The sequence below is a fragment of the Lytechinus variegatus genome, chromosome 12 (genome assembly GCF_018143015.1).
Source record: "Lytechinus variegatus isolate NC3 chromosome 12, Lvar_3.0, whole genome shotgun sequence".
NCBI lineage: Eukaryota > Metazoa > Echinodermata > Echinoidea > Temnopleuroida > Toxopneustidae > Lytechinus > Lytechinus variegatus.
The window spans coordinates 29653679-29725767 of record NC_054751.1 but is presented as its reverse complement, the minus strand read 5'-3'; the positions used below and the strand labels follow the sequence as shown (position 1 = coordinate 29725767).

Sequence of the window (72089 nt, the reverse complement as noted above, 5' to 3'; positions counted from 1 at the left end):
GACGAATCTTTCTATAAATCGTTACTTTTATTTTTCAAGTGCTTCGATAATCATCATATTCTATCCTTGATATCTGCATTTGTATGACCGAGAGAAATTCGGAGGAGCATTTTCACTGGTTTCAGATTGAATATCATCAAAGTGGCCTTCATTATTTCCCCAGATGTGACTTTCATGTAAATAGATGTAGTGAATAAATCTAAACTCAGATTTAGTAAAGAACAAGGGGAGCCAGTCCAAACCTATTGAAGTTTACGTACGAAATGGGGTTGTCACTTTTTCCAAGCAATCTGCTTATAATGACAATCTTTCTCCTGCAAACTGTAAATTTTCTTTTTTGGTAGTAGATCATATTTGTTTGCAATGACTTTTTTATTTTGTATTTTTTTTTCTTTATGATTCATACCAAAAATCAATTACTGATATATTTTGTTTGTTACGTAATGAAAATTGTATTTATACGAATGTACAATCAAATCAAAATCAAAATGATAAATTTGTGGATATAATCACGAATGGATATAAGCACGTATAGGAACATCAAAATAAAGAGACTTGTATTTACTTAAAAGAAGGCGCATGTTGACCATTATTCATATTTTTTTAAAGGAAATGTAGTTTCGATGTAAATGACATACGGCGTGCAATAATCTTGTGTGCAACTTCTACATAAATACATGCACTTAATCTTGCTTTTTAAAAAGGAAATGTCGTTGTAAATGATATTTTATTCATATTTTTCTAAAGAATATGTTACTCCGTGGTAAATGATATATGGTGTGCCATAATCTTTGATGGAAATAGATACAACTTAGAATTGCTTTAAGAAAAGAAGAAAATTTCGTTGTAAATGATATTTGGCGTTCAATAATCTTGTCAGCAAGCAAATGCATGCACTCCTCAAAGTTGATACCCCAAATTTGTTCTTAACTTGATTGTCATTTCCTTTCAGAGCCTTTTAAAATTGCACGCAGAATGAATATAAACTGTCAATAAGTTCATATCAGAGGAAGATAACAAATATTTCAACAAAACATCCCAAAATAGCTGAAATTCCCCCTTTACTTCTGTCAGACAGCTACTAAAAGATTGATTTGCAGATTATGGCGCCTGCTCATGAAGGAGAATTAGAACTGCGGGGGCCGCTATGAAGAACACGTGATCTCAATGACCGGCATCCGCATTTTCGTATGCGGGTTCACGATTCGTCAGCGCGCATGATCACGTGACTTGATTGCTGAAAGTGGCGCCCCGGGTGCATGTCAGAACCGTGCATAAGATATATCTTATTCAATTAGAGAATGCATTTACTTTTTAAAAGGGAGATATGCTTCTTACAGCGTTCTCACAACTTTAGCATGTAGATTTTTTCGCTTCACAGGTATGGCGAGTAACTTCCTTCAGCTTAGTAAAAAATTGAGACACATTAATCACATTTTTAAAATGTTCTATGTAAGGTTATAAGTGATTGAGATTAAGACATATTAGTTGCAACTTATCCGTATATTAGTATATCTTTGCACTTCCGGAGAGAGATATTAAGGCATTCAAAACAAGTTGAGATTAAGGCATTCAAAACAAGTTGAGATTAATGGAAAACTTGATGAAAGTTGGATAAGTGGGTTTTACTCAAAATATATCCGTCATGACATCGAGATCGTCGCCACAAGATTGCTCATTCGAAATCTTTAATCTTTCTTCGTCTCAGTAATGCTGTGTTTTTTATTTTTGGCAAGCCATCGTCTTCGTTCATGCGATAGTCATTATTTGACCAGGTGTTCACAAAATCGTCCCATCAATCCGTCACCTAGGGCGACCATTAAACCCGATAAGAGACATTAATTGGGGGTAATCAAATCTGCGCTCTCTGTAGCTCTTCCGATGGATCCAACGGCGGTGAGGGAAAATGGGGTGAAAGTGGTGATATACCGGATTGATTGAACTCTAAAGTTAGTGGTAGAGGTAACGTAGCGGATTACCATAGGACACATTGTTTGATTTGGTGTGTCTGTGTGTGAGGGTGAGGGTGTGATGGAAAAAATAGGGATGAGAGATGCCGAGCGACTCTTCGGTGATCTTGACAGTGTCTGCCATAGAGAGAATAGAAAACAATGAAGACCAATCTAAAGATTGTATTCTATTGAATAACTAATGCTAACTCAAATCTAGAGCGATCAGGGACCCGTTGCAGAAAGAGTTGAGTTTAAACGCAAGTCAAAAAATCAATCGCAAGTCCGAAATGCGCGCTGTTGATTGGTTGAAAGAAAGAAAGAAACACCAAAAGGAAGCTGAATCGGAATCGGTATCAAAGAGGAAAGGATTTTTTGAGCTGAAATGGATGAAACTATAGTAAAGAGACAACAGGCTAGAGTCCGTTAATGCATAATTTCTTCGGCTCGAAGCTCTTACTTCGTGAAAGGCTGTTCTCATGTTTACATGGATAAATATATACGAACCTAAGGCGTTAGTTGGGTTGTACATTGTCCAGACTTGGGCTTTAAAATATATGATATGAGGGGGGAAAGAGGTCCATAGTAGCTTTCTATTTCCAGAAAAACGATAAGCCATGTTGGGGTGAGACAGAGGACACGTGATAAAGTCCTTGGAACGTTTCACAAACTGACAAATCGTTAGTTATCCACGGCTTTTTTGCCCACGACTGGAACGTGTTTAGGGATACACTTGAACCACGTGTATGTAAAAATGTGGATATCTTTTTTAGCACAAGAGCATGCCATACAGTCGAGCATGAAATCGTGCGCAAACATATTTATGAAGCATGTCCTGAAATTGAGTGTAATAGGTTCATGGGATATGCTTAGTTTGCGGGATATGTCTGTTGGGAAGATATCAGAGCATTAGGACGCTTCTACAGCAGTGAGGGAAATACTGTAAGGGCTTCAAAAGACTCGCAAATTTTTTAATACTTAAAACCAAAATCCACAACTAATGCAGTTAATGCAGATCATATATGATTATTGGTTATGTTTAAACAAAAAAGCCAATAGTCCAAAGTAAAATTTCACCACATGATTTTACATTATGTAACATCTGGATAAGAAACAGATCGGGGCAAATGCGAATGTTTTCGGCGTGTGACCACCAGAGGTACGGCAAACAGTTTCGAACTTTCACCTACTTTGAGATAACTTCACAAACACTTTAAAACGCTCAGCCCCCGAGTAAATATTATTTGTGGTTTTATTTGTTGCGTTGTCAATGGTTTGTAAGTGGCCACTCTCGGTAGCAAGATGCGCATTATAGTAGCCATGTTTAACGAACATAGAGAGCTCATGAATGGAAGACAAACATGCCATATCGACGGAGTTTTGAAGAGGGTTCTATTCTCCGATTCGAGGAAAAAGACGAGAGACGAGAGAAGAACTTGATAGGGCGCGAGTGAGAGCGATGCTTTTAAGATTTTTGGCAACACTGCATTACATCCTCTGTCAAAATGAGATGCTTTGTTCCCCCCCCCCCCCTCTCTCTCCCCCTCCCCCTCTCATGTATTCCATCTCCTCCATTTATCCCAACACTCGTCTCATCATTGATTTTATGCCATTTTGACCGCATCCCGAAGTTCAACAGATTTCCAGGTGGCACCTCTCTATCCTAAAATGCAAGGTCGAAGCAAAATGCTACCCGTGTTGAAAATTTCTCTCTGTAAGCTCCGGGCCATTTTCACATGACTCTCCTCGTGAAGGGCGTTTTGAGTGTCTACAAATAAAAGAGAAGGGGCTCTCCTCCGTCGAGGAACCCCCTCTCTGAAACCTAATCTACGTCACACTTTTCCAAACAATGTCCTTCACGCATTACACCTATCTTATACTTCATAGCGCCAAACAAAAGAGGGAAAGAAAAATCAATGATGCTGTTATGGAGTGAACAGAATATCTCGGGAGTTATACTCTTTTCTTTTCCTTGCTTTCAAAGTCCTGTGTAATCGTATATCGTATATCTGGTTACACAGTACTGATATTTGATTCCCCTAGGCCTCACCATTTTTCATATTGGAGCCATCTTTATTTTTTCGAGAAAAGGACATGAATGGATTCTATCATAAATTATTAATTGCATTAGAATAGCTTAATTGTTGTTACAATAAGAATTTTTGTCTTTATTGTGGTTGACATCATGTATTTTATATTGTTGTGTTATCAACATTATGGTCGTCGTTATCTTGATTCATTTTAATTATCATACCATCGTAGTGTATTAAGCATAACTTCTATAAGTGGAGGTGCCGTAAGGCGCCTGGCTATACATGGAAAAGTCCGGAGTACGATCCCCGGCGGCGGCACCTATGCCCGTGAACAAGGCATTTAATCTACAATGCTCTTTTATCCTGCTTTCAAATAAATGGAAATGCTATATGCATTATTGGTAACTAGGTGTGCACTTGTTTAAAAAATAAAATAAAATAACCATCGATCGGCATCATCTTCGTAATACCCCTCTGCCTCTCACATTTCTCTCTTTATTTCTCTCCCACTCTCACACACACCACCACACACCCGCACACGAACGAACTCTCTATCACACCCCTTGTCTATGACACACACACACCCTCACCCCCTCACATACACATACCGCACCACTCATTCTCTCTCTCTCTCTCCATCTCTCCCCTTTCTTTCTATATTTCTTTGTCATTTATTTTTTTTAGTTCACTCTTTCTCTCTCTCTTTCTTTCTATCTCGATCTCGATCTCCCTCCCTCTCTCAATTTCTACTTCTCACATGTTCTCGACCTTTTCCCGCCATTTTCGCCAAGGCTCGCATTGCATTTTCTTCGAAAATGTGAATTCTTCCAGTCCACTGCCAGCGGCTTACATATTCTCCTATTCGATTAGAGAAAGTGAGAATCAAGCATCCCAAGTGATATGAAAAGAAAAATGCAGCAAAAGAATTCGAATTCATGTTTTAATTGTGAATTCCCTTTGTTATTCAGCTAATATTTACGACGCTCCAGGCCAACATGCACGGGAGCGTAGCATTTGAATCGGGGGCATAAGTACCTTTCAATGTGCATCTACAAAACTATAGTTCTCCCTTGATTTGGAGAAAAAGAAATAATTATCTAGCTTTTTAGTATTGAACTTGTTCAATCCTTTCTCTTAATATCCAGCAATATATAATTTTGTTTATGCCATTCCGATTTTTTCTTTGTGTTCTGTAAAACCATGAAAACTTACCCCCATAAATATATCAATAATTAATAAAATGGATATTGGAACAAAATGACAATATTTACTAAACATATGCGCTTTACAGATTTTAAGAAAATGTTGAGGTGTTTACAGAAAATGGTTTAATAAAGAAAGTCTCTTTGTTTCCTTAGAAAATGAAGAAATTAGTAAGTCAAGACCTATATACTGAACAAAAATTGTAAGAGAATATTCACTTGTTTTTGTACTCTTTATAAACTGTGTTTGTTCAGATCGCTGCTATATATTTCATCAAGACAGTGGCCAGAGAACGCTAATAATTACTTTGAAGCCCTTCATCTCTGGAGATCATCTCAGCTACTCTTGTGAAAGCTTGCTTTCTTAGTATCTCGATGGTAGGCTTCATGGTACGCCAAAGGCTATCTGACTTTCTCTCATGTGTAAAGGTATCTTCTTTTCACAAGTCGTGTTTATAAAGAAGAAAGTAAAAGGAATTGGTAAACTTTTAAGAACTGTTTCCACATGCATTGACTAAACACGTTCATTCTTAAAGTGATTGGTTAACATTGGTTTGACTTTTAAATAATCTGAGCTAGAAGGTCACACTTGACACCTGTGTCTGTGATATGTTACAAAAATGAAGCCCAGAAGAAATTGCGTTCGAAAATAATGATTTAGTGCTTCAAAAATTGAAATATAAAGTGACCGGAAACACCATCTTAATTTCATCCCATACACTTATGTGTACTATTTAGGTGTCTATAAGACGCCTATTTACAAAATCGGGGTTTGCCTTGTAATTTTAGCTTTTCATTTTCAATAATGGTTTTTTTCAGGGTTTATTAGTTCTAATACATGCACTTGTACACATGTTTCATCTTGGTTTGAGAATTTTTTAAATCAGCTGCTCACAAAGTTAAACAATACCTTTAAGTATTAAATTTCTCAAACAGTGCTGATAGAATCTCTTGAAGAATGCACATTGGCAGTTTTGCAAAATATATGTTCTCATGAAATTTTTCGGTCTTGAATGAAAGTGTATTGCTTTGGTATTTTGTTTCTTTCGTTGAAAATTTTATCAAGACACGTTCTAAAGCATCTAGCTTTCGTAGAAACACGGTTTATACTCCCAGATATGAATAAAAACAATTATAACGTACAACATCCAAATAGCGCTTAATACAATGTTTCTAAGCGCTGCATGCTACTTCATTGGGCACGGCTGTTATGGTCAGGTGTTCCAACATTAATTTTTAAAGAATGTTTTCCTACCGGCATGGCCGGGCACCCATTTACCACTCCTGGGTCGAGGCTGGCAAATGTAGATGAACGCCTTAAGCAAAGGACGCTAGTGTTGCGGTGGGGTCTGAACCCGGACAGACCCCACCCACCCCCCCCCCAAAAAAAAAAAATATAAATAAAATTAAATTAAATTTAAAAATAGAATAAAATAAATGAATTAAAAAAAGAATAAAAATAAAAAATAAACATAAAAAAAAAACAGAAAGACAAGATTTTGTGATGCTAGATTGAGTGCATGTTTGTGAAGGCAACGGCACACCAACATCATTACACGCCCTTCGTCCCATCCCACTGCACCAGCAATCGATCCTTAAAACCTCCAGGGAAGGAAGAAGGGTAAGGCAATAATAGAAAACGACTCCAGTTGTTCATCTTTACTGACACCATGGGCGTGAAGTGAACAATGTGATATTGATGATCGCATTATAGGTGGCGGCTAAAAAGTTCGGTAATTTGTCTTCGGGGATAATACAAGGCTCGATGTGAAGAACCCAATTACAAAACTCCTTTGTATGTTGACAGGTCGAAGCCATAACAAAAACTTCAAGAGGACGGCTAAAAGTACAAACGCCATTCATAGACAGTCTCCCTTTATTGCGTGGATATAGTAATTCCACTTTTGAAATAGTAATTACAACTTCCAATCGCATTCGTTGGATTACTGATGTTTTGTCAAATGTACTGTTCCCCTGTCAACAATTAATATTAATATATATGCTTATTCATACATCGGGGATTGCATATCAACCTAACTATGGTGAAACAATGATATGAAACCGTTTTTAGGTATTCTAGAATATCGTCGCTTTTCATGATGTTGTGTAATAGGATGTTTTGATGCATCATTGGCCGAAGCAAAAAGCCACAACATCAGACTCATGAATACCGAACGTAATATGTTGTAACTCTAAAAACACCCGGAGGCGACAAATTCGCTTTTTGTTGCACCAGTAATACTTGCTGTCACTTCTTATATATATATCTCTTGTAATACATCGGTTGGAACCTTGAAAGGCATTGATTTTGTTAGGATATGTTGTGCTGTTTTGAGTAATGTCTGAGTGTTTTGATAAAGGCGTCAAAATCCCTCTGAGGCTTATTTTTATGATGGGATAATTTGGATGTCTAGCAGGGTTAACACATTCTTTTTATATGTCATGCTGCTCCACCGATTATACATTTCAAAGTTTCTCTTTTATTCATTTGTTGTTCCTCTTCTGACTCTTGTAATCCGGCCGTAGTCTTTGTTGAATGCTTTAAAGTAACCAACTTTATCATAACCCTCATTCTTATTATCCTCGCCATCGTTAACTTAATCACCACCATCATCATGATCATCATCGTCATCATCATCATCATAATCATCAGCAGCAGCATCATCATTAAAGCATCATTATCGTCATCATCAACATCATCATCATCGACATCATCATCATCATCATCATTGACATCATCATCATTGACATCATCATCATTGACATCATCATCATCACCATCGTCATCAAAATGGCTACTACACCACAAGGTGGAGCGTTGTGGCCCAGTGGATTAGTCTTCGGACTTTGAAACAGAGGGTTGTGGGTTCGAATCCCAGCCATGGTGTAATTTCCTTCAGCAAGAAACTGATCCACAGTATGCTGCACTCAACCCAGGTGAGGTGAATGGGTACCGTTAGGAAGTAATTCCTTAAAAAGCTGTGTGCGCTATGAACGCCTAGCTTAGCCGGGTAATATAAGAGCTCCTTGAGCACCTAACAAGGTGGATATGTGCGCAATATAAATATCCTATATTATTATTATCCCATAATTAGTAGAACTACCCATATAATCTTTGTACTTTCTTAAAAAACCCTCAAAATGACATGACTTAAATGAGTGCAGCTTTTATATTTGTTCATCTGTTAAATCTTATTGTAGAATTTTAGAATATATGCTTGGCTGATTATCAATTCGTATCTTTCACTTATAGGGAGACCTTAAGTTCCAATTAACTCGCGTTTAAGGGAATTCACTAATTATACTTTGTCCCATATGATTTGGTTTTGTGCACCCTCAAAATAATCTTTACATTATTGGTTAAAAGAAATGAGTGAATAAATAAATATGATGAACAAAGCATATATAACTGTAAGGACTTATGCAATGAAAACAAACAACCAGAAATACTCTCTTTTTTTAATTAAACGATAAACCTTTTTCTTCTTAAGAAATGACACCATTATCACCTCTCTCGACTCTCGTCTTCATTCTTTCAAGATTGAGTAGAAAATGTAATAAACATACTACTGATTATCAGTAGGAAGGTGTTTCACAAAGTTTTAAGTCCGTCTTAAAGTCATGCTTAAGGGCCAACCGACTTGATAATAATAATAATCATAATATAGCATTTGAGGCGCCGATCTATCTAGTTGCCTATTCAGTGGCGCACTATATGTTACCCCGGCTGTAGCTTCAGCTGCTAAAGGCGCTTGGTGCATTCAAGGAATCCTGCCGGGTATCCATTCACCTCACGTGGGTCGAGTGCAGCACAGTGTGGATAAATTTCTTGCTGAAGGAAAACACACCATGGCTAGGATTCGAACCCACGACCCTCTGTTTGAAAGGCGAGAGTCAGAACCACTAGACCACGACACGACTAATATCCTACCATCATTCATTTATACACGTTAGTCTTCAATAACACACGCAACTGGGAAATTAAGACTGATATTTTCTAACACTTGAAACTTTGTGAAACCGACCCTTGGTCAACATGTTTTCCACCCACATCCGTCTCCCTATCATCATGATCATGCATCTGCACACGTACACGTAAAATAGAAGGGATTGTGACAGCTGTATAAATGCCAATAATCCCTCTTTTCATCTTCTATTGGATGCTTTGTGTTTCACGCCGTCGGTCACAGAACGGCTTCTAACCCCTTTTAACTTCGAAACCTCACGAACGGCCTGCGATAACTTTTTAGAATGACGCACGACTCTCTGTGAACAATCGCATAGAGGAGATAGCGAGCATGGCAAATTGTCGTTTTACAATGATATCGATCCGTGTTTCTTGATGATTCTCTTTCTCTTCAATTCCACATGCTCAAATTCGATGAGATGGATTGAAAAGTATGAGTGCTTCAAGCCAATCTTCAAGGCTTTCAGAATTTGGTGTCATGTTTTTTTAACGATTCTTTGTCATTATACTTTTGCCATTATCAAAGTCAAGATCTTAAATTATTAAATTTCTTTTCAATTTCATTCATTCTCATGAGATTTAATCTTGCGGGAAATTGATGTATGACGATCATTCTTGACTTGAAGGTAAAATTAGACAATAATGTATCGAAAGTATTTTTGTTTTTATTATTCGGACGCCATTGCAGATGTATTGCTTTTTTTCTTGATTTCACCAAATATTAATTACTTTTCAACACGGGGGACATTTTCATCTGCGTTATTTGATTTTAAACAATCTCGGATTATTAGTAACTATATTCCAGTGGAGTTGAGTTTGGATGGTGCCAAACTGTTGACCTTTATTCGTTTTCGTAAAGTGGTGTATATTGTGATGTTGATCTTTAGTTTACAACCCTTGCTTTTAGAAGGTAGTTCAATTTCCACTTACCTTGCTTATCTCGGTTTAACCAGCAGATTCACTGCTAAAAACAAGTGCATGTTTTTCATTTGCTGAAGTAAGTTGAGTTTGATGTGAAACATGGAAATTGAAAAAAAAGATTATTGGCATAGTTGGTCGTGAGCATGTGCTGTTGCAAAGATTCGAAGAAGAGAAAGAAAGGGGATGGGTATTCGAGAGTGATGTTGAAAGAGAGACCGGGGGGTATGGAGAGAGAGGGGGTAGAGAGTGGGGAGAGATGCAGAGACGGAGATGTATAGACACAGAGATGGTGAAGGAGAGAGAGAAACGGAGAAAGAATGAATATAAGACCAGTAAAGAGACAAAATAATGACGATCATTGGAAGTAGTCAGTAACCCTTGGGAAATGATGCCGGGATGAACCAAGACACTGCTCGAGGGAAGGTAATGCACGGTACGAGCATCAACTAGGCATCCATGGAAATATAAGGGTAGACAGCTTTACCCTTGACCGAGCATTTAGACTAATAATGAGGAGGAAATATCTTTAAAGATAAAATGAAAGAAGTTGCAATATCATAAAAGCAGATTTCGTGAGAAAGGCTTTGAAACCAAGGTTGATTGTCAATGAATCATGTGTGGATCTAGATCGGGGGCCGCTTCATAAAGCTGTTCGTAAGTTAAGAGCGACTTTAAGAATAACTGGTGAACCTTTCTTGGCGCTTAACGACCGCTAATGATTATCATTTACAACAAGAGAGGATCGCCAGTCGTTCTTAAAGTCACTCTTAAATTACGAACAGCTTTATGAAACATTCACCTGGTATGCAGTTACAATAACTGAACTTTATGAAATCATGAAATCTAAGCTGATAAACGATCATTCTGAAGATCAATGACACACATAGGCTATACTGGGACAGTTTATTATTATTATCATTACTTGGAGAAAATCCCGATATCGGGCTCATATATGTGCTTGTTTTGCTGATTTTTCAGCAATGTCATAATTTCTCCCAGAATTGTTTTGCACATGTTTTTGTTATCTGTTACTTGGTAGGTCATTTCATTCGATTCTGTACGAGCTCACTTTGAAACCGTTACCACAAATAGCATATGTCTTTAAGCAGCAGTCCTACTTAAAAACATAGAGGAATATCTGACGAAAATATGGGGGAAAAAATCACATTTCCTTAGAAATAATTTTACTTTGCCTTTTTTTTGTTTGTTATCATTATTTCATTATTTTTCGGCGAAATTTTACGATATAACATGTTTCAACCACGCATTGCTAGTGGCGTTACCGTGGTTTAGAAGCGAGGATGCGATTGAGATGAATATCTTGTTTCTGACAAATATTTGCATGAAAATCAAGGTGGGTTCACAAGATGGCGAACATGTGGGTTCACAATAAACCCTATGTTGACCGGAATCTCTTGTAGCAAAAACAAAATGGAGGAGAGGGAATTTAGTGAAACCTGTAATGAGAATTAAACAAAGTGATTTTGGATTTGTTCTTAAACCAGAAATAAACTTACTTTAATAGTTTCCTATCTCTGATATCATTTTATTCGTGACGCATAAAGAAAATATCTGACGATGAATTTCGATAAGGAAAAAAAAATGAGTGGCCCAATATACATGATAGACAGACACCAGCGACTAGATCACGACCAACGACAACTATGGGTCACGAGACCAAAGTCACGAATGATAAAGACTCGTTATAATAACGAAAGCACAATTTCTATAACAAATTTACTTTCAGCCAATCAGATTGGATGTTTTCAGTAACTTTTAACTGTTATTGCAAATTTGATCTTGTTGCAAGTTTTATGAAACGGGTCCCAAGAGAGAGCCCACTTGTCCCCCACACACTAATAACTCACAATAAGGGCATTTTCTGACAAATTTTCGGTATGGTGGGCTGTGATACTTAAGTGGGGCTATTAACCATGTGTCGGTCTTATGGACAGTCGATCTAGTGGGTCGTCTTTCTCATGTGTATTGGCTTCGTTGGATGTACAAAAGCAAATGAGGACATTGGGCATTTATGGCGCAGCTACTTTTCCCCTACAGCGGCCGTACGACGAGTCGAAAAAAGCCGATTTATTTATTTTATTCAAAACACCATGTAGCTGGTACAAAAAAAAATGTTAAAACGGCTGTTTTCGACACGCCTTACGGCCGCCATAGGGGAAATGTGACGGCGCCATAACAATTCATTCAGTGCTCACCGCCATCTCGCAATTTTGGAGAAATTTGAGAGACAGAGTACAATAAATGACAAATCAAATGTACAAACCAAAGAAGAGGGAGTGTGTGTGTGTGTGTGGGTGGATGGGTGCGGGTGTATGAGTGTGGTAGTTAGACGTTTTGGATTAAATTCAATTTCTTTCAGTGTATGAGACCAAAATCACAGGTCCTTACTTTCGCGATTGCAGTGATAAGTGAGTGAGTCTCTGATTGTCAAATTACAAGACTATGAGGGTGTTTGAGCATGATGGTAGGTGGGAGTGTGTGTTCGTGTGTGTGGACTGTGGGGGAGTGTTGGTAGTGACTTGATGCTCCAATTTGTCTTCAGATTCTGACTTTTGTAAACATTGATATGATAAGATAAGATATTGATAATCAGATCCATTTATTTGTTAGTAGGCATGTGTGTGCGTTTGTCGATGTGCGTGTGTATATATGTTTCTTGTGTGGGTGGGTGTGGGAGTGCTATCTCGTAGTGTTTGGGAACGAGTGAAATATTTCTGTATACACTGCATAAGGGGAATCTACGTACAGTTGCATTCGGAATTAAGAACACTATTCCCAGAATGTTTATACTTTGCTTCTATCAACTCCCACCATCAACTCATCCGAATGAAGTGGTGTTCGATCAACTGCTGATCAAAGACTGTTTTATTTCGCCGTCAATGATGGTCTTCCCTTCCGACCTACCCATCCATCTGACCGCAAAGCGCAAGCCACATCGGCGAAATTCACCCGAGACCGACAGATATATTACGTCACTTCCGATTACATACCACCGATCGGTTTGGAGTCAAATTCGTTGGTCCGACTGTACTCTCAAAAGAACTCCTAAAGAATATTGATGAAGAGGGGCAACTGAAAATTTCCGGTTGCTGCTAAATTCGGCGACAAAGGGCTGTCATCTATGTATATGGGAAGGGGGGTCGACCGTGCACCCCTCCTATGATCTATATTGCTTCTTTTACCCTTGGAGAGTGCTTTTAAAAGCAGCTTCGTGAATTTCAATGAATCTGGGCTTGCATTCCAGCAAAAGTTTAATTGACGCAAACGATGCAGCATGCCGTAAATCGATACCACTTAGATTCTGCATTGATAAAACGTCCATTTTTCATGAAAATTATCGGAAAAGTGGAAAGAAAAAATGGAAACATAAGAAAGTCCGTATTTTCTCTATTGCATGTATAATAATGGCAGTTTTTACTTGAGAATATCTTATTCATTCCCTCCTCTCTTAACAAAATCTTCCTTTCTCTTTTTTTTTCTCATACACCCATGCACCACATACACGTTTCCCCACTTTCTCTTTCAAACTCTTCGCAATTTCTGCATAACACACCTCTTTTTTTTGGAGGGGGGGGGGTTATTTCCTCAAATACAGTATCCTTTGATTTTTCTCTCAGTGCTTCCACTTGAAAGGAAATTTCCTTGTTTTATACTGAATTTTAAGGATTTTTAAAAGGAATTTTAACAATTCAAGGAAGAATAATTACGGAAATCCAAGGAAATCTGAAAATTCAAGGAAATTGATTGAAAATTCGATGAAAATAAAGAAAAAATGATGAATCTTGTAAATGTTTAATTTTTCCCACAATAAACGAAAGGATGTCGGACTTCTAAATCCACATTTATTTAAATATTCTTATACATGTATGCAACATGCTACATGATCAGTGAAACAACTAGGCTTGTAACGCAAGAATATAGACAGGTTTTCTCCAAACTCTAATTCAAGGAATTTTGTCCAAATTTAAGGAAATTTTGGAGCTCAAATATGAAATTCCAGTTTCAAGTTGTGGAAGCAATGTTTTCTCAATAGTCATTTAGCAGCTTCTTACATCTTGAAAGTTCTATCCTCTGTTGTATACAACTCCGGAGGGTGTATATCACAGTTCTCCTTCAACAACCCCCAAGTTCTCGGCGGCCACTAATGCATACCCTCGAGATCTCCCATTAATACAACATTTCTTCATCATTTTAATACAAGCCCCCATATTCCTTCTAGAACATGCAGTTACTTTAGATCAGTCAGGTGCACATTATTTCGATCTACGCCGCGTCATTTAATCTTTAAAATTCATTACCCGACGTTTTTAAATTCGTTCGTATTTCACGTTTGATCGATTTAGGCTGTTACATTCTGATGTACACATTGTCGCTCAGTGTGTTATTCTGCCATTATGGCTACATATCTAGCCTGCGTTTATTTCTATGTTAGTGAGAGTGGGTGTGAGAGATTGTGCTATGCTGTGTGTGTGTGTTTTCTGTGTTATTATTTTCTTTTTTTTCTGCTGATCCTCCTCTAGTGTGTATTTCGACATTTTACCTTTCACCGATTAACGTTTGATTTATAAAAGACGAAATTTTATCATACATTGACAGAAATCATTAAACGTATAAATAGTGATGATTTATTTTATTCATTATATAGCGCTTATCACAAACATGTTGTGAGAAAAAAATCTTCCACCAATACTACGCAACCTATTTGGCATCATCCACCCCTTCTCTCTCTCTCTCTTTATATATATTGTACATCACATTTGCAAAAAACGCTAAATATATGAGAACATAAAACAAATGTTTGAAAAATTAATGAAATTGTTTAATAGATACATTAAAGATACCACAAGAACAAACAATCTCTAAGGAAAAATAATAAATAAATGGCACAAATGCAAAGTTGAAAAATTTGATAGTGTACTAGCTTTCTATGTATCTCAAATAAAATAATGAAAACAAAATAAAAATTGTTCTTGGTTTTTTTTTCATTTGCTTTCAACCTTATACACCCCGCATCGGTTCTACTTTAGAACGTATGAACTTCTCATACCTCCTTAAAAGATTTATCAACATAATAGTGGTTATGAATCATTTTTTTTTATATATACTGTAATTAAAACTTGTTATTTCTGGCTTGAGTCGTTCCATCCCGGCTACTGAGCTTTCGGCGTCGCCTTATTTTTTGTTTCAGTCAACCTTGTCCAGATGACGATTGGTTGACACTCATTTTGTTATGCACATTACTTAAAGCACTCGATCTACTTTTCAGCCATTCTAATTGGCCGTTCAGCTGTTCACGAATCACGTGATATGTAAATAAGCAGATATAAGAATAGAGCGAGCTTCTGATAGGTCAATTGTACTAGGTTATACATCCTATCATTCGTATATTGTGCATGTATGTGAGGATGTGTGTTTGTGTCTGATTATGTATTTGCATTCTTTAATCTGACATGTTTATCCTTTATCTTCTCAATCGTGTCTTACCGATTAGGTGATGTACCTGGCTCCAAGGTACCAGGACAACGGATATTCGACAAGACAACACAAGCTGTGACATCCAAGAGGGACATGCAGATTGGATGTTGGAGAATTCAAGAATCAGTCCCCAGCTCAATCAATTCTCCGCTTCGACAAAGGTATTGCTTCAACATCTCCAAGCTCCCCCGTGACTGACTCACGCGACAACACGGTTATTAAATCCCGACGTCGAAAATCTTCTTTGCGTAAGAAGAGTTTTTATATTTTACTGTCCGCATATCAACTTTATTGCTTCGTTAGTAAAAAGAAATTAAAGTTGAAATCATAATATTCGATTGAGTTACTTCAAATTCGGGATTTCTCAGTTAAAGTTCAGACCTTTTTTCTTTTTGAAGTTTTCGCAAAAAGGAAAAAGAATTATTGCTTGCAGCTCCATCATGGGTTGTCGTTGGAGGATCACCCCAACAGTGAATTGCCAGTGACGACATTATTCTTCAAGAGCCACTCTTAATTTCTTGATATAAAAGCGAACGACGTGAGACCTCTTATTATTTATTAACGCTCGAATCGATCAGTGCTTCACCGAATCATCTTTTTGGAGTAGATGCATCAGATCGCTACAGGGGAAATTGATGACAAGGGAAAGCCAATTTCTGCGAAATTCATTGAGGAAATGGTGAACTTGAGACCGATGTTTATATGATAATATCAAAAAAAGGTCTTTGAAATTTATTGACGATATTCGCTGGTTAACAAAACACCAATAACTAAGCCGTCGTCTATTGCGTTCTTATACAAAAAACAGATCAAGGTTGTTTGACATCTGAATTGCTAATGTAATCAGGTTATGACTGTTCTTAACATATTTATAAAACCTGTGAATACCTGAGCGTCAAATCATTTGAAACCTATCGTCCTTCTTTGCCGATTCGAAATCTTTAGTGGCACGCTACTTCGATTCGGATTGCTTTGTATTTCACCCACTGGCTTTGCAAATTTTCAAATTAGAGTTAATAAGTGACGAGGATTGAATGACAAGTATCACTCTGATGGTATGCTAACCTATCAAGCGTTACCGAGCAGTCGACAAGGAAACAAAAAAATAGAATGACTCAATCAAAGGTATTATTTAGTTTTATACCCTTATGATAAATAAATCTGAGGTAATCTTTACGCTTTTAATCCGATTTGAGAGATTATCAGTTCAGTTGTTTGAATTTCCATTTTGCATGGATAACTCTACATGTCAGCGTAACGATTCGACGTACAGTTGTAAGGGAATGCGACATAAATAATCATAATTGTTATTATTGTATCATGTGTGCATGGCATATGTACGAAGAAACTTCGATTTGCATGGATAACTCTAACTGTCAGCATAACGATTCGACGTACAGTTGTAAGGGAATGCGACATAAATAATCATAATTGTTATTATTGTATCCTGTGTGCATGGCATATGTACAAAGAAAATTCGATTTCAGAATTCGCAGCAACATAAGGCATTCTAGGGCTTAACCACTGTGCCGTTCGTTTGCAGAAAGTATTAACATTGGTTTTCAAACAATAAAGCGGCCTACCGTTTCGGTGAACTTAATAGACAGACAAACGTCAGCCTCTTGAAAGGTGTGCGCCATTCAGCGAAAGTTTATCGAGAGGAGAAAGATGTATCATGAAAAGCGGGGGTAGTATGAAGCCCATGGGACGCCCTCGATGGGAGTCTTTTATAAGCGCGATCGCTTCTTGAGTGTGAGCAAAGAAGAAGAAAGATTTCGCACGGCGAACACGTACTTGGTCTTCATCCGTTGCTTGCACTGAGGCGACATATTTCTACCTCGGATAACTCTCACCAGAGCGATGTGAATACTCATTAAACGAATTAGAAGTTGAACTATATGGATTTATTTCAAAGTAAGACGCCGTTGTTCCGTTATTCATGGTCACAGCTTCAGTTTTCATTCTCACAGTGAAGGACAGAATTGAAATGAAGACCAATTTCTTTGATTGATTCAGATTTATTGATAAGGAAAGTTTTGGATAAAAGGAAAAGGTAATGCAGTTTGGAGGAAACATAGAGTGGAGCGCTTAAAACTTTTCGTGAGAATAATCTTTTTAAAGTGCTAGATAAAGAGGAATAATCACTCTCAATCAGTTCGATCCACAATCTTAATGTCAAGAGTGAGCAAAATTTAGAATGAATTGGATCTGTGCTTTCCGTTTCGATTCGACTGTCATGCCACCATTTCTATGGATTTAGATGAATGGTGATCAGCCTTAGAGGATCTGCTGTGGCCCCCATCTTGTAATTTGATTTGGTCTACAGTCGTAAGGAGCATTAGCTGGAGGGGGAACATCCATTAGCGACTAAGGAAATGATAAAATGGGTGACCGAATTTCCGTAACGTGTCTTCAAGGAGGTTGTGTTATTGATAACTCAACAAATGGATGAAAGGATCCTATGAAAATACCACATCGGAGGAGGGAAAACGGCGGAATTAACGCTTTGGCCTCCATTTACGTGAACTGTTGTCGTCTCGTGCTGGTTGTTTCGGATTTGACAACCGGTAATTGCGTTACACCTTTATGAGATTTAAAGATCTTTTGCTGATTTTGATTAGCGATTCTACTCTTTATTAGAAAAGAAAATACAGCTAACGACATTTGATGACGTTTTTATACGGGAAATGAAGGTTTCAACGTGAAATTGTGGAGTGATTCATTAAAAGTGTACTTGGTTATTTGCTGTTTAGGCTGAAATATATATTGTTACCATGACGACAAATTTAACGAACGGAACAGACGATGGTGGGGGTGGAGGCTACTCCCTCGCTGGGTACATCGTCATTGGCATCGTCCTCTATTTCATCGTCGTGCTCGCCATCGCAGGAAATGCATTGGTCATCGCTTCCGTCCTCGTCTTCCGGAAACTTCGCACGGTAACCAACTACTTCATAGTCTCCCTCGCGATATCGGACCTCCTTCTCGCGATGTTCGTCATGGACTTCAACGCGTGCTTCATCGTCCTCGGCGACTATTGGCCCTTTGGAAAGGTCTTCTGTCGATTTTATATCTCGATGGATATAATGCTCTGTACAGCATCTATTTTAAACTTGTGCTTAATTTCTTTGGACCGATATTGGGCCATTACATCACCTTTCAGTTATTACCAACGAGTAAACGCGACTAACGCCATTATTTTGATTGTTCTCGTGTGGGTCGTGTCTTTCATCATAAGTGTACTCCCCGTTATGCTTGGACTCCACGTAGATTATACTTTAGACGATGAGCTGTTCCAGCTGTTTTATGAAGAACCTACGTTTTGCGTATTAATTCTTAGCGAGTGGTACGCATTCGGATCATCCGTTATTTCATTTTTCATCCCCATATTTATCATGGGGTATACTTATGCACGTATATTTATTGTTGCGAGGAGGCAAGCACGTCAAATTGCCGCGTACAATAACACGGGACAACGCATACAGGGCACGGACAAGAAGGTTCAGGGTTCAATGCGTCGAGAGCGCAAAGCGACAAAAACTCTAGCGATCATTGTCGGTGTTTTCATCGGATGTTGGTTGCCATTCTTCATAGTGAACGTTGTGGATCCCTTCTGTAAACGCTGCGTGCCGCCTGAGTTCATAAGCTTCACGGTGTGGCTGGGGTACGTGAACAGTGCTCTGAACCCCATCATCTACGCACAGAATAAGAGCTTCCGAAATGCCTTCAAGACCATCCTCTTCTGTTACAAGTGCCGAGGGTTGTCTATGCGACAGGCGGACAGTAGCGACGACCACACTGCCATGAGCAACACGAGCAGGCAGGAACGGCTTAGGGGACGCTTGGGCAACGGTTACAACACTTCACCGCGTCCGTCGAATTCGGACCATCGAAGCAGCATCGAGAATTCCGCGGAACAGAATACCAAAATGGTCAAGGATACCTCTTTGGTCATTGCCAATAAGAACACCGGTGAGAATGGTAATGACCCCAAGAAAGACAGTTCAACCCCAGTTACTGTTGCCACTATCACCCAATCCGATGCAAACGGTAATGCGATCGATGTCCCTCTTTAAAGATGTATATACACTTGTCTCAATTACGTTTCATCATTGCCAAAATGCACCCTTTTTAATGTACCTTTATTATAGAGACCTTATAATTTGAAGGTATTAAGTTAATTAATAGACGCACAATTTATACTTAATTCATTTTAATGTCTCTTATTTCGCATTAGCCATTGATGATTTAACTCACAGGGGTTAGTCCGATGACAAAGGCTGCATGGTAAATTGTTAAAATGTTGATTTTGATATCTTGGTCGATATTGCCGGTCGTATTCATATATTGCTCCACACGCCAGTAAATGATTTTAATCAATCAATAGAATAAATAAGTGTCAGGATGATAAGGAAAACTTGGAGCTTTTAAAGAAGCTTTTTCATAATCAAGGATATAGTACTTTGAATGTAAAACCATCTTCGTTTTAATTATCTACGCCCCGATTAGAATTATATACGCAACCTATATTACCAATAACCATCGAACGGGCATATTTGCCTTGACGCAACCATTGGTAATAAACAAAAAGAGGCTGTTTTGTGTCGATTGCCAATATTACACTCTAAAAGAGGTTTATCCAATGTTGGATAAAAGCGGAGTATGAATGTTCGTTGAGTTAAACGATGCCTAGTATTGCGCTAGATTTACACAATGTTGCGGTAAAATTTGCCAGTGGAATATTTTTATATCCTGTATAAAACTTACCCAAGCCAACATGTTTGGTCGCGTTTTACACAAAATTTTACGAACTTTATAAATTGGTGCATTTTACCTGCTTTTTGTGATACTTATATCGACGAATTGGGTATTTACTTGAGCCCAATGAAGAAAGTTTTGTTAGCACTGCATTAAGTTATTGTGATGTGTACAAAATCAAGCGAAGTCTTTCTGCAATGTAGTACATATTAGGTGTCTATATCATTACATGTTGAGGAAATATTGTTAGTATGCTACTATTCTTTCAAAGTAATGCTTGTTTTCTTTCCCCCATTGTGTCTGGGGGATAGTCGCACGAAAATTTGTGTATATTATTAATGTTTTATACTTCTTCACAAACCAGCTTGAACGTAAGTTTCAAACGAGTAATTGTAACATTATGAAAGAAAATCGAGAAACGTATTTCATTTTGTTACTTTTGTGGGTTATATATAAACTAGGCCTGATATGTAATTCATCATTTTACATGGATATTATTGGAAAGCATTGCGATGAACGTTTATACTTCAAAGTCATATTCAGTCACACTTTGTGGGCATGGTGGGGATGATGCATTACTATATTTTGTTTTTCGTAATGAGTTCATCAGTAACCATGGCAACAGCGTCAATCGTAACCGATCCCATCCATGCCTCGGGGGGGGGGGGGATTCGAAAATGGTATTGGCCTGAGCATTTAACGTGATTGTAAACCTGTTTCATTAAGGGTAATATCATAAATAGAGATCGTATATGTTTTATAGTCCGGTTTACCTTAATTGTCCTCAATTTTTTTAAGCAATCAGGCGTGAACATCTTGAAAAAGGGAATGATACCGTCTGCCTCTTAGATGCTCCTAGATAACTGGACTTTCATTCACTATAAGTCACGTTTAATTCTACCAGGATATATAATCTTACCTGGATAGTGCCACAGTGGTAGAGTGGTAGTCGACGGCTTCCTGATCGGAAGGTCCTGGGTTCGAATCCCTGCCCGAAGGATTTGAAAAATTTGGGAAAAAAGATTTGCAATCATAATTTTACTCTAAAACTCAAATGCAATTTGATTTTCAACAAAGCAAAAGTGTGTATTTAACACGTGTGATTTTTTTTTTTTGGGGGGGTGGGGTAGTCCCCGGGGTAGTCCATTGAACAAAATTCTTTCTTCAACGAGATCCGGATCGGTTAATAAAATTATTCACGTCAACCTGTTTCATGTAAAACGGATGAATATAAAGTGAAAAGGGGGTATAAGGCCTACACAATGAATAGATAAAAAGTTTTATCGGTGACATTGAATATAGGCTGAAGGTGATTCTGTGTGTCCTGGTTCCCGCGAAATTGACACCAACACAAATCGGCAATTTGTCATAATTTCCAACGCATCGAATTCGTGACTTATCTAAAGCATTCATCAAACAGATTTATGTCCATTTAAAATGAATGAAAAGTCGACCTCTAAGGAATGTGTGAGTTATATCCTTTGCTTAGAAAGGCGTAGGATTGACAAGTAATAATTGGTATATGTATGTTGTTTTTTTTATTTAATGGCGGTCATTACCAATGATACCGCTAAGCGAGTTATAAGTATGGAGGTGTATTTCCGTATAGCTCTTTTTTTTTCTTGTACAAGTTCAAATGCGCTTTCGAAGAATAAATTGCGGTCGTCGGTCTGAGAATTTCAGGTCACAGGCTTCTACATATCAGGGAGGGATAAAAGGGAAGGGGCTCAGAAAGAACCGTGTTCATTGCTTTATATGCTGACAAGTTCAACAACAAAAAGGTCTCACTTCCAAAAAGGATAGCAAAATGATAGACCTAGGCCTGCAAAGAAGCTGGCAAGAAGGACGCACTCCAAAAGTAGTTACTCCGAAATACTGAAGAAAAAGAAAGAAAAGTAGATATTTACGTCAAAGAGAGGTGAATTTGTGATAGCGGAGGGGCTCTGTATCAACTTTTTGACAGAAGTGAGGCACATTAATCCTGTGACCCCATCCCTGTCCTTGCACCTGCGCCTCGATGTAAATGGAATGGATGGAAATGGAGGCAGTAAAAGATGGAGATAAACCCTAGAGATAAGACATCATCCGTCATTATTTTGGGGTTAATCTGTAATATATACCGAATAAAATAGCTTTGGGGTATTGCACTTCGACTGAAGGTGACTGAGGGTAAATTGCAGATACGATAAAATGTGTCACAGAAATGTAGGCATACTCTATAAAGAGAGACAAAGAGCAATTAAAATGTCAAAATATGCATTTTTAAGCTAATCTAATGTGGTTCCTAATCACACTCCTTTCAGAGACCAGTCCTGATGGAATAAGATTTAAATCTTTCGAGGGTGAATTTTTACCTTTTTTGGAGTGAAAGTGTAAAAAAATGTCCACCTTCACTCAAAAAAGGTATAAATCCATCTTTAAAGATTGAAATCTCGTTCCATCAGAACTTGTGCCTCATCTCACACTGAGAGGAGTGCAATTAGGGACTAGATAAGTTCATTTGCATTTAGAGAGTAGACGCACGTATTACTTTGAAGCAACGATTGACCGACTACTATATGTTCTCATATTATGTAGAACAATAGGGGACTGTTTACATCGACACAATATTTTGACATGATATTCGGATTACGTTTGATGTCAATATTGACCGGATCCCATCCGGATCCGAATTGACCGACACCGTTGACAACACTTCAGGCAGTCTGAGACTCTCCCCCAGACCCCCCCCCCCTTCTTAAATATCTAGAACGACTCACAGACAGACAGATCTGGGTAACTATAAAGCTTTGTGTTTTCGGAGAGTTGACTGCATTTATATCTCAATCGAATGTTGTTCTTTCAAATGTATATGAAAGTAATATAAGTCAGCTTCCCAAGATGGAATTGCATTACTGAAGAAGTGGGATAATACATTTGAGGTGTTCCACCAACACGCTATCCAATCTTTGTACTTCCATTTCGACTGCACCAATTAGAGCTACGCCGATGATTAATGCAATATTTTGTACGAGATTTTGTTGGTCTCAAATTCTGAAGTATCCGACACCAGACACCTCACATGACCAAATTTTACTTGAGTTATTCGGTTTGTCGGTGTTTTTCTCAATGACTGGATCTATGGGTAGACTTAACAGGTTAGTAGACGACTTATACATCGCAACACTAACTTGAAGTCGCCATCCTCTTAAAATGAAGACTATTTAATGTCCTTGTGTAGGTCAATGAGACATGCATACAGACAGATTTAGGCCGGGTACGGATCAAACTAAGCGGTCACTTATTTGCACCTACTTTGGTCATAGGCCACGATTACTTCGTATGTCTATATGTAAGACAGGTCTTCCGTTGCTGGGAATGTGACTGATGCATGGACGTTTTCTTACATGACGACTTTACATATCAGAAATATCCACCAAAAGTAAACTCAAAATCCTGAAAATTAGTTGTCCTTTAAAGAACGACGATCTATCTTTCGTTCCACCTTTCGCTGCTTTTTACTTTTGTGGGGACGTGGAATCAATCGTTCTAGTTATCCCAATTCAGGATTCAGATCTTTCCGTCTTAAATAACATTTTGGCGCCTCTATACTCCCCGAGACGTGGCTAACTAACCTTAAATCATCACGAATCCGACCGCTTTCCCAAAACATTAGGAATCTTAATCTTAAGCGAATGTGTGTTTTTTCTGAGTGCGGATGTTTTTCTTCCAGGGACAGAAATTTACAGTATTGATCAAATGACTGACTCCAAACGAGTTCGGAAATTCAACCTTTGCCATAATTTTCAAAAACGTCACCTTTTTACAGACTGTATGACCGGATGCAAACTTGTATGAATTATAAGCTTCGTAATTGTTTGAGATTTATTCGATAAAAAAAGAGTAATATATAACTGCATCTTCTCGGAAGCAGAATGGCCACCTATTTCTGACGGAGAGTAATGGCGAAAGACTTTTTGATAACTTATTCGCAACAAAAAGCATCGAAATACTAAATTGATGATGAGAAATATTCTACTCAATATAATCGAGTCACGAGTCTTATAAAGTAGGCTTGTTTTATGTTCCATTTTTCACTTGTAAAAGAGGGTGACGAAAATAATCACGCAAACCCGGACTACTTTGACCATAGCAACACCAGATTCACCGCTAATTCATTCTAGGAAAAATGGATTTGAATACATCGACAACAGTTTCATTGACTGAAGTAAATTATGGTTTCTACCGATCGACTTTGTTATGTAGGCCTTATCAGTCCTACAAATGTTTTTGTTGACAAGTTGAGTTAGTTTTATTGACGACACTGTTCCGCAGGTTCCGTGACTACTTTGTCCAGTGTGGGATCCGTTGTAGGATGCCACTCAACCAGCTACAAAAGGACTGGTTATTATTGTATTAATTGATCATAACGTGCGCTTCAATGTATTACTAATTAGATCGCTAAAATCGATCTTTCGATGGGAGGTTCGCTATAAGAGCAACGATCTAATAGTGTGTAAATCAATTTAGCGCTGTCAAATTGGAAAGTTTTTCCTCGAATCGATATCTTCTCCACAATCATTGTCAATCGTCGGAGTTACTGCTATTTTATGGTGCTTAGCAGTTTTTTAGGTTTAAGTGGTAGGAAGGTCTTCGTGTCTTTGTTCGGCTCAGCATAGTTTTAAAAGCTCTGTCATATACCCGAAGTCAGCGCAGTGAGCTCCGGGCGTTCTGACCACAGACGCTGCCGCACAATTCTCAGATGGTATTGTTTGGAGTTTTGGTCAATATTTGAACTTTCAACTTGTTAACTCTTAAAGAGACCGTGATAAGTTTTATCGGGACGACCAACCACCCATTCCCTGTACACAGACAGACCAAATAGAAACTTTATGACGAATCAAAATACATGTAATGTATGTCACCAACAAAGGCAAATTGTGACTTACATTGTGCAGACGATTTTTAGTAATATAACGTAAATATGACAAGGCCCCATAAAATGATCGTGTTTTCATTATCATATCAATATAGCCTATTAAGCGAGACATGTTTTTCTCAAGTGACAGTGGAACGTTAAACACGTTAACGTATTGGAACCTTAAAGACCTAATATCACAATTTTAAAACTTATTATATTCTTTCCCATTGTTGCGTGATATTTTTGCATAATCCTGGGTTAAAGAGGGGTGAATATTGGCCTATCATTGTCACCAACGATTTTAGATAGATTAATATAGGCCGAGATGGTCATGGGCACGGGCAGAATAACTTCCATAACCTAGAAAGTAAGGGGGGAATGAGAAGAAAATGAAACGAAGAAGGATGAAATATGAAACACCGTTTTCTGAATATAATGTAAAAGCCTAAAAAAAATTATTTCATACTAAAAACGAAAAAAAAACTTTGTTAGATCGTGACTTCTAAGAAATTTTGCCCCTCTCAGGATTTAATTACGCCACTGGATATAATCATTGCCCACCTATTTCATTAATAGCACGTTTTCATTTTAATTTTTTAGATCTATTTTTCTTTATTTTTGAAAAAGTTATTCTAGAGCTGGAACGTGGTAGATCGAAATAAGTAAGGACTGCAATCAGAATTGATAATTTATTGAGATCGTGTCTTTCAAATCAAGATAGGAAGCATATGGAAAATTATTGTCTTTCGACGTATTTAATGCACAGGAGTAAATGTCCACTCTTTACGGATTAACAGACCTGTTACTACAGCTGCCTCTGTAGGAGTTACGATCTGCAATGAACGAGTCGAATCCGACTCTTGAATGACAATGTTTTTTCCCCTTACAATCGAGTGGAAATATATACACTCTAGAATCAAATCAGTAAAAAATGACTAGTTAACATATAGGGTCACCTGTGTGCAACTATCATTCTAATCATATTTGACTATATTCTAGTCGTATTTTACTTGAGCAAAGTTATTTTGACTAGAATATAATTCAGAAGTGTAACTAAACATATCAGTTGCGCTCTGCTGACTACTGGTCTAGTCAAGTGTACCCAGAGAGACGTAACAAATCTTAATTTTTAGACGAATTATCCATGCCCTCATATTTTGTTAAATTGCACAAGTGATCACTCCTGAACAACAGAACTGGGAAAATTTCAAAGAACTTAGTCAATTTTTCAAAATTTACTGCATTCTTTCTCTTCAATGGATGAAATGTTTTTACTTAGACATGTTAGAGGCAGATTATTTTAAACACGAATGACGATAGCTAATCAGTATTAGCAAGGTAACAGTAAATGATTTTGTGTAGAAAAATTCGATATATCTATATATTTTAGGACGAAAACAGTTGATAATTCTGTTTGGAGAAAAAAGGAACTTGATAAGACAATGACATTGAATTGTGGGGTAGACCAAATTTTCTTGGTAATTCTCCAATAAGAATGATATTTATCTTAAGTTCCTAACTATTTGAGAAAATTGGAAAATATCAACGATATTGAATGATTTTTTTATTTTGTCATTGTGAGCACAAAAGTTTTGCGTTGCATCGGGGTATAACAGATCAAAAAATAAAATCAAGAAATTGTGTTATTAACATGATTAAGTGATTTCTGTTTTATTTTGTCATTGTGAACACAAAATAATGTTTTGTGTTACATCAATGAATATTCAAATACAATTAAGAATAGTGTCTTAGACATTTCTTGGAGTTAAACAGTTCATTTTCTTTAATCTGTTGTTGTTCATTTACCTGTCAATGTAATCAATTTAACTTCTATTCTATAAAATATATTTTTAAATTTGTTACGTTGTCAGGAACAGGGCTCATACATGTATGAAGTTAGAAGATCCAGTGACAAACGTTTGTCATTTAGTTCGGTATTATTATTATCGAATTCCTTGATAACCCGACCATTTTTGTTTGTGCCTGCATAGAATTATATAAAAACATTCATTCATTATTTCGAATACCTGATGAGGAAACAGCAATGACGGAATAAATTTCTCGAACGCTCCTCTCTCTATCGGATAACATAATTTTCGTTGACGCAACTTAGAAACATAAATGTCCAAAACTAGCCTGATTAGACATTTGTGCAAGTACAGCTACAAGAAAATATTATATATCTATATATTTGTGGGTGCTGATGTTATATTTTTTTTAATACACCGTGCTTTTTGAAATTGTATAGAGAGTATTTGTTTCTTATCGACACGATAGCATAAACATGATAACGTGTTTATCCTATAATATTTGTATGATAACTATAATGTATGATAAGCGGATGTATATATTCTTGTTCACAAATTGAATAAAACGCCTGTTGTCACACCTAAAAGATTGAGTTTGTTCCAATTTATAGCACATGTCTTAATAAGTTTACACTGTAAAATCTGCGGTGCTGCAAACAGCACTAATTGGTGTCTCACACTCGGGTGTTAAAAATACACTACGGGTTTTAGTGAATAAGCACTATAGTACGCTTGATATAACCAACAAAATGCGTTATATTAACACCAGACATGCCAGAGGGTGTCGATCAAACACCATGGTATTAACACCGATGTGTAAAAGTGCTTCGCGCTTTTTATTTCTCGCAAGACCGACTGGTGTAGTCTGATCACCATGCATTTTGGAGTGTATGGCGTATTTCGATATCTTTGTTTTAAGAGCTTGCATCATGCATGGTCCAAGATTGTGCTAAGATTATGGGAAGCCAAACGTGTACATTTTTTTTCATGAATTTACTGCAGACATTTTCCATACTTCAGCGAGGAAGGAAACTATATTTCAGCGAAATTTGCAATTAAATTCTCAATTACTTTCGGATCAATTCTGCAAATTGCCGATGAATTGGAAATCAACTGCAAATATTCGTGTCAGAATTAGCTATTCAAACCAAACATGCCAAAAACAAATTAGACCATGGTAAAACCTAGCATCATAAGGACCGAGAATACGTCTGATATTTGAATGAATTGTAGGAGATCGTAACCCTTTGTGAAAATACCGCATGTGAAAATATGATGTTGTCAGTGATGATGACAAATCTGTGACGATAGTGATGAGAAGGAGAATCATTAAGAGAATGAAGACGATGTGAATAATAATAGTGACGACGGTGTTGATGATAAAGAAGTCATGGTGATGTCGATGATGTGGCCATGATGATGAGGAGGAGGAAGATAATGACGACGACGATGATGATGAAGATGTGATGGTGATTGCGTTGATGAAGATGATGGTGATGATGATGATGGCAATGATGATGATGATGATGATGATGGCGATGATGATGATGATGATGAAGAGGTGATGGCGTTGATGATGATGATGATGATGATGATGGTGACGATGATGATGATGGCGATGATAAAGCCATGGTGATGGTGATGATGACGATGATAAAGCCATAGTGATGGTGATGGTGATGATGATAATGAAAATGACGGTAACTGTGGTTATGGTGGTAATAATGATTATTTTAACATTTTTATGAAGATGATGAAGATAATAACGACGGCGATAATAAAAAAAGTTGAGCACTCTCTTCCTCTCTCCGAAATTCTCATTCACTCCTCCCACACACACCTACCCACCCTCCCACACACAGACTTCTTCATTCTTATACATGTATAACATTCTCGTGGAAAAGGAAACGTCCCGTTCTGCAATGAACCTTAAAGGTGAATGAAACATTTGGAACAAATAGGCTGGTGTATAAATAGAAAAATCAAAGAATATGAATAAAGAAAGTTTGAGAAAAATCGGACAAATAGTGAGAAAGTTATGAGCATTTGAATATTGCAATCACTAATGCTATGGAGATCCTCACATTGGCAATGCGACAAGGATGTGTGATGTCACTGATGAACAACTTTCCCTTTGGTGGAGTATAAAATACCTCAAAATGTCTATTTTTGTTTTTTCTTATGATGATACAAACTCTTTATCCATGATGTATTCTTAAAAAATATGTATTACATGCCCTCATGTAGAAAGAACACATGATTTATGGAAAGATGTGATAAAAGAGGCAATTCAAGTGAAATATATACTGAAGTAATGGTGAGAGTTGTTCATAAGTGACATCACACATCTTTGTCGCATTGCCAATTTGCTATCTCCATAGCATTAGTGATCGCAATATTCAAATGCTCATAACTTTCTCATTATTTGTCCGATTTTTCTCAAACTTTCGTTGATCTGTTTCTTTGATTTTTCTGTTTTCACACAAGCTATCTTGTTCCAACGGTTTCATTCTCCTTTAATTTGTGACAAATTAATACCACTCACGAACAGGAAACAATAGACGTTTTGAAAATACATCATTTCACCCTATATACATGATTATCTGCAGTGATCCATCCATGCGAGTCGACCATACGCATATAGGGACAGTCATTTAGTCCTTATTTACCCTCCATGTTTACCAAGACCCCTGGACAAATGACCCAAATGATGTGAGCTAGCAAAACTTGTTTGATATGTTCCTCCCTATAGTCCTAATTAGTAAACATATTACACATCCTTAAAGAGATAACAGTATGTTGATGGCATCAGGAACTAAAACATAGCCCATATCCCCTGTAAAAATTGAACACTGATGTATTTATAATTTCAAGTAATAAGAAATTTAAAAAACATGAGCTTGTGATACGGTGTAAAAATGTCAGACGTAAAACAATTTAGTCAGAGTTGCAAACGTCAGACGAAAACGTGATAGAAAAAAAAACAGATTAAAAAGATGGGAGATATAAAAAATATTCAGATGATATGAGAAACTTTTAACAAAAGATTTATTATTAGCCTGAACTTTGCATTTTCTTGACTTAGAAAGAGAATTTTAATGATAATTAATTTAAACGTCAGTTTCCATTTCATTGAACGTCAATTCCCTGAGTTTTGAACTTACCAGAAAAATGATGATAGACACTTTACAATAACACCCTGAACATAGAAATGTAATATTACTGTGATGGCGGAATGCCGCATTAGTCATGAAAGCTTATAGAGTTCACTGATATTGGATAAATTGTATTTTCTTAAGTTCTAGATCTCATTAAAATACCAACAGATTTTATATAGACATCGGTAATCTTTATTTTAAGGGAGTTGTTTTATGGTGGTTAATTGAACCACAATACCAGAGAGTCTATTTTTAACATCTTCCCGAAATAGCACTCCGTTGCTTCTCGACAAAGTTTGGGCCGCCACGCTTGCCTTGTTTGGTCCATAGCAACCGTCTAGCCGCCATTATCATTAATCGTTATCTTTAAACTCCTCCGCGGAGTAATGATCTCTTCAAGGCGGCCAACTCTGAAGTCATGACACCACTGTCAATTGCTTTGATGCTAATTTTACCCTAGGAGATAATTACACCGATTAAATGATAACGGGTTTGTAGCTTTACTCATCATCACTATAGACACCAAAGGGAGGAATGCGGAGCAGAAATAGCGGGTATGATTTCACAGACCCCCCCTCCCCCTCCCCCCCAAAAAATAATCGTAATAATAAAAATATAATAATATGGGTAAATGAATGAAAATGAATTAATAAATCGAATAATTAATCAACAAAAAATATAATGAGGTACTACATATCAAATCAATAGATAAATAAACAAAATAGAATAAAAGTAACAGACAATGAATAAATAAATATATTAATGAATGAATGAATAAATATATGAATAAATAGATAAATAAATAAATTGAATGAAAAGAAATTAAAACAAAATTAAAAGACTCGCATTCTAAAAAAATGCTGTTAGTAAAAAAAATAGTAAAATATTTTTGTTTTTTAAATTTCATATGTTATGTTTTGGTTGCTGTGTGTTTGTTTGTTTATTTGGTTATTCTCATTTGTTTAGTGTATTCTTTTTTTTGGGGGGGGGTGGGCCCTAATAGCTTCAAGTGATTTCGATCTCTCCGCTATAGTTTTACAAACAAATGATGAACTTTTCTATTGTCATTTTGAGTACAGCCCTCTTCTTCCACCAACTGAACCTGATTACATCATCATGGGAGCTGGTTACGAGGGGGGGGGGGGGGGGGTTGCACCATCAAATAACAAGCAGTAATTGCTCCTTGCATAGTACTTATTTATAATTGAAGCTATTCTAAAAACCTATCTTCAAGAATATGGGTCTATCTAAAAGAAAATTTGGTACGATTCTGTAAATTAATTAAAGAGATGGGCATGTCCCAAGGCTAGACTAATTAACCAGCCAACATGTAGGTCATTGCTCCAAATATCGACATTGCTTTGTTTAACCTGGTTCCTAATTGTTTTACAAACATAAAGAAAGAAAGGCTGTTTGAATTTCAAGCGATTTTGGAAAAAAAACGGGAAAAAGGGAAAAATATATTAATGAGACCAAGTGAATATTTCGATGTCAATAATATTTCAATTTGTGAATCCTACAGGACTTTATAAATTCCATGCTCGTTGATTGACTGATTTTGTACATTTTTATTGTATTTTCTATTTTTTGGCGTTATTTTTTGTATACAGTCAAAGAAAATAGAAATACTTTGAACTTTGATACATCTTCCCTTTTAATACTTCTAAGATTAATCTAATTGATCTAAAATGCATATTTGCATGGGTCGTGTTCTGATATCAACGTAATATTGTAAGGGCGTTGATCCGAAGGATGTGTTAATTCCCTTGAAACAGGCGCGTACGCAGGATTTTTGAAAGGGGGGGTTTCGAGCTGATTTTTTTTAAGCTCCCGCCCAGTCTCTAAAAAGTGATGAGCGGGGGGGGGGGGGAGGTGATGATTTTTTTTCTTTTTTTTTCAGCGCTGCAAATAAGACAATAACATTTAAGTGGGGATGGGTATGTAACAGTGCGGTCATGACCCGCGAGCGAGCAGAAATGTTCTCGTTTTTGCGTTGAAAACATAACCTGTCAATAGTTTGTTGGTATCATAGTCGATGCTACATGTCCTTCGGATCGTAGCACTCATGATATGGCCAACCGCGTAGCCAGGATTTCATTTTGGAGGGGGCGGTAAATGCACGCGAAGCGTGCCAACACTTAGGGGGTGGGTGCAGGGAGGGGGAGTTTCCCCCTCCCGCGCGAAGCGCGAAGCTTTTAGTGTTTCATAAATTAAAATGAAAAGGAGCCGTTTCTCTTGTCTCTAGTACCTCCAATTCGGTTGACTATATTGCGATTTTGAACCTTGTTTTCAAAAGTGATTGTAAACGCACAAAAGAGGTATACAATGGAGGAAATTAAAATGATAATAACTCCGCGCGAAGCGCGGAAGCTAAAGTGATTTATCAATTTTTCTTGCCATAAAAAGGGTCCCGAGAAAAGGGTATTCTCAAAGATATATTGAAACTTTCTTTGGAAAGATCAGATTTGATTACAAACAATTTAGCATCAGTGCATATTTTTAACTCGCAAAACAGAGAAGATTGGTAGAGGAAGATATTCCTCCCCGCGATGAGCAATGAAACTCTGAAATTTCAAAGGGCTGATGTTTCATCAAATGTAGATTACGTAATGAACGTCTAAAACAGTATCGTCACTGATCATTCTTGTCAGTTTGTTTGTTTGTTTTTGGCATGCTACTTTGTTTTTTGTTTTGTCTGTTTGTTTTTGTTGCTCTTGTTCTAGCTCATTGTCAATAGAGACGTCTTCAATATCCTAGAAAATGTATTAATGCTCTTCATGACAAAGAAGTCTTCAAATATAGTTTCTGTTTTTGGTAACTCCCGTAGAACTCGGCAGGGCAGCGTTTTGCTGGTAAACGCCAATTACCTAGGAAACATTTCAATGTTTAATCGAGTCATAATGGCATAAAAACAACAGATTTTACTCTCGGGCCTTTTTATCAAAGTGGAGACAGTGGCAGAGTGGGGATTTGAACTCACAACCTTGCGATTATGAGTCCAATGCTCTAACCACTGGACCACACGAGCCATGTTGAATTAAAACGGCAGAACCTTCCTGTACTAATCTGGACATAATGTGCAATTTTTCGTTATCTCCGATACTTAAGACGATCTGCTGTTCCGGTGCACCGATTTACGACAAAGACCTTTCAGCTCATAATGTGCAATTTTTCGTTATCTCCGATACTTAAGACGATCTGCTGTTCCGGTGCACCGATTTACGACAAAGACCTTTCAGCTTTTCATTGTGCACTCTTAAAACAAATCAGTCAAATTGACTAGACCAGTAGTCAGCTGGGAGCAACTGATATGGCAATCACTGATATTCACATTTCTGACATATATTCTAGTCAGAAATAACTCTGTTCTAGTAAAATATGACTAGGAAAATAGTCAAATATGACTAGAATAACAGTTGCACCCAGCTGACCCTATTTTCTAGTCTTTTTGACTGATTTGTTTTAGAGTGTGATTTGACTTGCATTTTAAATACATTTACTTCGTTCAAGAATTTGTTCTGCATGGCTGTGCGAAAACTTGATTTTGACGACAGTGCTTAACTTGATAGTAGTCGTATATGGTCATAAAACCTAGTAAATGAACGTGGAAACAAAGAGAAACTCAAATTCTAAATGAAAATTTGTATTTTTGATAGGTCAATCAAGGTACAAGGGGGAAACATTGACGTCATGATTACTTTGTGTTTGAAAACCAACTCCAAAGTGTTTATTTCTTTGTTATTATTATTTTAACTGCTACGAACCGCTATCTTAAAACTGGATAGAGCCCACTCAATCAGATCAGAAATGACCCCCCCCCCCTCATCTCTCTCGTTTATCATGCAGTGAAATTACTTTGCAGTAACAGTATGGGACTCTGCATACAAAAATTAGCCTGCCCTTCAAACAAAATTATAAAAAGGCTCTAAAGATATTAAGTGAATGAATAAACCTAACAAAACAATTTTTTAACAAGTTCACACCTAGTTACCAATAATGCATATTGCATGTCCATTTATTTGAAAGAAGGATAAAATAGCATTGAAGATTAAATGACTTGCTCACGGGCATAGGTGCCGCGGCCGGGGATCGAACCCTGGACGTTTCCATGTATAATCAGGCGCCTTAGACCACTCGGACACATCACCTCCAATTCAAATTAATATCGATCGATTATTAGAAATGAGCAAGTTCATATATTGATTAATTTGATCATTAAGTACATTTATTATTTAATCATTCATATTTAATCTCCTTATTAATTTATTGATTAATCTATTTTCTTTTTAGACACAGTCGATCTGAAACCCAACTGGTTTCATGTCTATTCATCATCTCGAGCATGATCAGATAAACACTGACTGAAATTTTATTACAATCAAGCGATCACTGTACGCCGCACAGCCCCTTCCAATATTTTTTCCTCATAGTTATTGATTATTGCCCCTTCCTGGATCCCCCACACTCGAATTATGCAGTAACACATTTGAGAGGAATCCCAATCTGCCGGGATCAACTTTGCCCTTGATTGAATAGTAAAGCGCTTCATCGATAGGCGTGACACAGGCGGCCTTGGGCGATGTGCTGGCTCTGTAGTATTTGCTCAAGTACTAGAAACTTCATTCAGAATATTGAGTTCGAGACTATCGAGTCTTCGCTAATAGTTTGATGATATTTGCGAGAGTGCTCTCTTCCGATAGAAGGGTGTATATAAATGAGAACCGTGTTGATTAAAACGAAGTCTTTTAATTGCAATAAAAGTCGTAAGTAAGTGTTTTAGAGTGTTTGGTCGAACAAACAAGGATTCATCGCGTCATGTGGGCTTCTACACAGTATAAAAATGCTGGTAAAAATGTATACAATTAAACGATGTTGAAACTTACAATAGTCATTTAATTAATTAAACAACAAAAGCATACTTACTTTATTAAGAATAAAATGTCAAAAATTAAACTTTATTGTTAAGTCAATGTTTAAACAACTGACTATTGTACGTTTCGTCATATTAGACATCGTTGCGTCATGGTTGTATAAAAGTTTAAACAACCGTTTATACTCTGTGTAGAAATACCACTGCCTTATAGTCTCCCCCCTCTCTATTTATATTTCACTCTATTTCTTACTTAATATATTTAAGCACTTAAGCCCACCCCTCTCTTTCAATGTATCACCTTAATCTTATTTGTTAATGTCTCCCTAGCCCGGGCTCCCAACTCATCTCAACTTATCTTTGTAATAATAATAATGCATAAAATTATTAGTATAGCGCACTTTTCATCTTAATTTGGTACTCAAGGCAATTATTCCAGCAATATGCTCTATATTTCACGAAGTAAGAATGCCCTTCTGTAAAATTGTACTTGATTTGTATTGTTTTATATTACTTTGTATTATGTTTTGAATGGAAATGAAATAAATGAATTGAATTGAATTGAATAATTATGACAAATCTACATAAAGTGCAATTATTTTCTGAAGAATAAAAGCGTACCAGCCCCCATGCCATATACAGAACTGATACATGAGCGACTTAAATCACTTTCGTCGTGTGAGACAGAGATAGATGTCCATGCCCTAATTCCGATACTAAAGCTTTCCATACTAATATGCAGACTTTTGATTCGATTTGAGAGGGAATATTTCCGGGTGGACTACAAACAAATATACACAGTAGATGGAAATCATGTAAAACATGTAAAAGGCCATTTATTTCAATCACAGATTTGAGAGTTGCGACTTGATTTGGGTTGTTGAGAGGGATTATTCTCTTGATGCACAAAGAATACAATTTGTCTTGTGCTGTACAGGAGGGGGGGGGGCAAAGAAAACATGGAAATTGAGAGAATTCCCCCCCCCGCGCCAATTTATTCATGAAAATGAATAAATTTAGCTATTCAGTAACTCGTTGGTGTCAAAAGAATTTATTGTCACGAATTTGCACATTTTATTTTAGTAAATAATTTGAACATGCATTCCATCTACAGATATTTGTTATTCTTTTGTTAAGTTTGGTAAAGAAAAGTTATCGAGGAGTGTTGATGTAAAAGGTTTTTTAAGTAAAGCATGAAGAAAAGTGAATCGCAACAAAATAATTGAATTATCACTTATCGTAAACAGATAATTGTGAAACTTGCAATGGTCGGGGGGGGGGGGGGGGAGCATTCAATATATCCTCTATCTTCCCCCTTGCTAACATGTACACAAGAGTTTATAGTTACACTCTATATGACATGGGAGCGATGGATTTGCCCCTCGTCATTTTGAATTGGTCTAGCTATAATTGTAAGGATGATATATCCAGATGTCGGAGATGATACATTTGAGAGATTTTTTAGAATTGAAAGTTGGTTTGATGTCATGCGACGGTTGGTTTAGACTGCGTATAGAATGGAGATTTGTGCTCGTTTCATGGACCAATCTTCAGATTCCCATCGAATAATTCACCCCAAATATTTTTTCTCTTTGAAGTTAGGGACGGATCCAACCAGATAAAAATTAGAGACTAAATATTACAGCCCATTCCATGTTTTATATGTAGTTTTGAACAAAATGAAACAAAAAATAAAAATAGATCCACTTAAAATAAGTTTTTAGAATACGTTTTTATATTGTACATAGCATCCACATATTGTACGTCAGCATTGCTAGCAATGTCACGTTAAAAATGATTGTGTAGTCAACATGAACTACAATAGTGACAGACATTTTAGGGTATTTCCAAACTAAAATCAGTTTATTTTATAAAATCAATGAAAACATATTTGTAATCTATGAAATCGGAGGGTCTGTTTGGTGGTTTGAAACAAGTAGATCAATTGTTATATAAAACCTAAAGAGGAAACATAAACTATGTATAACCACTTATTCCAACCCTCACACAAACACACCCCCAAACTCAATAAAATAATAATGATAATACATGTAATTGCTTCTATAGCGCTTAACACATACTTTATCAAAAGTCTCTCCAGTAATGAGGTAATATTACCCTGGCCTTATATGTTACTCACATTGCGTTCAAAGAATAAATCTCTACCAGGTACCCATTCACCTACCTGGGTTGTGCGCAACACAATGTGGGTAAATTTCTTGCTGACGGAAAACGCGCCATGGCTAGGACTCGAACCCACGTCCCTCAGATTGAAAGACGAGAGTTATACCACTAGACCACGACGCCCCCTTGTCAACATTTCTCTATTTCTTATCATATATTGTAAGTAATCATAAATAAACCTGCGCAAGTGAAGAAGTCAAAATAAACCAAAATAATCATGTCTGCGCATGCCATTACTAGTGAGCAGATTAAAAACATACACTCGTCCATCGGGACTAATTGAATGACATGACAATGATTTATAGCAAGTACATAAAGCCGTGGCCTCGTAGATCAACAATAAAAAGGTTAGCATCGTCTTTATAATCTCTATGAAAATATCATAAAACATGATTATAACGATTCAACTTTATGTAAACAAAACAAAGACTCTCGAAACGCTTTACCTTATCATCTATTCCCTGAGAAACAAAGCATAAATTCTGTCATAAGACGTTTTAGTACGAGGATTATGTTTAACCCTAAAATGGCCGGGGGGGGGGTTGAATCCAGTGGCGTAGCTAGGATTTTTTTCCTGGGGGGCACTTGGGGGGCACCATTTTTTCCGGTGTGTGTGTATGTTTAACAAGGGCGGATCCGACTTTCGCAAATAGGGGACGGGGCCCGAAATTATCTTCACCTCTATTTTCCCCGATCAGTCACTTCTTAGTTTTATTCTTATAAAACAAGATAAACATGAAATAATCTCATAAGCTTTATAAAAAGAGCGAGCGCGAGGCGCGAGCGATTTTTTTTTTTTACTTTCATGTATTTTGTCCTGAAAACGTAATATTCTGGGCAATGTTATGAGTGATCCTGAACAAGATTCGTATGTAACTAGATGGTTACTGCGAACGCCAAGCGCGAGCAGAAATTTACATTAGGGCCTAATTGATCTAGCATTATCGAAAAGGGACCTGTTAAGGACTGCTTACAGTTACCCACGAAGACGGTATATATTTTGATAATGCGAGCGCGAAGCACGAGCAAAATTTTTTGGCATTCAGACCTAAAAATGTCATTCTAAGCACTTTTTGTATGAATAAATGGGATAGGTATGTAACTAAACAATTCATGCGAGCGCGAAGCGCGAGAGGAAGAAATTTGAGATTTTTATACCTAAAAGCGGGACACTCTATTCATATTTTGTAAATCATAAATGGGGTATAGTTAATTGGTATGCGATCGTGAAGCGTGAGCAGACAATTATTGATATTCTGATGTGAAACTGGATAATTTATGTACACTTTAAATAAAGAGCCTGCAGGCTATCGCATGTTTTAGATTTAGACCTAGAATCTGGGCATTCTGAATACATTTTTTTTTCAATATGGAACATTATGGAATACACGTTTACAATAGGAACTTGATTGATTGATTTTTATTCTTTTTCATTTCACACAAATTTACAAAGTATGTAGGAACAAATCAGAATATGAATAAATGAAATGAAAAAAAGGGAGCTCACTGGAAAGCATCGCTTGTTTATGTGAGTCCCTTGAAATAAATACCTGATTAAAATTCATCAAAAACAACTAGAAATTAATAATGTTCAATAGAAAAATACTAACGGGGTAAAGCTTCGTAAGTTTTATGCAGTATATTACACTTAATACAATCCTTACTACATGATCATACCCATGGCATACAAGAAAATATACAAAACAACGATTCTAATAGTGTTTATAAAATAAATTAGACAAGACAAGACGAAATAATAACAAGAAAGAAAAAACAGTGTACACAGAGGACAAGACTAGACAAAACAGTACAGAAAGAAATCACACACACACACACACAAAACAGAAAACAATCCAAACGACAAAAACAGACAAAACACACAAGAAAACTGCACAATAAAAAATAAAGAGAAGACAAAAGTGTGAGGAGAGGGGAAGAGAGAATAAGAAAAGAAGAGGAAGCTGCTTAAGTGACGATGGAGATCTGCGGTTTATATTTGTGGAGAAGAAATTTCTTTAACCCGTTACTGAAACTAAAATGTGTCGGTTTATTCAGAAGGATGGTTCTAGCTCTTGGTGGGTGAAAAAGTCCGGCGGACCGTGTTGGATAATGATGAATATTGACATTTTTAGTGAACATGGGATAAAAAATGTCTGGTAGTTCATTTCTATCTAAAGTATACATAAGCTTTCCAAGATTATAACTATATAAATCACCGACCTTCAAAATATTATGATTGTAGAAAAGTACATCAGTGTGTGAACGAAAATCTGTATGACAAATAATACGCAAAGCCTTTTTCTGTAAAAGTAAAATTCTGTTGACAAGATAGTCAGCACAATTCCCCCATGCTATTATACCATAGTTTAAGTGTGGCAAAATCAAAGTTGAATACAAATTTAATAAGATATGGGTGGGGAAGAAAATTTTTACTTTATTAATGATACCAATATTTCTCGAAATTATTTTTCAAATGTGATCTTAGCAAATCTTGGCAAATCAAACAATTTGACCACGCAGCGTGAGCTTCAAATGCTGATATGTAGACCATAAAACGGACACAGAGCACTTAAATTTGTAAATGAAAAAATGTAATAAAAGCTCGATGTTCGAGCTAAAATATGTTTTGTATATTGACTTTAAAACTTGTTCCATATCAGCATATTGAGCAAGATATGAATCTCATCGAATAGGCAATTCTGGTGCGAAGCACCTGCAAAAATTTTATACAGTAACATAAAAGATTTTTTTTTGCAATTCTTCCCCTCACATTATTTCATTCACTCGTCTTCCTCTTCTTATTATCCTCTTCTTTTTTTCTTCTGTTATTCTTCTTCTTTTCCTTTTTTTCTTTTCTTCTTTCTCTTTTTTTTTGCTCTGCCAATTTTTTTCAGGAGGGGGGGAGGGCACCTGCCCCCTAGCCCCCTCCCCCGTAGCTACACCACTGGTTGAATCACCCCCCTTTACATTTTCTGCGATCATTCCGCCGCGCGAAATTTTCTGACCGCGCCACTCACAGAGTTTATACTTGTAAGTCTTACGCATCTTTTGAGACCAAATTTACGACACCCGGGTAAGCGTTTCCGAAATTATGCAACGTTTCGTAAGTGCATGTCAGACCAAAAATTGTTCCAAAACGTGATTTTGTGTACAAAGTCAATGCAAATTGAGTTTTCTCATCTTATTCATAAAGATATGATTATTTTGCTTTAACAGGCAAAAACCAAAGGTTGAAAAATATAGAAATACATAAGAAATTAATAAAACAATCAAATACATAAGAAATTGATTTCCAAAACGAAGTTTTTTTCAATTGCGATTGTTAAGAATGCTTCAAAGAATATTTTTACCAAAAATTAGCATTCTAGAAGCTTTATTTAGTGAATTAGAGCAAAAGTATGATTTATGCATAAATTAGCATAATTAATTCATATAAAATAATATTACTTTCGAAAATTTTACCATACAGCCTTGTAGATTACATCGCACATTACCAGCTTGCAAATATTTTGCGGCGCTCGCGCGATCGGCGGCCGAGATCTCAAAGGGGGGGGGGGGGTTGAATCAACCCCCCCCTCCCCGGCCACAGAACAGCCAAAAAAAAAAACCCTGCCTAGTTAGGGTTAATGTATTCACTTCTTTACACAGTATCATCGTCAAGGGAATTACAAAATCGTAAATTTTGGACATTCATGTCCATTTGGTAGGTATTGGACAGATGGGGGAAAATAGTTATGTTTTAAAAAATGTAAAAGGGAAGAGAGAGAAAAGAAAGTGTGAAGGAGAATAGATACATAGAGAGGGAGGTGGGCGAAAGTGACTTACTGATGTACATAGTTATAGAAAGATAGGTATAGATAGATAGATAGATGGATGGATGGTTGGGTGGGTGGATGGATGGATAGATAGAAATAAAGATGGGGGAGATTGCATGAGATAGATTTAGAGGTATGAATTACAATTGAGTGACAAAAAGAGACAGGAAAAGAGAGGGGAGGGGCTCCACAAAACAGGCATATCTCTGGTCAAAGAAATGGATAGAGTTCGTCCCAGAAATTTTTGGCTTCGGTTTCATATTTTGTACGCCGTGTGGAGAGTCAGGAAGAGAGCATTCAACTTTCAGTTAAAGAGGGGGCGCTATTCAACAAAGTGGAAGGTCTTCGATGCAACCAGGGAGATGCTTGCAACACAGTGACATTGTGTAATTCCATTCTTGTGCGTTTGTGTACCAAATCAATATTTTGGTTTTCAACATTGTGTCGTTTTATCTCTCCAACATCCCCATCTCTCTCGATGCACCCTTTTATTCTCTCTCTCCCTTGCCCTCCTCGAGGCTCCTCGTGGGCTGTGGGTATACCGTGGTCTAGATGTTCTGACTCTCGCCTTTGAAACAGAGGATCGTGGGTTCGAATCCCAGCCTTCAGCGAGAAATTTCTCCACACTGTCTGCTTCACTCGACCCAGGTGAAGTAAATGGGTACGCGGCAGGAGTAATCCCTTGGTAGCTCATAGCTCAAGCTAAAGCCAAGGTAATAGTAGCAGCGCTTTGTATCCTCAGGCAAAAAGCGCTTTATAAATCCAGCTATTATTATTTTCTTCCTGTCTCTCCTTTCTCTCTCCATCCCCTACCCCTCCCTGTATCTGTCTCCATCTCGTTGTGTATCATCCTCTGTAGCAAGTTACGTAATCTTTTCCCATTTCACACTTATCTCTTATGGTCAATTTCTCTCTTTATCTCACTGAACAAAATTATAGAATTATTACAATGAAAAAAATCAACCCAAGACAATGACTGAATGTGAAATTAAATAGATTTATATAAAGTATCCGACACCTTTTGCTAAATGCAATTACATGCATCATATCAACATGATGTACTAGTATTTAACTAAATACTACATCGCATGTATCGTGCCTAGCTGACATTGTACCCTCTGCCGAGGTACTGCAAAATAATACAGTATTCAACCTGTAATTTTGTCATTACTTTGTCCATTTTACACATGTACGAGCAGGGTTACTTTCCTGTGCGAATTGAGACATTGTAGCAGCTACAGTTGAGTCAAGTAATAGAGGAGGAGAGAGACAGACAGAAAGAGAGGAGGGGAAGGGTGGAGAGGATGTGTTACCAAAAGATAACCAGTGAAAGCTTCTGCAAATAATTTTCTAAGCTCTATTTCGATAGGAAGTGAACACAACCACAAAGTTAGGGAAAGCTCAGAAAATTGAGCAAAATTTTATCATCACGTGTGAACGGGGGGGGGGGGGGGGGTAGTCGGACGGGAGATTATGTGGCACTGACACCTCCGAACATGCATTTATGTTACACAAAATATAAAGATGGCTTGTCAGCTATTTGAATGAGATACATGTATCAAAAAAACTAAAGGAAAAGTCCACCCCAACAAAATTCTAATAAAAAGAGAAAAATCCTTAACTGAAAAAGTCATCATAATCGGATGTATAATAAGTAGTGACAATTTTAAGTTCTGCTTACTTTCACAAAAAATGCACATCCTGGGCGGTATGCAAATGAGGGGACTGATGACATCATCCACTCACTATTTCTTTGGTATTTTGTTATATGAAATCTGAAATACTCTAATAATCTCCTAATCATCCAGTGAAACAAAGTTTCATTCATCCCTGAATATGTTTAATTACCATTCTTTTAACAGTTTATGGTTGTCAAGTTGGTCCTTGTTGTTAAATCTGTAAAAATTGAAATATTGTATTATTGTTTAATTCAAACAAAAAAAAAACAAAAGAAATAGTGACGGACATCATCAACTCTCTCATTTGCATGTCTCTGAGTTGTGCATATAACTGTTTTGTGAAATTAAGCAAAATTCTAAAATATAACTTTCTTATTTTACATCCAATTTTGATGAAATTTTCAGCATTGTGCTTGTTTGATTTTTCTCTATTGGTTAAAATCAACATTTTTCTGGACTTTACCTTTAAATTTCAGGCCTCCCTGTTAATATTTGTTTCTAGCAGTCTTCTGCTTTTATCAAACCAAATTACATGCATTGTCAGGACTTCCCCCTTTAACCTTTTGTTTTTGAGATACAACAAATTTATTATAGTTGTGTACCATCATAATCATGTTCTTACTGGTAGAATAAAAAGGTAAAATAAAAGAAACAATTGTCCTTAAAAGAGTTCATCATTATAATTAATTAAGTCATATCTTGCTCAAAAAGAAAGACAGTAATATTATCTCTGGACTTCTGGAGCTTTTATCCTTGACAAGCATTCATGAGCACAGAAGTCATACACTTTTAAGATATAACAGGGCATTTAGGTAAATGGAATGAAATAGATCAATATACTTATCAAGTTATGATGACATTTCAAAAACTAACTTTGGTTTAAATTGTTGACTCTCTAATCAGAAAAGGGGAGCCTATCAATATTCTCGTTCTGCTACACAGGCAAGACAAAAATGCTTTATTGACTCAGGGTAGCCACTTCAGTTACGGAACTGATCTACCAGTCAGCAGTACATAGCATAGCATTGCACTTTACTACTCCAATCTGAAAACCAAGCTAAAAAAGCAGAATGTTCCATTTATTGAAAGTCTTTGGTGTGACTCGTCCAGAGATCATTACTCATTATCTCCCGTTAATGAGGCAGACACTGCAGCGGAGCCACATGCATGCACATTAAAGGGGAAGTTCATCCTAACAAAAACTTTATTGTAAAAATGGCAACAGAAATAATGAAAATTATCATCTGTATAGAGTGTTTTAGCCATTCAATAAATTAACTGCCTGTGCAGTATCAGAGGGTATCCCTAGAATAACCGAAATCCAAAGATTATCCCGTAGGCTCCTGTACAAAATTTGCTATTGAATATGTGAGCATATTCAATATTCATATGGGATAGATGATAATAATATATATAGGATGGCTATATTTCATGGAATACCAGAAATATTCCACTCGTTAGGGTCAATATTCCACTCATCTGCGATTCGTGGAATATTTGCCCAAATTCTTTGAATATTTCTGGTATTCAATTCAGAGCCATCCAATATGATATAAATATTGCCAAAGGCTTGAGAAAAATCCAAAGAATAAAAAAGTTATTAGAAATTCATTTTTTGATTTGTGAAGTCATATGCGAGCAGCTCTCCTACATACATGAACACTGTATCTTACTGCAACAAAATCAGTGAAATGTCATTTACTCAGTAAATTAAAAATGATTTTTACCGTACCTTCAGTATATCAATAGACAAATCATTTCACACCACTTGCTAAAAAGCAAAAAAAAAAAAGTCATCACACACCATTAAAAAAATGAAATTTATGCATTTTATATTACATAACATAAGGGGCAGCAGCTGGTTTATGACGTCACAAATCCAAAGCTTAAAATTATAGTAACTTCCTTAATCTTTGATAGATTTTCATCAAACATTCACCAGTATTTAAGAAAAAAAAATCTGCCATCTTTACCACAAAGTTTTCTCCTGGGTGAACTTCCCCTTTAATAACCATGTGGTTTCTCAAATAATTGTCTAGATTACATTATCCTTGATTTTATTATATTTCAATAGAAAATGGGAAAGTTGAATTGATTACTGATCAATACATACTGGATACCTGGGCATTCAAATTTGAAATCTTGTAAAAAAAAATACTCAGGGATACATTCTAAACATGAAGCTGCTTCTAAAAGTACACACGTGATCAAAAGCAAGAAGGGTTGTCTACAAACGAATTCCAAGGTATCCCCATTTCAGTGCAGTCATACTTGTATATCTGTTTGTAATTAGCACTTAAATCACATCCCAAACCAAATTTATCAAAATGACGGTATGAAAGCTCATGGAGAAATTCTTAAGTAAAAGAGATGCATCACTTGATGCCATCAAGTCTATGATTTTACTAGCTCTGGTTTCAAATAAATGTATGTGTTTTCTATGAGCTTTGTCTGTTTATAAATTGGGTGAACATGGATTGTACCTTTAAATTGAGTAAATATTTGAGTAAGCATATTTATGCCTAAATTGCCAAGGCAATAATTGATGAAAATTTGTTTTTATGAATTGTGAATATTATATACATCATATGAAAGGGCGTTTCAATAAAATCACTCAAATTATACCATTTTTGAAGTGTTTACATGTATAATTTACTCACACAACTTCACAGTGACCTAAGCTCATGATTAATTTGAAAAATCATAATTGAAAGAGTTGCCGCCTTTCATAAACAAATATAAAAATTCTTCCACCACATAATGTGATATATTTTTGCATCGAATTGCACATGGTAAGAGGATATAGTTTGAAGAGATGGAATACAAGCTAGTTTTGAAATTGCTTTGCTTAATTGCATATTATCAATTTCAAAATGGAGAAGGGCAAAAAAAAGCAGGAGAAAGAAAACATCCTTGCAAGGGGATAGGAGTTTAAAGTGCAATATGAAAAAATGAACAAAATGATGAAAATCCATATTTTATTGTTCAAAATATTCATGAAATACTCAGAAAATTTACTCTGCCAAATTGATCATGGGCCCGGCAGCCACTGTGCAGCGCCAAATCGACGAGGCTCAATATCTTTTCAGAGTAAAATTATAACAATTCATCCATATCTGAAACCTCGGGGATATTTGAGTGTGGGGCAGCCATCCATTACAATTTAGTAATTAATACACCATGCAGAAGCTAAAAATTCATTAATTTGGTATAGAATGTGTAATTTCTTACGTGGTACTTCATGTACATGTACCAAGTTCCCAGAAAGACAATAGAATACAGCACTATGTAGTTGTAGTATATTTACAAATAAATGCAAATAAATGCACATACAGATCTACAGGAGTGGATACTAAAAGGTTGCAGTTGCCCCCCTACCCCCGAAATTTTGAAAACTTACTTTTTTTAAAAGTAAAAATGTCCACAAAATTCACCAAGTGAGCACAAAATCCTGCGATTCCACTTAAGAAAATGTAAAAGTTACCCATGGCAAGCTCTTTCGCTTCACTACCTTGTTTTCAATTTTCTTAGAAATTTTTACAAGCCCCCCCCTCCCCCCGGAAAAAGTTCTGTGTACATATAGACCATGTTTGAACAAGTTTAAAGGTGTCCCTTTTTTAAAGAAGGCTGAAGAGTCACTTTAAAATGACCAGAAATAGAGCAAATTCATGGGATACATGTATTAGGTGTTTATTGTATATATGCATGCCTATTCGTGCTTAACTAAGTAATTACTGAGGGCGCATTTGTAAATTTGTGAAGTGATCTCAAATTTGCAACTATTATGGATTTTTCTGAATGGCATTGGCAGCACAGCAGAGTGTACATACTTGCTCACAAGGTCTGTGGTTCAAATCTTTTGACTGTCAATGAGAATAGAATTGCTTGTTTGCCACACTTTTCATGTACTTGCCAACAATTCTAAGATATATTCTGCTATAATTCAATTTGACTTACAGTATTCTAAAATCCGATGGGCATGGATAATTGTACTTAATGAAAGTAAAATATGAAACGTGTATGTATTGATTTTATCAAACCCTGGGTACCTGGGGATGTATATGGAGCATTGTGGCCCAGTAGATTAGTCTTCTGACTTTGAAACAGAGGGTCGTGGGTTCGAATTTCAGCCATGGCGTAATTTTCTTCAGCAAGAAATTTAGCAACATTGTGCTGCACTCAACCCAGGTGAGGTAAATGGGTACCCGGTAGGATTAATTCCTTGAATGCATGAGCGCTGAAAGGCTGCTCGCGCTAAAGCCGGGTAATAATAATAATAAACAGTGCGCCTCAGAATATATTATTTCTTGATAGATGGCCCTCTATAAATGCCTATTATTATTATTATTATATAATAGCATTTATTACAGATGTCTATAAACAAACAGAAACATGATAATCAATTAGTTGGGACTGACCTTTGACATCTCCATCAAAATTGCACGACCTCCATGTAGGCGCAAAAAAAGTGACTTCCGAGACATGCAGTTTGATTAAAGGAGCAAGCCACATTGGTCAAGTAGTGGTATTATATGCAAGAAAAATAATTCATAGCTTTTTATCAAAAGTTTCCAAAAAAAATCCCCAAAATGGGAGTTAGTACTAGAATTAAAAAGTAATGTTTTTGCAGGATAATACTATGCTGGCAAAAGAATGACTTTTTTCTGTCTCCATCATCTTCCCGCAGTCCCACACAGACCAATGGCCAGTAGCCAAATCCTCACATCCAAAGTATTATACCATGTTACAGTTTAATGGTATGAAACTAAAGTGAGCTGGGGGAAGTCCAATCTATTCATGATTCTACATGTGTATGCAGCAGGTGAAATTCATGACTACTAGACTACGGTAAATAAATTATTCAAAAGAAAGAAAATATTGAGAACCATAGCCGGGGTGGTTTCATAAAGCTGTTAGTAAACTATGTATGACTTTAGGAATGACTGGTAGCCCTTTCTTGTGCTAAATGTGACACCTCAAATTCACATAATTGGAGTGTACCCTCCCTCGCCTTATTCAAATTTGACTACGATTGGATTGTCCATTCAAATGAGAATTTTAATCTACAAAGGTCTGGGCCCTGTCTTGCAATTGATCCGATCAACTATACCTACGGAAAGCCGGCAACACCAACATCTAAGATGCATGTTTTTTTTCAATATGTTTCCAAAATATGATGTAAAATCATAATCTATTGTGGTATTTATAATTTAGTGTTTTCCACTTTGTTAACAAAGAACATGGTGCAATTTTTTTTGTAGGAAAATTATAACAATGATGGGTTTCCATATACTTAATTGGTTTGATCAATCGCAACTCTTTGTATAAGGACAGGACTCTGATTTCAACTTTAGCTGACGGGAATCAATATGATTGAGAATCTGACCAAGCACCCAAGAAAGGATCACCAGTCGTGTGCGACTCACAAACAGCTTTAGGAAATATTGCCCAGGTGTTATAAGTACGGATGATGGAACACCACTTTTCCTTCCAGGCATCCGCTGACGAGTAGACACTGCGTTGGCGAGAAACGAGACGTAAGAACGGTTGCTCGATGACAAGATACGAGTTTAACTTGTTTCAGTCCCTGAGGCCCAGCTGGGGGGTTGGTGTATTGTATATCGCAGAGTTCACTACACTGAGTATTAAAGGCAAGCAGGCGTACCCCGTGGCTGAACGAGGAACAGATGATGCGGCCGTCGGGACTTATACTGAGTTCCTTGATGTAGCCTTTGCCATCGTTTGGCTCCACAGCGTAATAGAGTAGTCTTTGTTTGGCTTTGAAAGGAGAAAATTGTCTCTGGTTTGGATCCTGCTTAGGTTCATCATCGGGAATAGAAGTCTCTTGTAAATCATGCACACAGGTCAACTGGAACAACAACAAAAAAGTTAAAGAGATGAATTAACGTCATCAAACATATGAAATAGTTTATTTCTGATGGAATGGGAGGGATACCTCTTGTATCAACAATACCTTGATCTTTTTAAAGACAAGAATGGTGCCACTAAAAAGGTGACAAATAATTGAAGGCTTGCCATACACCATATCTGAGAGCACCCAGCAGACAGGTCACATGGGTGGCCCAGTGCCAAGTGATGTGATTACACCATTCTGGGCAATTTTGTATTTCATTTTTACCTTTTTTTATTTTTTTATAATTATCAGCTGATTTTTCCCAATTTTTTAATCAGACCCACAACTTAGGATTTAGGAAAAGAAGCTGTGTGTATTAGTGCCAATGGTGAATCTTGGCACACATCAAGTTCAACAAAAGCTCTTACCAAATCTGCCTTTCCGATAAAGGCAAGTGTCCATTCTTTGACAGACATAAACTTGAGAAAGCTTTTAAAATGTATATTTATCTTTTAAAAATAATTCTTGACAAGAAGATGAATAATCAGTTCTGTATGCACAAGTCCTGCAGAGGTACACTGAAATCAACGCCCTTGAGTTATGTTGGGCTTGTACGCATATATGTTGCTCAGGGAATAATATTACTTCTCAAATTTGATAAGCATTTGTGATTATTAGAGAAATGCTTTCAACTGTGCTCTGAACAGTTCTATGTCAAAACTTGCTACTGCGATGTTGTACCAGTAAAATTATTCCCTGTCCTCCCCCATATAAGTAAGCTTACCTCTTGGTCCTCCTCTGTAGTGGTATACCGAGACACCATACACCAGCCTTGTGGATGAACAACTAAAGACGATATACACTCCGCAAACCCCTCCTCCGGAAAGTCCATCACGATCTCCGGCCGATTCCATGACCGATGAAACAAATGGTTATGTTCGTGTTCCTTCAATTCCTCTTTGGCTTCATCCAATAAAAGGTCACAATATTCTGAAGGTTCAAATTCATCAAAGTCTGTTGCCAAGGATGTAAGGTCAAGGTCATGGATCACCAGGTAGTAACCTTCGGATGTTGACATGATGAGCTTGGAGGAGTCGGGTGTGAGGCGTGTCCGCATCAGACTCTCCAGGTGGAACAGTTTGGTGTATTGCATCTCATCCTGATACCTACAGTGTGAGTGTATGAAGATAATGAACGACACAATACACCTTTGTTTAGGCTTACAGGTTAGTGGCTCAGTGGTAGAGCACCCGCCTCATGAACGGGAGGTCATGGGTTCGATCCCTGTCCGAGTCATACCAAAGACTCACAAAATGGGACCTTTTGTCTTCTTGCTAGGGCTGCGCTAAGCATTTGGATTGGACAAGGGTAATAATAACATATAATGTTATGCAGGGCCCAATGGAAGAGTAGTTTCCTAAGTGGCTACCCTGGGAAAATAAAATATTAATATTTATCTACAAGCAATCATGACCATCAGCAGCATAGAGCTTTAATCAGCCATCCTTAGTGCTCTTTAATGTCTTTACTTAAATGATGGTAATTTTTTTTTATCTGAGAAATGTTGCAGGAATTTGCAATCAACATAACTCCCAAAATCAAATGCAACTTGATTTTCCAGTTCCAACCAAATAGAGCACATTTGGGACTTGCATTCAACTTTTTAAGTTGCATTTGTCAGCTTAATCCTCCTTTCAAAAACTAACAGAGTTTATCACAATCTGACTTTCAACTGACCAGAAGAACAATGTTTTTCGGTATCAATTTGCAATTTTCAGTAGTTCTTAAATGTGTCTGACATCAAAACAACTTAGATATTTTTCAATCTCATCCTGAATGTGAAAATTATATTAGATGATGATATAATCTACATGTACCTGTTACCAAAGTTTATCTTTCTTTTTTTTTGAAGGACACACTGCAAAGCATCACAAAATTGACAAGTTTGATCACTTACCTATTGATGTCCCAGGCAAGAACATTGCCATCAAAGGCCGATGTGACGAGAAGACCAGACTTTTGACAGTATTCTATGCTCTTCACCCAATTACTGTGACCTTTCAGTGTGCAGATCTTACGCTTAAGGTTACGTATATCCCACAATGCAATGGTCTTGTCGTCTGACCCGGATGCAAAGGTACGGCTGTCTAAAAATCTTTTTTTTTGGGGGGGTAAGAATAAATAACGAAATGTCATTGATTGTTGTCACATGAATGATCAACTAACCTGGTTGCCAAATTCAACAGAAGAGATTTAACGGTTCTGCCTACTATATGAAAAAACAGACAGTTGACAGTTCAAACATTGATAAGCATATTTTTTTATCCATAGCATTATTTCTTGGAAGTCACATATTTTAAATTCATTCAAATAAAAATACTGTCAAAGATGAAAATATGACAGCCCTGGGTAAATTGGGAACATGGTTTGGCACTTCAGACTTCAGTCCCTTGCAAACCTATTATATTTTTGTGTGTGTGCAATCAAATTACATGTAGCCAACAAGACAAAATACATGTACATACCTGATACAGTTAACACAATCAGTATGAGCATTAGGAATCTTGGTGATCAACTTGGCAGATATAGGATCAAACAGTTGCATTGCTTCCCCTTCATATGCTGTCACTAATGTGTCACTGTTAAGGAGAAAATATTTAAAAAATAATAATAAATTTACATGCTATATCATATGTCTCAAAATCTCATTTGATTTATTTTTCATTTAAACATCAACATGACACTGTTGATTCAGGATTTAAGCTTTAAAGTTATTTTAACATTTTCTTTCAGAAAATAAATATATGCCTCACTTGTGCTAGTCATTGATCCTTTTCATCAGGCCCAGGCAACAGCTAATTTATAGAGTTTTGTGTCCATTCCCTGTCGATAGATAATCAACTTGGCTACCAGAAAATGCCATTACATTTGACTATATTGATCACTCGAAACATAGAAAGAAAATTTGAGGCCTACTCACCTACTGTAATGACTTTTTGGACACATGTCTACAGCACAAATCTAGTGCCATTGCCTACCCTACATTAATCTAATGGCATTTTTTCCCCTCATTGATTTTAGCAACCTACTTTTTGCTTAAGTTGTGCACAGATTAAGTCTAAAATACCTAATCAATCAATAACCTGAATTTAAGCAACACTGACCAAAGTGTTTGCTAAAATGGAAAGAAAAAACACTGAAATGGGCATTAGAGCTGAAAACAAATGTTTGTTAGTTCCAAAACATGAACTGCACCAATTTCTCAACAAAATCAACACCATTCATGCAATTTATTTGATGAATTGCATGCATTTGTGTCATTGTTATATATACATGTATTTATAAAAAAATAATTAAGTCTTATTCTTATCAGTCTTGACTCGTCTCATCTCAACTACTGAACTAGCAAGTAACTCTGCATTAATATTAGGGTCTATTCAGAGAGTAAAAATCATGTTTCAAACTTATGCTGTATGCAAATTTAAATTTTGGTACTGCGGTAGGTCTGCGAGCGTATACTGATTATTTACGGTTCAAAAACAGAAGTAAAAAGTGAGGTCTACTCGACATGACACGAGTCAAACTCAACTTCAAAGACAAATGTCTTCACAAACATGACAAACTCAAAAAAACAAACAAGTCTCACTTTTTCCTCTCAACTAATGTCAACATGCATTGACAATGACATGTCTGACATTAGACCAAAAGCTTCGGTCTCTGTTATGTTGGTTGTTCCGCTGAACTACGTTGGCTCCACTAACCAAATACAGAGACCGAAATTCTAGCTCGATCTGTACAGGTACTCAATCATTCAATGGCCATATGTTTATGTATTATTTGGATAAAACAGGGGAGTGAAGTTGCGCGACAGCCGAAGTCACCGTTTTTTTCCCTTGAAGTTTATTTTTCCCTGTATTGGTGCATTTCAGGCCTCAACAGAATAATAATCATTATTTTGGTAAAGTTATTTTTACATATTTTTTATGAAATAAAGACAAAATTCAATGAGCCACGTCGGGGGGATTTTGCATTGTGAACCCCCTAATGATGGCTGCATGATAGCGAGCCGTCTGTGTACGAGAATTTTTTTAAAAATTAAAAATTTAAAAAACCTCGAAACAGACGGCTGCCAGGTGTCTGACTCTGAGTCACGTCTGAACAAGATTGACAATCATGACAAGAATCTATTTTTTGAAATAATTTTTTTTTAATTACCCAATTGGAGAAAATTCTAGATTAAATACAGCTCCACACCCATCTGTTGATTCTGATGAAATATTGACCGGGGTGAGATGGTAGTACAATCTACTTTGGATCTGATCTTGGATTCGCCTATTCGCATTCCAACACAATTTCACACAGCCCAAGTCGGACCCCGTCGCTGAGGTAGACGGGCGGGAGAATCGCCCCTTCTGGTCACTTTGAATTGCCGCTGATTTCTGCAGGGGCAGTGCAAGCTGACGTCGGCGAACCCACATCATTGTAGATAAGTGTTCATTTGACTCGTTGCCTTCATGCCGGACAACGAAACACTTCGGCATCCCTTGCCGTTCAGCCATGTAAGAAAAATTTCTTAATTACACGGCAAAAAAACACATTCCATGCTAATCACACGATCCCAAATCGACGTCACTGATTAGAGATTCGCCATCTCTGAATGAAGTTGAAGATAGCGAGAAATTCGGATACACTTGTAGATCCGAAGAAAGGTTTGCGTGTCCAATTTGAAGAATATCCCAAAATTGACGTCAAGTTGATGCCGAGAAAATGAGAAAAGTCAAAGAAAATTTGACGATCACACCAAGCTTCCAAGCGTAATGATAAAGTAAAATGTCTTTAAGGGGCAAAATTTCGACTTTTCAAGAACATGAATAAATTGATTCGAAGAATGACAGAGAGCCTCTTCTTTTTGAATTTGTGTTTAATACTTGGTTTGGAGCATGTCGAGAGGAGGATTTTCAGAAAATGCAAAGTGTTGTAAAAAGAGCGAGTAAACAAGAGGGTCCGATATAATTATTGGCAAATCCGTGAAAATCGAATTATTGCATAAAGCGAAGAAAAAAAAAGAATAGTGAGGGACGTCATCGATTCTTATTTGCCTATCACTGAATTGAGCATACCGTAATGTTTTGTGAAAAATAAGCAAAACCAACTTTTAATTGTCATAACTTTCTTATTTTACATCCGACTTTGATAAAATTTTCAGTGTTATGCTTCTTCTATTTTTCTCTATTGATTAAAATAAACTTTCTTCTGGGGTGAACTTGACCTTTAACTACCTGTTTGAGGTCTTGCCTTCAGAAAGAAGGTTAGGTTTGATTAAATTAAATGCTATAGTAGGTATAATCTGGCTCACTGATTCGTCCCACAATAAAGTTCGGTTTCTAAACTACTTGTAATTCGAAAAAGTATGAGCCGTGATATTGTTGTGCAATATAGAAAGTTAGAAACATCTTTTACATGTACTTTAGAACATGCATCCTTATTTTTAAGTGGTATAAAAATGCATTATACATACTTGGATTGTTTTTACTAAAAAAAATTGGATTCATGGATGGCACACTCACATGCATGTTCGTCAGTTTCCTTCGGATTTCTTATAGTGCATGTAGATAAGTATTGGAATTATCTAATAAGTCGTTTAAACCGAATTGCCTCAACAAAAAATGCCTTTTAATTATGCAAGCATTGTTTTTCTCGGCAAGTTAAGTTACTTTATCTTAATTTGTTTTGAAGTGTCATTGAACTATCTGTATTATTTTGAATATATACTATTGGCTTCGATTTTGTTTAATTTGTTAATTGAACGGAAATAAATAAATCTAAATCTAAATCTAATCCTAAATTTTTACGATTGCGGGAAGGGGGGGGGGGGCGGGGCAGAAGGAAACTTTTAGGAAAATAGTGAAACATTATACTTTTTTTTAAATAATTGAATCTATCACAAAATTAGATTTTTGTAATAAAAAGCTCGACATTTTTGCTTGCTCGTTTCACTCGCTCGCAAGTCACACTATCATATACCCCAGTAAGCCACTAGCTGATCAGTGTATGTATAAGTTAACCCACTACTGGTAGTAGGTGTCACAGGCAGATCCAGGGGTGAACCTGACTGCTCGACACGTCTACAACATAATGAGTATTTATCCGGACACATGTGTTGCATAAGTACTGTAAAAAATAGAGAAATTGTTAAAATATGCCTAGCGTTGATAACAATATAATGCTTTGTTTTTTTTTTCAGACGGTAAAATGTGCCACAATTAAATTAAAGAAAATAATCAGGACTGAAATTTCCTCTAAATCTAGACCCCTTCGATCATTGCGATGCAATCCGGGGTCGCTGAACCCGGGTTGAGCAGAGGCGTCGATCCTGGGGGGGGGGGGGCAGGGGGGCGATCGCCCCACCAATGAAAATATTGGGGGGGGGGGCAAACATATCATTTTGCCCCCCCAATAATTCCGAATATGGCAAAAAAAACTAGAATGTAATGTTCAGCAAGCGAGAATGAGATACACAACTCGTTCTTTATTTAAAATCGTGCTCAAAGTGCCCGCTTTTCTGATTGAAATATAAAAAATTTCAGCTCGCGCTTCACGCTCGCATCATTTCTGTAGCAAAAACCCATACTTTTCATAATTAAATAGGTGAGTGCAAATGTCCCGTTTTCACTTTTTTCACTTTATAGCCTTAAAAGAACTGCTTCGATTTGCATTCATCTTTTCTTGGATATGTATCTTGTTCTTTATCGAAAACGTCCATTAAATTGTTATTTTTTCAGATCGAAAAATCAAAATTTTCAGCTCGCGCTTCGCGCTCGCATCTATTCTTCTTTAGATACAAATCTTAATCATTGGTACCAAAAATGCTTAGAATATCAAGCTTCCAGGTCAGAATATAAAGAAATTTTAGCTCACTCTAGGCACTCGTACTATCTGTGTAGTGAGATATGTATCCTCCTCATGAGTTACTACAAACGGTTCTATAAACAGGCACGCTTTTCCTGTCAGTATACTAAAAAATATCAGCTCGCGCTTCGCGCTTGCATTAATTTGTTGGTGAGATACGTGTCTGTGTCTTATGAGTCATATATATATATTGCACATTGCAGCGTGCGCGATCTCAGCTAGACACTCTTATTATTACGAACTTCTTTTCATTGTTACAAAACTTAAATCATATTCTTTTATTATTACGTATATTACGTAACTTACGTCATTAATGATATTTTACCAAAAAGCGCGCAATATACATTAATAACAGCATTTTGCGCACCTAGCAGCAGTTACCCTAGTCCCGCTGAGATCGCGCACGCTTTAATAAAAACAACTGTCATTCAAACTTGTCACAATTCACGAATCTTCCCTGAAGAAGGTAGAGGTCTACCGAAAATTTGGAGAGTGAATAAAAGAACTTAAAGGTTGGAAGTTCACCCTGACAAAAAGTTTATTGTAAAAATAGCAGAAAAAATAATAAAAAATATTGCCGAAGGTTTGAGAAAAATTCATCAAATAATTAAAAAGTTATTAGAATTTCAATTATTTGATTTGTGACGTCATATGCGAGCAGCATTCCTACATAGCGAATGGTAAAAAAATCAATGAAATGTCATTTTCTCAGAAAATTGAAAATGGTTTTCACTGTACCTTTTTTATATCAATAGACCAATCATTTCACACCCGATCATGAATAGAAAACAAAATTAAGTCATCAGGAACCATTCAAAATTTGAAATTCATGCATTTTATATTACATAACACATGGGGCAGCTGCTCGTTTATGACGTCACAAATCCAAAACTTTGAACTCTAATAACTTTCTTACTCTTTAACGGATTTTCCTCAAACCTTCACCAATATTTTTTACTATTTTTTCTGCTATTTTTACAACAAAGTTTTCTTCAGGGTGAACTTCCCCTTTAATTGTTGGCATTACAAAAACTGCATTACTCGTGAATTTGTTTCGCATTCCTGATATATATATATATATATATATATATATATATATATATATATATATATACATGTATATGTGTGTGTGTGTGTGTGTGTATGCATGTGTGGGTGTCTTGCACGATCCAGCGCCTTTGGAATGTTAATGATTTTGCCCCCCCCCCATCAGAAAAATGGATCGACGCCCCTGGGGGTTGAGGGGAGGGGGACTTGAACAGACGGCCCACATTTTTCCCAAAACCGGCAAAAACATGAACAATCTGCATCATGCTTAGGCCACCCAGCGACTTTGAAAACCGTTCCGTGGCCACTGACCATTATGCAAATTTCACATGTTCACCCTTGAAAATAGTTCGGCTCCATCGATACACTCATATCTAGAATAGGCTCGCTCCCCCCACCGTATCAGTGCTCTAGACTTTGTTGCTAGTTTGGTCAAGGAGAGGTGATATCTCCTTGGTTCTAGCTAGGCCTGGGGCCGGTTTCATAAAGGACTTACTTTTTTTGTAACAGTTGTAACTTTTTATGAAACGGCCCCCCCCCCCGGGACGGGGCCCCAGGTCCACTGGCTACGCATGGTGTCATGGTGGTAGATTGGCAACGAGTCAGCGCCACAGAAGAGCAGACAGAAATTTGCAGCTAGTTTTAATTAGCCAAGTGTATTTCGCGCGCATGCGCAAGTTACTGTAGGCTGCTAGCATGATCCCGTGATCTCATTTCAGTTCTGGACGGACGGACACTGTTTACATTCTTCATTCATTCACTTTCCTACAGACTTTACAGTGAGAACTCTCAAGCCCTCACAAGAGAAAGCAACTGAAGTACTGTCTGTACTGTAGCTGTTTGACCAAACCGGGCTGCACCAGTAGAGCTAAGGCGAAGCGAAGGCGCAGCTGAGCTGTATACATGTAGGTGAAGTACCGGGACTCGGGACGAGTGAACGTGGGCACAGCCACAGCACAGGCCGCTGGACGAGGTCGAAACCGAACCGTGGCGTGAGGTAGTCTTGAGGACTCCATGATGATGTCTTTTTTAATTACTTTGAAATATATACTTCTTGATCATTGGAGTCTTGAACCGCCCTTCAGTACAAGAGACACATTGTAAACACAGATGGATTTCCCTAACTTAAGATTAAGAAATCCATCTTTTAATATAAAAATCATGTAAATTGTTGTGATTTTATTAATCTCTACACCTTTCTATGCCTAATGCGTAACGTTAGGAAGGTTTAATCAGTTAAAATGTTAAAAAATGAAGGTTTCTTACCAGACCGATGTCGTGTAGATCCCTCGATCCAAATGTGCACAAAGCAATACAATAAGGTTGACTCTTGGACCGCTTGACGTAGATCTGGTTAGCGATGCTGTTTTGAAGAACAATTTATAGATAAAATTTATTATTTCACAAATGCTAAAATTTATTAAGTGATTATAAACAATTAGTATAAAAATTACATAGGGCTAATAAATAATCCTTACTATATAAATTTGGCTAATCTTGTGTGTCCTTCCGTTTGTTTGACGCAGCTTTTCTCCGTGGTTTTCCACTCAATCGAGCTGGATTTTTTTTCTAAACATGGTTAAATTGTTTAAATTGTCATGAGGGGGGTTGTTTGTGGTATTTTGGTCGCATTTTTTAAAGTTTTTTTACAAATCGTAACTTTTTGGCATTCCTTTTCGCAGCCCTGAGTATAGCTTCGAAGTTCCCAGTCCCTTTTACCTCTCTTGGGTCAGCGAAATACAAGTGGTAACACTACACAAATGAGCTTATTGTGTGCAGATATTTTAGCTCCTTCACATCTAAAACCTTTTCTCTCTCTATCTCGCTCTTTTGTATTCTTTAATTTCTCTATCTCTGATTTTCCCACTGTCTCTCACATTCATTTTCCCAACTGTCTCATTTTCCCCACTCTCTGTCTCTCTCATTCATTTTTCCCACTGTCTGTCTATCTCTCCGTCATTCATTTTCCCCTCTGTCTCTCATTTTTCCCATTCTCTGTCTCTCATTTTCCTCACTGTCTGTCTGACTCATTTTTCCCACCTCTGTTTCTGTACGTCTTACTCATTTTATCACCCCCCTTTCTCTCACTCTCACTTCTTTTCGACATCCTGCCATACTTATATATGATTGAGCAACCTTTAATTTAAAAAGTACAAACAACCGCAGTCTAATGTACATTGTAAGGTACATGTGCAATGTACTTACATATTTATTTCTGACCCAATACATGTAATCATAACATTTCTATATCACAATAATTGCCTCTTGACTGCTTACTGAATACACCGTGTTCTAATACATTTTTCCATTTTATAGTTAGATTTGGATTTCACTCTGTTATGATTATTGAAGTTCTTCCTCCAATTCAACCCAAGATGCTTAACTTAATTGAACCTCCTATCTATATTGAAAGAGAAATCTGCTATGAATCAGTTGTCTAAATATATTTCATCAATAAACTGCTTGGCTTTCAGTGTGAATAGGCAGTCTAGCTGTACATACAAGAATGTCACCCCCTCCCCCTCCCGGCCCCCCCCCCCCACACACACTTTGATAAAGAAAAATGACTCCTACCCCCTGTGCTGCCACGGGTAATTGCTGCTAGTAATTTTAATTGACCATTGTTAACCTTCCTATGCATTAGGTGTAGGAAGGTGTAGAGATTAATAAAATCACAACAATTTACATGATTTTTATATTAAAAGATGGATTTCTTAGGGAAATCCATCTTTGTTTACATGTGTCTCTTATACATATATGAAGGGTGGTTCAGGACTCCAATAATGAATAAGTATAGATCTATGTCAAAGTATTTAAAAAAGACATCATGGAGTCCTCAAGACTAGAGGTATACTATTATTTTAGCTCTGTCTGCCAGTGTCAGTCACAGTCACTGTGTCTCTTTACAATATACCGGTCTTTAGTATGTGTGAACTGAACGATAGGGTGTTGAGTGTGAGTGTCTGATCGTAGCAGACTGAGATTGCTGAAGTGAATGTTAGAGATAGTTACATGTAGACCATGGTTAGATTTAACCCAGTGAGTCGACAGTGCAAAACAAGGGAGAAACTAGGGTAGATTGGGGTCTCAATAGTAATCTTAATAAAATGTGGAAACAGAAAGTATGCACTTACCGTACCACGATTATATGGATGAAGGTCTATCGTGACACACAAATCTTGACATCAAGGCACAGACTGGCCAATCTAAAAAAAAACGAAAAGTTCTGTCGTGATAGCCGATACCTCTCCTTCTTTCAAAATTCAAAACAAAATGGCCGATCGAGACCGAGGCTATAATTTGTTTTTTTTATCGAGGGTCCAGTCTGTGCCTCGATGTCAGGATTTGTGTGTCACCTTCATCCATATAATCGTGGTAAGTGCATAATTTCTGTTTCCACGTTTTATTAATATTGAGACCAGAATCTACCCCAGTCCTGTGTCTCCCTCATTTTGCACGGTCGACTCCTGGGCTCTGGGGCCCGTTTCTCAACACCATCATAAGTCTAACTTCTTGACTAAATCGGAGATAGTGAGCTACTTGTCCGCTAACCGTTTCATGAAGCCTGTTTTACCAAGATCGGGTATAACAAACTCACTTAATATTTATGACACCTCCGAATCTGTCATAACTTCTTTCTTGATGACGTAGTGGCATCACGTGGGTAGACTATGACAAGCAAAAGTGCGTGGAAATTTTAAAATTATAATCTTACGTAATCAATCATAGAGGTTGAAATTACATCACAAAACAAGTGGGATAATGCATTCAATGATAATTGTAATACAAAGAAACTATAAAAACTGTTGGTAAAATGCCACAAAACCATTCTTTTTGAAATAGTAAAATGATTTAATCAAAGATTCTAACACGTCAGGCCATCCATAACTGAACTCGTTTTTGTTGTTTTCAGACCCCTATTAGCAATTGGATAAATTCTATCTCTAATTTGTGCATATAATTTGTCAAATATCGTATTTTTCGGTATCAATGATTAAATATGTTTTGTCAAACTATATTTAAATGACATTTTGAATCGTAAAAGACCATATAATTGTTATCATTTTACAAAGAAAACCGTTATGGTTTACTTTTATAAACTATTAAAATTGGATATCCCGGGAGTACCCATCTCAACATCCACACGTGATTTTTTAGTCATGAAATGAATTATAATTTAATTTCTCTGCAATTTAATTCTCCAGTCTTCATGGTCTAGGTATGTATGATGCATAATTCACCTGTGCTATTATTTTGAAAAGATTTATTTCCCAATTCATCACAATATTTGCAATTTTGTCATAATTTTTCTTTTTGAAAATTATGATATTTTGTGACTAAGGCTACATCTCATCTGCTCTTTTTACCGATAGCATCGATATCAAGGTATTCTAGTTAGGAAGCCTTTCGAGAAACAGGTTTAGTAAGATTGGAACTAACTCCGTGGTTGGTGGATAAAGATATGACTAACTTGTCCATGTGTTGAGAAACTGGCCCCTGGTGGACTTGTATGGAAGGAGAATGAATGAAACGCCCAAAGAAGCCTATCAAAGAAAATTAGAGGAGGATTGAATGAACTTAGATTAAAAAGTTAGCTATAATTTGTTTGATTACTTTGAATTTTGATGTCATGATTCCTCCCATATTCATTGGCATTACCAAAATCTGTGTCCCTGTGATGTCACACATGTTATTCCACTGAAACTTTTTTCTTTTTTACTCGCAGGGTGAGAAAGGTTTTATAACATTAATGGATGAATGGTTTACCCTGTCATTATGATAAACAAAAAGAAGTGTTTTGATGTGGGGTATATACTTTCAAGTTTCAATGGGGAAAGTTGTAGTGTGACATGTACATGACAGATCTTGTTCTCATTGCTGTAATTGTCAATGGGAGAATCTACATTAGTATCAATTTTCTCAACATTCGAATGCTCATAACTTTTGTTTGTCCAGGTTTACTCAATTTTAATTGGTATTATTCTTTCAGTTTTAATTTTTACTGAATCATAAGTGCAATAATGCATAATTTCACACCTTTCTGTGATAATTGGCTCACAGTACTTCAGTGCTCATGATTTTTTTTTGTGAGAGAGAGATGATTTAATTTGATCTAAAATTCTGATTCTGAAATTAAAATGATTGTAACACATACTGTACAAAAGTCAATGATGCAACAGCAGTCAGACATTCATTTATTTAAGATTGTTTGCAAAATGAGTAATCTGGATTGAAGTAGTGAGAATTACATTGGAGGGTTGCATGTCACACCTCAGTTCAATGATCACAGCAAGATATGGAAATTTGCATTATTGTATTGCATGATATGTTGATTCTAAATAAATAGTATAGGTTCTAGCTGCAGAACAAAGGCTAAACAGCCTTAACCTTTTTCTTTGATATAAAAAATCCATTAGATTCATGATAGCCTTGTTTGGGATTTTTTTTCTAATTTCCAAGCATAGTTTATTTTCTCATTTTACAGCACTACTGTTAGCTCATTTTTTTTTCTCACTCTTGTCTTATACAGATTTGAACTTTCAATTTGCAATTTTGGAATTGAGTCTAAGATTGAAGATGGTGTTATCAAAGAGATTCCTGTTTGTTACTTTGGTTTGTGGATTTGGCTTGGTCCTTTCCTGCCAACCTCCAGATTGCGACAGACCAGACTGTGGAACATGTGGTAAGCCAAGGGTTTTAAGCCTCTGCTATTTATGTTTTTAGGTAACCAAGCATGTTGCCCCCTCCCCCCTTAAGCTATAGAATAATGATAAATAATAAATTAATTAATTAAAAAAATGAATGAAGGAAGGAATGAATGAATCTGAGAATGGAAATTTATTGCAATTTTTAATAGAATCTAAGATTGCAAAGTGAAAGTTCATATCTGTATGAGACAAGAGAGAGAGAAAAGGAGGTAAAAGTAGTGAATAAATAAATAGATAAATAAGAAAGAAAGAAATAGATAAATGAATAAATATATGATAATTAAATGTAACAAAATATGTGTAAATCACTATTCCAGTTTTAATCACATTGTATGATTGTGTTTGTCAGGGCAAGTGTTTGTTCTAAAATTGTTTAATAATATGAAATAAAAACAAATTTAAGTTAATGTGTTTGCAATTTTACATGGAAATTAAGTTGGATTACGATTCTCACTAAAAGGAAAATGATTGAAAGTATCTTTAATTCTAAATTTCATTTCAGTATTTCTTAAGGATATAATCCTGTTTTGGAGCTTTCCAATTGTATAACACACTTCAGAATAGCTTCTAGATCCGTTGTTCATTATGAATGCCATATTTACTATTATGATTCATGTGTCACCTGTACCAAATCTTATTCTAGTACACAACTAAATAATGATTAGAAGAAACACATTATTCTCGTTATTTATGATTTTTTTAACGAAATCATTGGTTGTGATACTTTATTATATTTCTTCAGGAAATGCATGCTGTACACTGGAGCTTGTTTTCAGTAAGTATCTTGTTTTCAATTTAAAAAGCAAAATCTCTGTTTAGCACTAAAGGATGTCTTTAATTGCAATCTATGTATTATGAGGGGGGGGGGTGGAGAGACACATATACACATGCATATGCAGACAGAGAGAAAGGGTGGCAATTCTCAAAATATATATATTGTCATTTGAAACAGCATAACCAACTATTATACATTTATATTCCAAAACTCTCTGACAAATGAAATTACAAAAATTGATACTCACCTTTATATTTATTTAATGTGATCATGTTAGTTCTTGTGACCCCAATTTTGTGGCCATTTTTTTTCAGGTTGTAAGATGGTAACTTTTTATCTGATCTGTTTGTTCTTTTTACAGCTGCACCGAGTGAAAAGGTGTTTGATGCATATGTTGATGGACTGAAAAGAGGTAAGGTTTCATGGTGCTATATTCTTTAGACTTAAGCTGAGTATTTTAGTACAATGCTGTATGCTTAATACCAACCAGTAGTTTAAACTCTTCTGCTTTTTTATCAACTTTCCTTGTAGGGTGATACAAAGATCACTCTTCAGATGTTGTTTGAAGGTTTGCATGGTGGCATGTACCATTGCTGAGGTGGTTTCAGACCGCCTCGAAGTTCGCCAGTTCCAGGTATTCTCTGATCGGGAAATTTACCCCGATCAGAAAATACCAGGTATTTTGGTAATGTGAAAGCAAACTACGCGTAATTTCCCCGAAAGAAAATACCCGCTAAATAGTAGGTACTTGGCGAAATTACGAGAACTTTCGTGGGGATTTTTCCAAGGTCGCAGGTATTTAGGCGATGTGAAAGCAAATTACGGGAACTTTTATCCCAGCGTGTCGTTGGGCGCGACGGCGTGGGTGGCTGCTGGGCAAGTGATTTTGAATCTCCCGCCTTGCCTGCTTATCAGACCACACTGCGCATGCTCGTAACTTCGGGAACTTATCCCGAAGGATGTGTTTCGGGGCGGTGTGAATGCAGGAATAATTAACGGGTATTTTTTAGCCTTAAAAAGTTCTCGTAATTTAACGGGGATTCTTGTGATCGAGGCGGTTTGAAACCGCCTAGTGCTGATGTGGTTTACGGTACACCATGTGGAGTGTTATAGAAGCAGTGGATAGAAGAAGAGAAGGAAGTGGATAGGCGAGAAAGTGGAGATTTGAGAATAGAGTATTCTTTCTTGAGAATAGTCCTGAAAAGGACTGTAAACCAGAAGGAATGTTGAGTGAGAACAGCTTGAGTACAAGAACAGCTCCTGAAGACGGACAGTCAACCTGTCCGAAACGTCGAGTCTCTCTACTACTCATCATCTCTACTCGCCGACGCAAGCCAGCATCTCCTCATCAGCTCTACTACTCAAGCTGTTCTCACTCAACATTCCTTCTGGTTTACAGTCCTTTTCAGGACTATTCTCAAGAAAGAATACTCTATTCTCAAATCTCCACTTTCTCACCTATCCACTTCCTTCTCTTCTTCTATCCACTGCTTCTATAACATTCCACATGGTGTACCGTAAACCACATCAGCAAGATCACTCTTGTTTTGCTTATGTAAGCTCAGCCTAAAGCCAATCTGTTAACAGGGGAATCCAACCCAATATAAGGAAAAGAAAAATCAGGCAAGTTGATAGGTAAAAGTTTGAACAATATTGGACAAGCAACAAGAAAGTTATGAATTTTTAAAAGTTGTAAATATTGGTAATCACTATACCCGTGGAGACTTTGAATTTGCCGTATATGGGATGTCATCGTGATGTCAGGCAAGGACTACTCTTCCATGTACTCCAATACATATTATTGATAAAATGTAATTGTTCCTAAAAGTTTTATTTCAAATTGTATTTTTCTGTCATGAAGATATAAAACAATATACTACCTGGGTTATATTTAGATTACTGCCCCAGGGGAATGGGTACTTAGGAGAAAACCACAAATCCCTGATAATAAAGTTCAAGGCCTATGGGAAAGTTGTCCTTACCCCTTGTCATAATTTACTTACCCAGTTGCCAATTTGAAATCTATACAGTATTAGTGATCTCAATTTTAAAACAGCTCTAACTTTATTAATGCTTGTTTGATTTCTTTCAAACTTTTACCATTCTGTTTAATCTATTTTTCTCCATCCCAACACAACATTTTATGGCCAAGGCTGGATTCCCCTTTAATCTCCAAATTGGCTATATTCTGATTCTTGATTGACATTTTTTCTTTGTTTTTTTAGGTGGTGATGATGGCCGCTACACTTTCATTGGTTCAGATGACCTCAGGAAGTACAAGGTCAAGGCTGATTTCATTCTACAGGTACTGTATTTGTTTAAATGCATTGCTCTCTTTTGAAGAAAACCAGACTTGTACCTGTTTGAGAAACAGATCAGAAATCAATTGCAAAATTGCTTCAAATTACACGGAATCTTTTGTTTCTCACTTTAATTTCTGAAATTAACAAGGTTACTGCATCTTCCGTTATTTCAAAAATGCTATCCAATTTAATTTTCCTGTTTTTCATCCTTCTTATTCTTAAAACTGAGTGACAAATAATTTCAAATTCCATTCTCTGTGTCAGATTTGTTTACTTTATAATACCATCTCATCCTCTTTCCGTTCTCTCGTAGGGGTGGCATCGCACCAGAGAGCATCATTACAACGATACTTTAAACTTTGCCTTTTCTACGATGGACTCGTTCTGCCTTGTGAAAGCCTTCTCCATCTCTCAGATAGCAGGGGCTTTCTGTGATGCTGGGCAGAATTATAAGAACCTGATCGGACTGACCAAGAACCTTGGTAAGCACTTGTTTCATTATTTCATCAAATACATACCTTTTTTTTGTGTGTGTGATAGTTTCTCATCTCAGGTTGGGGGAGGTCCTCAGCCCCTAGATCTATTTTTCTGTTTTGCTTCTTGTAACATTTTGTAACCTGTAACTTGTTTCTTTTTTTTAATTGCTTTGCAGAAGGGCTATGTACATCTGCACCCACCTCCCCCCCCCCCCTCATCTATTCTGGATATGCCCTACGGTCATTCATTTATTATTATTTATTATTATTATTTATTTGACCAATATAAAAAAGTACATACACATTACATTAGAAAATTTACAGTACATTAACATGCAAAGAATGCGGGAACGGCATGTGGGTCAGGGGGCACAAAAGCGAAATTCATCACTGTTGCCCGAAGGCATGAGCCCCCACACATGCCGCTCCCAAGACATAAATAAAAATATATAAATACTATTACACAAAATATTGCACGTTTAAAAAGGGAATACTGAAAAGGGTGCCAAAATAATTAATTAGATAGTATTGAGATGCATAAAAAAAAATACCACTGCAAAATTGGAAAAATATAACATAGTAAAAAATAACACCTCGGTGCTGAACAGTAATGAAAGGGGTATTTTTAAATAAACTTGCAATTGGAAATTCAAATATATATGATTATCAGATCTGGTGTAACTGGAGATCTGAAAAAATAAGGGGGGTAAAAGTCCAAAGTAAAATGTAATTAATATCGAAAACTTTTTCAGGATATAATCACTTGATTTATCATAACGATACATGTACAGTGAAAAAACATGATAACATGATAAAACTTATCAGGATAGGAAATTGGGATAAGAAAGCATTGGATTAACGAATCGAGGAGATAAAGAGAAAGGATAAGAATATCACTGTACTAGCCTTAAAATAATTAAGATAATTTACAAGATAAAATAAGAGATAAAATCTAGAGAAAAGCATGCATTAAGTGCATAATGTAAAATTGCATAATTTTGATAGGAGAGAAAGATATAATTTATACAAAGTAAAAAGGAGAAGAGAGAGAGAGAGAGGCAGAGATAATGAAAAGAAAATGTCTCCAAGGCAGAACCAGAATCATTGTATTAAGCAGGAAAAGTAGAAAAGCATAAAGGTCTTAATCAGGAAATAGAATTGCTTGCTTTACAGAACTGAGGAAAGTAGAAGGAGAAAGAACAGCAACATCCTTGATGTCGTTGGGTAGTGTGTCCCACAGTCGAGGTAGTCTTCTGGAGGGGGTGCAGAAGAGGGATTGTGTCCTAGAAGAAAGATGTCGAAAGGAAAGAACTTCCATATGACGGGGGTTAATGAGTATGTTTTCAAGAAGAGATTCACAGTCACATAAACCCGACAGGCACTTGTATGCAAATGAGCATAACAAGTAGTCCCTACGAGATGTGAGTGATGACCAGTTAAGTGCCAGAAGTCTTTCATCATACGGCATTTCGCCTCGCCTCTGCTTGAGAGCTAAGCGGGTTGCCGCACGCTGAATCTTTTCAATTTTCCTAGATTGAGTTAAGGTCGTCGGGTGCCAGGCAGGAATGCCATATTCGAGGATTGGCAAGATGAGAGCTTTATATAATGCAAATATGGCATTGGTAGAGGCACCACGTGCAACAACTCGGATAAAACCAAGCAGACGGTTCGACCTAGAGACAATTGAATCAATGTGTGGGTTCCATGATAGGTCTGAACTAATTGTAATACCCAAGTACAAGAATGAAGATACTGATGATATGCATGCGTTTCCTAAATAGTAATGAGGAGTTTGAATTCTTTTCTTCCTTGTCACATGCATAACTTTAGTCTTGTGTGCATTAAAGGACATACCATTGCTGGCAGTCCACTGTATCAAGCTATCTAAGTCATTTTGGACTATGGTTTCGTCAGCATCAGAAGAAATAACACGGAATAAGAGAAGATCATCTGCAAAGAGAACAGCTTCAGAAGAAAGGGAGATGGAGATGTCGTTAATGAAGAGATTGAATAGCTTGGGTCCCAGAACACTCCCTTGCGGAATTCCGGAAGGAACATGAATCCAAGGAGAGGTTGAACCCTGAAAGAGAACAGACTGATAGCGGTTAGAAAGGAAAGAACAAATCCATCTCCACAGGTTACCCTGAATGTTGAATTGAGAGGATAGCTTGGCAAGAAGAGCATTGTGAGGCATTTTGTCGAAAGCTTTCGACATGTCTAGAAAAACTGCGTCGATTCGTGGTGGGGATCTCTTATCCAAGACAGTCGCCCATCTATGGAGCACATTCACCAGCTGAGTAACACAACTCTTCCCTCTCGTAAAACCATGCTGGTTTCTATTAAGGAGACCAAACGATTCGACATGGTTATCAATAGCCTTCACGATCATCTTCTCAAGCACTCTGCACAACACAGATGTTAGGGCAACAGGCCGGTAATTAGTAATGTCGGATGTTTCACCTTTCTTAAAAACAGGGGTAATAAGGGCTCGTTTCCAAGAAGAAGGCACAGTTCCACTGTGGAGAGAAGCATTAAACAAATTAGATAGAGGATGTGAAATTTCTAGGGCAATGTTACTGAGTACACTGGGTAACAAGCCGTCAGGTCCCGGTGGTTTGTTCTTGGATAGGCGAAGAAGAGCAGAATGAATATCAGAGGTGGAGACGGACAGGTCAGAGAGAGAAGGGATAGGCAAAGTACATAAAGAAGGAGCCTTAGGAAGAGGTAAAGAAGGACCAAAAACGGAGGAAAAATAAGTGCTGAAAGCATTAGCAATGTCACAAGGTTTACACATGTTAATATCATTTAACTTGAATTTAGGAGGTGGTACAGCATGCTTTTTATTACGTATAAATGACCAGAATTTACGCCTGTTATCTTTACAAGTAAAGAGAGAGTTCACATAAGTCCAGTAAGATTTCCTAGTTTCTTTCTTTACCTTATTTCTAAGAGCTTTGTAAGCAGTCCAATCGTCAGGTCTTTTAGACTGTCTAGCGTTTCTAAACAAAGAATGTTTCAGCAAGACAAGTTTCTTTAGTTCTGTTGAGATCCAAGGTGAACATTTAGACTTCTTCTTCAAGGTACGTGGGATAGCATCATTGACGGCAGCATGAAACAGGTCAAGAAATAGTTCGTAGCTTTCCTCAATGTCAGCCGGATCCAATAGAGAATTCCATGGTAATAGATGTAGAGTATGCCGAAGATGACCAAAGTCTGCCTGTTTCAAATGAAGAAACGATCGGAGAACTGAAGGCGTCGGAGCAGGCTTCGGTGATCGCAGGCGAACACTTACTGCTAGGTGGTCAGACTCCACAGGATTAGCCATGGTATTAACATCCAGAAGAGCGTATTGACGGTTGGTAAAGACAAGATCGATGATTGATCCCTCAGTGGAAGATCCATTCGACAATCTAGTTGGAGATGATACCATCTGAATCAGATCAAGCTCATTCATCATTGATGACAAGTGAATCCGATTTGAAGAATGAACATTTGGCGACATATCAACATTGAAGTCACCTAGAAGGAGACATCCATCATAATCGTCAGGTTTGATCAAATCTAATTCAGCTTGCAACCTATCCCAATTGCCCAAATTGCTGTCATGCACTATTAAAAAACAATTTTTGTTAAATCTAGATATAGTTATTATCTTGATGTTTTGTGTTTATGTATGAAGGATGAGGTTCAAACGTTTCTGTCTCTGAAATATCTGAACCGGACATGTTAATACTACTAGTATTGTAATTGTAGGCTACAATGTACATACCTGGCAAACATGTCAGGAAAGCGCTTGTTGGATATTTTATCTGATAGTTTCCATAGGGACTGCTTCTCAGCCAATCAAAACCAAGGAAAGTTGTCAGATCTGACTGTAACTTTTCGCATGAAAAATTTTGATGAAATGCTTTCCTGAGCCTTCACCTGCTTGAGGAAGCACGAGTCCCAACTAGTTTAACCTGGTAAAGCGATAACATAATCTTGTTACTAAATTAACACCATGTACACTGCTGACCATAATAACTTTGCTCCTTTTTATTTCCTTCTACTTTGTCCCAAAAGGTATGGACTTCACTCAGCATACAGTCAGCGGATGTCCATCACCAAATCCACTCTTCAAGTAAACCAGGGAAATCTTCTTCAGATTAGAGGCATAATCCAATAACAAATACATCTTTGACTGAATAGCTGGATGAATATTTTCAATACTCTTCATTCAATTTTGAGCAGTTCACATCATGACAATGTCGTTTAGCAGGTATGTGTTTAACAAAATACCTGAATAGCACAGTTCTTTTTTTCTCCCATTTTTGTCTCACCTGCGAAGCAGAGTGAGACTATAGGCGCCGCTTTTCCGACGGCGGCGGCGGCGTCAACATCAAATCTTAACCTGAGGTTAAGTTTTTGAAATGACGTCATAACTTAGAAAGTATATGGACCTAGTTAATAAAACTTGGCCATAAGGTTAATCAAGTATTACTGAACATCCTATTAGAGTTTCATGTCACATGACCAAGGTCAAAGGTCATTTAGGGTCAATGAACTTAGACCATGTTGGAGGGATCAACATCAAAATCTTAACCTGAGGTTAAGTTTTTGAAATGTCATCATAACTTAGAAAATATATGGACCTAGTTCATGAAACTTGGACATAAGGTTAATCAAGTATCGCTGAACATCCTGCACGAATTTCACGTCACATGACCAAGGTCAAAGGTCATTTAGGGTCAATAAACTTTGGCCGAATTGCAGATATCTGTTGAATTCCCATCATAACTTTGAAAGTTTATGGATCTGATTCATGAAACTTGGACATAATAGTAATCAAGCATCACTGAACATTTTGTGCAAGTTTCAGGTCTCATGATTAAGGTCAAAGGTCATTTAGGGTCAATGAACTTTGGCCGAATTGGGGGTATCTGTTGAATTACCATCATAACTTTGAAAGTTTATTGGTCTAGTTCATTAAACTTGGACATTATAGTAATCAAGTATCTCTGAACATCCTGTGCGCGTTTCAGGTCACATGACCAAGGTCAAAGGTCAATGAACTTTGGCCGAACTGGGTGTATCTGTTGAATTACCATCATAACTTTGAAAGTTTATGGATCTGATTCATGAAACTTGTACATAAGAGTAATCAAGTATCACTGAACATCCTGTGCGAGTTTCAGGTCACATGATCAAGGTCACAGGTCATGTAAGGTCAATGAACTTTGGCCATGTTGGGGTTTTTTGTTGAATAACCATCATATCTCTGTAAGTTTATTGGTCTAGTTCATAAAAAGTGGACATAAGAGTAACCATGTATCGCTGAACATCTTGTGCGAGTTAGAGTAGTATTCAAAGTCAGCACTGCTGCTATATTGAACCGCGTGATGCAGGTGAGACGGCCAGAGGCATTCCACCTGTTAATTTTTAATTTGCCTGAAACTGGATGAATGTTATTATTGCAGATTCATCAGATTATTTCTTTCTTACCTACATTTCCTTCAACGGTGTGTTACAGCTATGGTACATTTATCTAGAAATTTTCTACAATAGTCCCTTGCTCAACTCAGTCGCGTAAGTTTTTTTTTCCCATTGGGTGTCAGGAGTTCTATATAATAACTATGCAAAGCATGGATTTACACGCCCTTGTGAAGTTCAACTTCCATCATTCATTTGCAGTTTTTGGAAGATTTAAGTAATCCATGCATAACTACAGAAAATTTGATTTCATGAAACAAAACAGAAAACATTCAGAACCTTAAGAGACTATTTCATACATTCCCATTTCTTTGCATGAGATAGAAAGATCAGAGCCAATCTTTGTTTTCATTCATAGCACAATGCACAAACAAGAAGGATAGCTGTTTTACGATACATCTCACGTCATAATGGAGCATCATTTATCATGAAAAATTTAATTTCATGCTCTCACTGTTATACATGTACAACAAACAAAGATTTTAGTTTTTATACAGAATCTTTTATTTTGTATACAATTGTCTCTGTCACTGGCAATGTTGATTATGTAATATGTCAGTATGAGTTTATATGATATACAGTGCATCTGAGAAAAAAGGAAACCGGGATTCCAATGTCTTTTTCTCTTCTTTTATGAATTATGATATCTAATTTACATAATCATATAATTTGATTATTCCTCTTTATTTTGATACCTAATATGTGACGAACACTTCACGCATTAATGTGCAAAATGAGTTTGAAATTTTCATTTCAAAACCAGGTAGCACAGAAAAATTGGACAAGATTGGTTTGTGATACAACGAAC

The 72089-nt window shown here is 36.8% G+C and overlaps 3 protein-coding genes across 3 annotated transcripts; 2 read left to right on the top strand and 1 right to left on the bottom strand.

Moving 5' to 3' along the window:
• The first annotated feature begins 17030 nt into the window (after positions 1–17030).
• On the top strand, positions 17031–23635 carry LOC121425021 (D(1) dopamine receptor-like). Its single transcript, XM_041620953.1, has one exon. The coding sequence runs from the start codon at positions 18343–18345 to the stop codon at positions 19642–19644; it is 1302 nt and encodes a 433-aa protein (XP_041476887.1). The 5' UTR covers positions 17031–18342; the 3' UTR covers positions 19645–23635.
• Positions 23636–47550: 23915 nt separating this feature from the next.
• On the bottom strand, positions 47551–53266 carry LOC121425528 (DDB1- and CUL4-associated factor 10 homolog). Its single transcript, XM_041621603.1, has 5 exons — positions 52810–53266; positions 51120–51233; positions 50552–50749; positions 49379–49760; positions 47551–48609 (listed from the first exon to the last, which is right to left on the bottom strand). Exons 1-5 carry the CDS (start codon positions 53151–53153, stop codon positions 48196–48198), a joined length of 1452 nt encoding a protein of 483 aa, XP_041477537.1. The 5' UTR covers positions 53154–53266; the 3' UTR covers positions 47551–48195.
• Positions 53267–57462: 4196 nt separating this feature from the next.
• Positions 57463–70120, top strand: LOC121425453. The gene is made up of 7 exons (XM_041621512.1): positions 57463–57523; positions 62081–62233; positions 63001–63033; positions 63395–63445; positions 65259–65338; positions 65650–65818; positions 69875–70120. The coding sequence occupies exons 2-7, from the start codon at positions 62128–62130 to the stop codon at positions 69934–69936; spliced, it is 501 nt and encodes a 166-aa protein (XP_041477446.1). The 5' UTR covers positions 57463–57523; positions 62081–62127; the 3' UTR covers positions 69937–70120.
• Positions 70121–72089: the final 1969 nt, after the last annotated feature.

Coding starts and splice junctions, on each gene's coding strand:
- LOC121425021 (XM_041620953.1), top strand. CDS start 18,343: ATGACGACAAATTTAACGAACGGAACAGACGATGGTGGGGGTGGAGGC.
- LOC121425528 (XM_041621603.1), bottom strand. CDS start 53,153: ATGGCTGAACGGCAAGGGATGCCGAAGTGTTTCGTTGTCCGGCATGAA. Junction 49,761..50,551: donor CTTGCCTGGGACATCAATAG/GTAAGTGATCAA, acceptor CTCACACTGTAG/GTATCAGGATGAGATGCAAT. Junction 48,610..49,378: donor CTACAGAGGAGGACCAAGAG/GTAAGCTTACTT, acceptor TTGTTGTTCCAG/TTGACCTGTGTGCATGATTT.
- LOC121425453 (XM_041621512.1), top strand. CDS start 62,128: ATGGTGTTATCAAAGAGATTCCTGTTTGTTACTTTGGTTTGTGGATTT. Junction 62,234..63,000: donor ACCAGACTGTGGAACATGTG/GTAAGCCAAGGG, acceptor ATATTTCTTCAG/GAAATGCATGCTGTACACTG. Junction 65,339..65,649: donor AGGCTGATTTCATTCTACAG/GTACTGTATTTG, acceptor GTTCTCTCGTAG/GGGTGGCATCGCACCAGAGA.